This window comes from Tyto alba, unplaced genomic scaffold, assembly GCF_018691265.1.
Source record: "Tyto alba isolate M040663 unplaced genomic scaffold, T.alba_DEE_v4.0 Super-Scaffold_40, whole genome shotgun sequence".
NCBI classification, from domain to species: domain Eukaryota; kingdom Metazoa; phylum Chordata; class Aves; order Strigiformes; family Tytonidae; genus Tyto; species Tyto alba.
In genome coordinates, this window is record NW_024881316.1 from 40,049,304 (window position 1) to 40,105,907 (window position 56,604).

The window sequence follows — 56,604 nt, forward strand, 5'->3', positions numbered from 1 at the left end:
GTATAGCTGAACTTGTTTTTCAAAAGAAATATCACGTTCAAGCCCCTTAGAAACTTTCACGCTCTGAGGATGCACAGCATGGGACATCTGAGAGATGCCCCATTCAGGTCAAAGCCAGCCATCTCCGGGAATGACCAAGCACCTCAGCTCTGTTGTGGACAGGAGTCAGGGCAGGAAGATGACTCCACCAAAACCCAGCCGTTGGTTCCACAGTGACCACAGATGTGGGACTGGTAACTAAATACATAATCCTTGTAGGAACAATCATTCATCCCCTTCTTTGCTCCAGCAGTGATGCCAACTGCTGAGACTATATTTAAGATTGATTCTTTCAAACAGACCTGTTAAGAAAAAGAATACTCCAGTGTGACCATTTAAACTTTTTACAGGGGAAGAGACAGGACTGTAAACAACCTCTGATTTGTGAATTCCTCTTTCTAAGCCTGAAAACCAATTTATAATGTGACTAAAGTTCCTCCAAGTCACAACTGGATGTTGCACTTTTAGGCACTTAAAGCACGGTATTCAGTGTACAAAGGGCAATCTCACTACTTTATGATACATCTTACAGAATCATACAGCTCTTCTGCTTCCTCTTTTTATTTGGGAACTTGCCAGAGGCAGATGTTGAGAAGGAATTAATCTTTGACTGTACTGTGGTGATTGGACAGCAAGGATCAAAGTCTCTCAGTCCTCACTAGAGCACAGCCAGCCTCTACCCTGAGGATTTTAAGACTAAAGCTTCAAGTATCAGTGGGGTAGAGTGAATGGTTAATCGCCAATCCAACTATCCTTTGTGAATAAAGAGGCAGAGTAGTTGGTGAATATTATGCCATCTTTTGGACTTACTGTTCAAAACAGCTGCCAAGAAAAAAATGTAAAAGCAGCTTTGTTTTAGGAGAGTAAGATGGCCCAAGGCAAAAGGACAGGGTGGAGATCTTCCTCCAAACTCAATTACATTGTGCAGTAAGTTGAGAGGATGATATGTGAAGAGGGTGTCCTTGAGGTGTTAACATAATTTATGCAATTTGTGGTGGCTTGTCTGTGGGCACAATGCAAACTCTCCAAGTTTCAGAGAGATAATTTACCTGGTGGTTGAAACAGGAGAGCTTTTGTATGACAGCTGTCATTATATCAGGCTGAATTTGCAGATCTTCTGTTGTTTACAATAAATTAGGAGCTAGGAGTCCCTTCTATACCACCTGGTATATCCTGCAGATAACGGAGAATTGTTAAATATCTTTGATTGTGTTGCTTTGCCTAACTGAAGTCACTCTGGTGACAAGATGTCTAATTGTTTCCTATAGGAACAAGGTCATACTTATTATCCAACACTTGCTGTTGACTAGAACTACTCGCCAATGCTACAGGATTATTTTGCTTAGCCAAATTCTGTGTATTGATTGAAAACCTTTCAACCAGTGAAGTCAGAAAGACTGAAATTATCTCATTTGGTTCTTTTAACCTGGTAAGTCTACCAAGCCATTTTTGTTATGGTTATAAATGGAGTTTTCTACTGTGAATGAGAAATACATTTAGATACACATTCACTGCAAGGAACTTCATAGTCAGTCTGTATTTACTAATGAAATACAACTCTGGTACACTGTCACTGAACTTCGAAAGGTATTAAAACAGTTGTCAGGTTTTCCCAAGTTAAAAGGAAAGATCTTTCAAAATTCAAAATACCATTCAATTTCCTCCAAATCTATTTTTTTTCCCACAAATCTTCAAGAACATGTCCTCCAAGCAATCCACTGTCAAGGACTTGACGAACTAGTTGGGTATTCAGAATAACACCTTGTTGCCAAGATTCCCAGATGTTTGCACAATATGCTGGGTCTTTTAACAGCCTAAGTGTTTTGTGCTAAAAGCTGAATATTAATCCTCAAATAAAATGTAGTAAGATGATCTGTTAAGAAGAAGACAAGAGATGGAAGTAGTAAGAGGATGATATGAACAAATGGATGTCCAAAATGAGAATAGTAGATTTGAGGACCGAAAGATTTTTTCACATAACTTAAATAGCTTTTAATCTATACTTCTATACGTGTGCATTAACTTTCTGTCACATGAAGACTTATGAGTTTCTTCATGGAATTGTATCAAATATAGTACAACTCTGAAGAATGATTATACAGAAACAGCACTCCCTTGGTTAACAGACATACGTCCAACACACATTCAGAGCTAGGGACATTTTTTTGTTTATTTAAAACCATTAACTCTTATCAAACCAATACAGAAAATGCAGAATAGAGTCAATTCTATTCCTTTTTCTGTAATACTGTCAGACCCATTTGGAGCCCATGGAAAACCTGAGTACAGCTGCACAAATGTATTAATAAAGCATCTATGGGCTGCTCAATAATTGCACCACCTCTGAGTACCCAGCTAACCAAAGAGCCTGCACAACTGGGGAAGACAGGCAATGCCAGAGCAGAATTCAGATCAGGTGACTATGGGATCAGTCCCTCAATTCAGGGAGTCCCAAGTTCCTAAATTACTGAGTAGATTGATAGGATTAACAATAAAGACACTATTAGAAGAGGCAAACAACAAAGCAGTCAGGCTTGAGGAGCCAATGAAAGTCTTATAAATTATGCTCAATCCTATATGGAAATTGTATCACAGAATCAGAGAATGATTGAGATTGAAAGGGACCTCTGAAGGTCATCAGGTCCAAAGCCCTCAATCAGTGACACCTAGAGCCAGTTGCCCAGGTGTATGACCAGACAGTTTTTGAATATCTCCAAGGATGGAGAGTCCACAACCTCTCTGGGGAATCTGAGCCAGTGCTCAGTCATTCTCACAGTGAAAAAATGTTTCCTGATGTTCAGATGGAAAGTCTCATGTTTCAGTCTTTCAATTTGTACCCCCCTGTTGATGGTCCTGTCACTGGGCACCACCAAAAAGAGCCTGCCTCTGTCCTCTTTGCACCCTCCCTTCAGATATTTATATACTTTGATAAGATCACTGCCCTGAACCTTCTCCAGGCCAAACAGTCCCAGCTCTATCAGTCTTTCCTCATATGAGGGATGCTTCAGTCCCTTCATCATCTTACTGGCCCTCTGTTAAGCTCTTTCCAGTCTGTCCATGTCTCTGTTGCACTGAGGAGACCATGACAGAACACAGGAGCCAGGCGTGACCTCACCAATCCTGAGTAGAGGGGAAGGATCACATCCCTCGATCCACTGGCAATACTTTGTCTACTGCAGCCCAAGATACCTTTAGCCACCTTTGTTGCCAGGGCACATTGTTGGCTCATCCTCAGCTTGGTGTCTACCAGGACTCTTCAGTCCTTTTCTGCCAAGCTGCTTTCCAACTGGGTGGCACCCAGCATATACTGGAGTATTGGGTTGTTCCTCCCCAGGTGCAGGAGTTTCCGCCTAGGGATGGGGAAAGGATGAGGCCGGGGGGGGCTCGAGGGGGCCAGCAGGCAGCTCAGGGGCTGTCGGGGGGGCAGCGCAGGCCAGGACCGGGGATTTGGCTCTTCCTAGTGAGAGGCCAGAGGCTCCGTACGGCCCCGCATGGGGCCAGGTCTGGGGATGGGGTGAGCTGGCCATGGCCCAGCTGTGCTGAGCTTGGTCCAGCTGGGCTGAGCTTGGTCCAGTTGTGCTGCCATTGTCAGCTCAGCTGGGGGAAGGTCACCTGCCACCATTGTCCCTGCATCACAAATGACACCACAGCTGGTGAAACAGTGACAGCTCCGTGTCACGCCTGCATCACAACCACGGGCGTAACACATATACATATACGGGGCTGAGGGAGGCCGGGCAGCACTTTGCCTGTGAGCAGCCGGGGGAGGAGAGCGGCTCCTGAGCTGGGAAGGAGGAGCAAGTGGACTGGGCTAGCTGCGTTCAGCTGCTCCTGCTCAAGCTCTGCTTGGCTCGCTCTCTCTGCCACGTTACAGCCATGTCTGTCATGTGCTGGGAAGTGAGCTGGTTCCCCAGCCCAGAGGCCTTCATCGCCTTCTCCGCTTTCCTGGGCTTGCTGCTCGTGACGATTGCCTACTGCCTCATGGGGACCGCGGCCAAGGCCCAGGCAGGAGTCAGTGCTGGTGCAGAGGTGAGCCCCGGCCGGCGGGGTAGGGGGTCAGCAGGGGCTCAGGAGCAGCCCCAGGGTTGGGCTGGAGGGGCCCTGCCTGGCAGGGGAGGCCATTTCCCAGCTGGGCCCTGGCCAGCCTGGGCCAGGGGGCTCGGGACAGGTACAAGCATGGCCCTGGCCAGGATCTGTTGCTTTGCTGGTGCGGCTGAGGCTGTTGGGGACGTTCCCCTCTCACTCGCTGCTTTCCGTGCCTGTGTAGGAAGGGACACCGAGGAAGCACCAACGCAGAGGCAGCAAGGGGGAGGATGCCAGAGGTGAGCATGCTGTGGGTAAGGGCAGGTGCCCTGCAAAGACATCCCCGGACCCCACGGGCCCACATCCCCGTCCGGAGATGCCCCATCCACACACTGCGTCTCCTCTGCCAGCAGCCTTTGTCCCCCTGGAGTTTTCACAACCCTTGAAGACCCAGTAAGTAGAGCCATCCTGCCTGGAGCAAGATATCCCCCTCTGGCACCCTCCCATGAGGAAACATCCTGCTAACTCTGCCCTCTGCCCCTCTGCAGCTGCCCTGTACACCCAGAGTTGGAGAACAGCGTGCGTGAAGCAGCCCATCAATTTGAGAGGACCATCGAGGACCTGAAAAGATATCTGGACACGTGAGGCCACTGAGGAGGGCATGGGGACAGGGTTGGAAGCAATTGCTTGGAGAGGGCGTAGGGACATCCATGGCCCTAAAATCTGAGGGGTGATGCCCTTGCAGAGGGATTGACTGCCGTGGTACAGAGCTGGCAGTGTGCCCCTGCTTTTTCTGAGGCAGAGGGGGGGATGCTGTGGCTGGCAGGCAGGGAGGGGATTTGGACACACGCTGGGTGGGTCCCCACAGCAGTGACCCAGCCTGGCATCTCCTCCAGAGGAGGAGGGAGAGCCCCAGGCTGCTCGGGAGTGCTGGGCTCAGGCTCTCCCTCCTCCTCCTCCTCCTCACACAGGCTCAGCTGGGAGATGCCTGAGGGCAGCGACAATTCCTCAACCTGCATGATGGCCGGTGAAGCCAGCTCCTTTTCAAGGGTCTCTCTGTCCTGTTCAAATGAAGACCCCAACAATTCCATCATGACCAGTGGATCCAGATCCTCTGCAGAAGGGTCTCCATCCCCTTCAGGTGACAACTCACTGACTTCCGTGAGCGATGTTGGCTCCTCCTCACAGCCACCTCTCCCCGCTCTTGTGGATGGATCAGACGTGGCTCATGCCTCCAGAGTCCAGTCTGACCTGGGGCAACCCAGTGATGGCCCGCAGCAGCACCCTGGCCCGGCCACTCACCCACCCTGTGAGGAAGAGACAGCCAGTTGCCTTGAGGCCGGCAGTTTGCAGCAGCCCCAGGAAGATCTCAAGATCCATCTGGCTGCTCCCACTCCACCTCCAGAGGTGCCCGAGGTCCACTCCGGGGACATGGAGATCCCTCTCCACCACAGTAAAGGCCAGGATACCTTGGAGGACCTCATCCCAGAATCCAAACTGGAGCAGGAACTGTGCCTGCCAGCCAGTGCGGATGAGACTCTGCATAAGGTACCAGCCTCAGCTCCTCCAGCACATCAGCGACCAGAAAAGCGTGATGTGGTGGTGGTTCCCATCGTGCAAGACCTGCCCTTCCTGGACGAGGCTGTGAAGAGGGAACTAGAGCACCACATCAATAAAATGAAGATACAGAGGCGCTATGGGCTGCAAAGGAGGATGCTGGAATGCGAGGAGAGCTTTGAAAAAGTCCTTTCGAGATAAAAAGCTGCTCAGCCTCCCCCTCAGCAGAGGCACCCTGGGCTGCCCTACCGCTCCCCCTTCCAGCACTGGCACGGGCACGCTCGGAGCAGGAAGTCGGCAGGACAGCGCTCTGCTCTGCTGGAAGAGTCCCCACGGAGCTTGTGGACGCACGCCTGCTAGGGATGCAGGCTCCGGTCCACTCTGGGCCAGCAGCGTGGGGGAGAGAAGGGAACATGGGGGAACAGCCGGCAGCAGCACGGCCAGCAAGGAGACCCTGCCAGGCACCGATGGGGAAAAGAAGCAGGACCCTGGGACACAAGGGATGTGCATCTGCATTCCTGAGGCTGTTGTGCTTCCTGCTGTGAGAGAGGGGATGCCCTCACTGTGATCGAAGAGAAAGGATGGACTCCATCATGGCAGGTTATTTTACTATTTTCTCCTTAAGCCGAGGCGTTGTGAATTACAGTTACAAGTCACAAACCACCAGCTTGGAGTTGGGGAGTCCGGAGCTGGGTGTTGAGAGTTGCAAGTTGGGAGCTGCAAGTTGGGATTTGGCAGTCGGGAGCCAGGAAATGTGAGCCGGCAGTAGGGAGCTGGGAGTTGGGAGTCAAGATCTTGTTTGGAGTTGCTAGTTAAAATTTGGGATTTGGGAGTCGGGAGATGCAAGTTGGGAGAAGGGAGTTAGGAGCTGCAAAATGCAAGTTGAAAGTTGGGAGTCAGGCGTTGGAATTTCTAAGTTACGAAGTGCGAGTAGCGAGTTAAATGATAGGGGCCATGAGCTGAGAGTTGGGAGTTGCAGTTGGGTTTTGCGAGTTGTGAGCTGGAATTGGGTTTTGCGAGTTGTGAGTTAGTTACACGTTGGAAGTCTGGAGTTGGGAGTTGGAAGATGAGTGTCTGGAGGTGGGAGTCAAGTCGCAAATTACAAGTTATGAATTACAGATTCATGAGTCAGAAACCTCATGAAATAAGTGACAAATCTGTGAATTCACTTTAGATTAGCCCGTGTAAAGGGGATTGAGCCCTTCTTTGCCATCTTTTCTTCTTTCCTAATGAAGTTTGATTGACAGAGTAGATTGTCCTGCAAACAGCCCATGACAGGACATCGGGACACCAGAGGTGACGTTAGACAGTGGGTGCCGCAGGGATGACCTGTGCCAATGAAAATGCAGCTTTTGCTTTTACTGCCTTTCAATTAACACCTTGCAGTCCTCTCAAAAATGGCTCTGTTCCCGTGCTGTGAGCCGAGGAGCAGGTCCCAGCGCACCTTTCTCTGCCACGCGAGCTGGAGCACAGCCCCTCGGGACTGCTCGCAGCCTCTGCCCCAGGGAGATGCCCTCGCAGCTCCTGTGGTGCTTCTGGGAACCCAGAGCTTCTGGGGTGCAAGCGATGGCTGGAGAGAACCGTGCTGAGGGAGCCTGGGGGCTTCTGCCACGTGTCAGTGCCGCCTCGTGGGAGGGAGCGAGGCTTTGGCACCGGCTAACCAGAGGGATACGCGCTGCCATGCGCCGACCCTGCGGTTTCTGCCAAGAAGCTGCCCCCCGGGAGGGACGAAGCACGGACCCTGTGGTATTGGGCCACTCAGACGGCTGGGGGTGTTCTTGGACGTGCGTTTGGTAATGAGAAGAGCTGGAGTTTGTGCTGAAGAGTTGCTCCAGCCACCGCAACACTCTGCCGTTCGGTGCCTTGCAGGGGCCGGGGGTGAGGCTTGCTGGCAGCAGGGATGCCTTGTCCCTCAGGCCACCCCTGTTCCCACAAGAGCCGGGTCACGCTTGCAGCACGAGTCTGTGGGGGTGGTGATGGTGCTCAGGGCAGAGCCTGTCAGAGCGGCCGCTCTGGCGGCAGGTCTTAGGTCTCCGCTCGGCGGGGGCGAGGGGCGGCCTGCGCTGGGCACTGACAACACGGTTTTGGCAGTGGGGGGCTGAGGGGCGGCCTCTGTGGGGGGGGGGCAGGGCTGCCCCATGCCGGCCCCAGCCGGTTCCATCCGGTTCCGGAAGGTTCTGCAACAGCCATGAGGCTGCCAGAGCTCAGCCAATCAGGGGAGAGTGGGGCAGCTCTGAGCCAATGAGAGGAGTCCACGTCACCCTGAGGGAACAGCCTGAGTAGGCAAAATGGCTGAGGAGGAGAGGAGGAGATGAAGAGGGTGCCCAGGCAGGGAGCAGGGAGGGCTGGCACAGGCAGCAGGAATGGAAGGGCAGGGGCTGGCAGCCCAAGGCTGTCCCAAAGCCACAGCAAGGGCTGGGGGCAAGCAGGGGGGTGGCGGGGGCAGCCCCAGCCACTGGGCACCAGGCTGGGGAGGGGGACGGGCTGAGGCCGGGGGGGGCTCGAGGGGGCCAGCAGGCAGCTCAGGGGCTGTCGGGGGGGCAGCGCAGGCCAGGACCGGGGATTTGGCTCTTCCTAGTGAGAGGCCAGAGGCTCCGTACGGCCCCGCATGGGGCCAGGTCTGGGGATGGGGTGAGCTGGCCATGGCCCAGCTGTGCTGAGCTTGGTCCAGCTGGGCTGAGCTTGGTCCAGCTGGGCTGCCATTGTCAGCTCAGCTGGGGGAAGGTCACCTGCCACCATTGTCCCTGCATCACAAATGACACCACAGCTGGTGAAACAGTGACAGCTCCGTGTCACGCCTGCATCACAATCACGGGCGTAACACATATACATATACGGGGCTGAGGGAGGCCGGGCAGCACTTTGCCTGTGAGCAGCCGGGGGAGGAGAGCGGCTCCTGAGCTGGGAAGGAGGAGCAAGTGGACTGGGCTAGCTGCGTTCAGCTGCTCCTGCTCAAGCTCTGCTTGGCTCGCTCTCTCTGCCACGTTACAGCCATGTCTGTCATGTGCTGGGAAGTGAGCTGGTTCCCCAGCCCAGAGGCCTTCATCGCCTTCTCCGCTTTCCTGGGCTTGCTGCTCGTGACGATTGCCTACTGCCTCATGGTGACCGCGGCCAAGGCCCAGGCAGGAGTCAGTGCTGGTGCAGAGGTGAGCCCTGGCCGGCGGGGTAGGGGGTCAGCAGGGGCTCAGGAGCAGCCCCAGGGTTGGGCTGGAGGGGCCCTGCCTGGCAGGGGAGGCCATTTCCCAGCTGGGCCCTGGCCAGCCTGGGCCAGGGGGCTCGGGACAGGTACAAGCATGGCCCTGGCCAGGATCTGTTGCTTTGCTGGTGCGGCTGAGGCTGTTGGGGACGTTCCCCTCTCACTCGCTGCTTTCCGTGCCTGTGTAGGAAGGGAGACCGAGGAAGAGCTGGTGCAGAGTCAACAAGGGCGATGCCAGAAGTGAGCTTGGGGAGGGCCTAAAAATGTGAGGCATGATGCCCGTTCAGAGGGGTTGACCTCTATAGTGCTGAGCTGGCAGTGTCCCCCCACCTTTTCCTGGGGCAGAGGGAACTGCTGTGCCCAGGAGTATGGGTGGGGTCCTCGGGCATATGGTGGCAGGGACCCCATGGCATTGACACAGCCTGCTGTCTCCTTTTGGGCAGGAAGCAGAGTCAGGCTGCTTGGGAGTGCTAGACTCCGGCTTCCCATCCTCCTCCTCCTTTCAGGCTCAGGTGGGAGACACCTGAGGGGAGCAACAACTTCTGGACTTCTATCACGGACTCTGAAGTCTGGTCCTCTCCGTCCACTTCGAGGGAAGACCCCCAAACGTCCATCATGGCGAGAAAAGCGATGCCCTCTGCAGAAGGGTGTCTATCCCGTTCGAGTGAGGACTACTGAATGTCAATCATGGCAGAGGCACCCTGGGCTGCCCTACCGCTCCCCCTTCCAGCACTGGGACAGGCACGCTCAGAGCAGGAAGTCGGCAGGACAGCGCTCTTGTCTGCAGGAAGAGTCTTCAGACCCTGTGGACACATGCCTGCTAGGAATGCAGGCTCCAGAGAAGCTCCATGTGTGTGGGGCCACCATACAGATCCCTCTGTTTCAGCATGAGTAACTTCTGCCGCAGTCTGGTCCTGCCAGGCTCATGCCCCCATGAGAGCCTCCAGACGCAGGAGTCCTGGGGCAGAGACACCACCTCTGCCAGGCAGCAGCTGCTCTGTGCTTGCCCTCATCCTCGTCTGAGGTGAGAGTGCCTGCACCAAGCTCCTAGGCACAGGCAAGGCCCACTTTGGCAGAGGAAGGAAAGGAGAAGTGAGGAGAGGAGACCCAAGAGAGGAGGAGAAAGGGGATGCGCAGTGCTCGTCACAGATTGTGGGGCTAGGGGATGCTCTGAGCCCCTGGGGTAAATAGAAAGCCTGTGACCACCCCAGGAGGCGCTGAGGAAGGACTTGGTGGGATCTCAGGCTGAGGCTTGCTCAGTGGGAGGAAGAAGTGCCATCAGGGCAAGTGAGGCCAGGGAACAGCAAGGTGGCAGCAATCCTGGGGACAATGGCTCCTCTTGCCCATGGGGAACCTGTTCACATCCTGCTACCTGGGAGTGCAAAGAGCAGCCTGACCCTCGGAACATGCTGTGCCCCATGCCACTGCTTGGAACACTATTCTGGGCCTTGAAAAAGTCCTGTGGCGGGATGGCACGCCAGATAGAATTGAATCAGAGGTACCCATTTTCGAAATAATCTTATAAACACCTGGGCAAAAGAACATGGCATTGAGTGGATATATCATATCCCCTCTCATGCCCTGGCCTCCAGGAAAATTGAGCGGTATAATGGGCTACTAAAGACCATGCTGAGAGCAATGGGAGGCGGAACTTTTAAGCATTGGGACACACATTTATTAAAGGCCACCTGGTTAGTCAATACTAGAGGATCTGCCAACCAGGCTGGCCCTGCTCGGTCAAACATTCTGTATACTGTCGATGGAGATAGAGTCCCGGTAGTGCACCCTAAAATCATGCTGGGTCTGAGTTATTCCTACTTCAGGTAAAGGTAAGCCCATACGTGGAATTACCTTTGCCCAAGGACCTGGGTGCACTTGGTGAGTAATGGAGGACGGAGAAGTCCGATGTGTAGCTCAAGGGGACTTAATGTTAGGTGAAAATAGCCAGTAAACTGTATTACATTAATCACCACACCACCCTGTGCTTTGTTATGGCAAACATGAACTTGGATGAAAATAGGACTGGTTTCAGCAACTGATGCCCAGCGACTGCCACAGACTGTGAATATAGACAGCGTCAGATGCATCAGCCACCAGCTCCGACTGCAACAGAGACTGCATGCCATCCTCCTGCCAGGTCCAAGGACACCTCTGCCCTACTGACTGAGCATTGCTCCTCCTGCCTGGAGGGGCTGTTATGACAGATGGAACCTGAAGCTATGGACCAAGTCAACTCATGATACATCCTGCAATGATGGACCATGGACTGAGGGAATGATATCTGTGTGCTAGTAATTAATTAGAATGTATTAAAAATATGGAATATGAACATAACATAAATGATATGGAATAAGGGGTGGATACTGTCCTGGTTTGGGCTGGAATAAAGTTCCCGTTGGTCTGGCAGCGGGAGGAGCTGCAGCCCCCTGAGACCCCAGAGGCTCCCCAGGTCCCAGTGCCCTCACCTGTGTGCGGGGGCGGGGGGAGCACAGCTGGAGGGCTGGGCCTGGGTTGGTCAATATTCCATGTTATGTGACATTGTGCTCATTATATAAAGGCAGGAGTGGAGCTGGAGGGGCTCTCACTTCTGGGGGTGTTGCTGTGGTGCCTTTGTGTTTGGGATCGCCAGCCGGGAGCAGGCGGTTGGCGGGTGGTGAGCAGCTGTATTGTACATTACCCATTGATACTGCTGTTGTATTATTCTGTTACTGTTATTAAACTGTTTTTATCTTAACCCAGGATTCTCCCTTTGCCCCTCTGATTCCCTCCCCATTCTCAAGTGGCGGGAGGGTGGGTGAGTGACTGCGGGGCATTTAGCTGATGAGTAGGCTCAAACGATGACACACATGAAGTGCCCAAGGGCAGCAGGGCCCAGCGAGGTACAGACCCAGTGAGCAGTAGATCTTCTCCAGGCCATATCAGGAGCAGGAGCTCTCCGAATGTGTTTCTTCTGAAGTGAGCCCAAGGGAGTACTTTTTTTCCTGGTGAAGAGCAGTCCCTGGGCCACAGGAAGAGTCTGCAGACCTTGTGGACACATGACCACAAGGGACGCAGGCTCCAGCCCCCTCTAGGTCAGCAGCGACCCTGAGAGCGGCACAGGAGATGCCTCGGGAGGACGAGAAGGCACCCCTGCTGGAAATGGAAGTGTGGAGGAACAGCCGGCAGCAGCACAGCCAGCGAGGAGAACCTGCCAGGCACTGATGGGAAGGAGCAGGGCCCTGGGACACAAGGGGACGTGTATGGTCCTTCCCCTTCAGACCAGGCAGGGTGGGCACAGCCACAGAGCCAGGGAGCTGCCCAGGGGCAAGCAGGGCAGGTGTCTGACAGCCCCAGCATCTCCTACATGGGGCTGCCAGAGCTGCTCTTGGAGAGGAGCATCCCCCTGGGAGAAGCAGGCCACTCGCTGGAAGGCCGGAGCAGCCCCCACGAGGCTGTGGGAACACAAGAAGCTCCTCCCCACAGTCCCAATGCCCCTCCTGTGAAGAGAGACCCTCAGCTCTCCCACCGTCTACAGTAGAGTCTGCGGGGACCGGCCTTCAGATTCCCCCATCTGGAAGACCTCCCTCACAGCCTGCGCTGGTTGCTCCAGGGACAGCCAAGCTGCTGAAGACCTGCAGCAGCCGCTTCGTGGCTGCGGCAGCCCCCAGACAACGCAGGGTGCCAAATGGCTGGCGGCGGAGCTCGCCGGTGCCTTGCAGAGCCGTGGCCACAGAGGAGCGGAGAGGGGTGACGGAAGCGCCCAGCACAGAGACTCTTCCCCAAATTAAGCAAAGGCCCTGCCTGCCAGCGAAGGCTCCCAGACCGGGGCGCCGTCTGACGCCGCAGCCGCATGCGCAGAAGGGGCCCCACGGCCCAGCCGCTTCCAGGAGGTTCTGCAATGGCCACGAGGCTGCCAGAGCTCAGCCAATCAGGGGAGCGCGGGGCGGCTCCGAGCCAATGAGAGGAGTCCGTCCGCGCGCCCGGAGGAATGGCGGGGGCGGGGAGGTCAGCGGCTGCGGGCGCAGCAGTGGGGCGGCCCGGGGGGGGGGGGGGGGGGGCTGCTGAGAAGTGTCCTGCTGGGCCTGCGGGGCACAGTGTCCCTCAGCGTTTATTTGTCATCTTTGTTTCCCAAAACCTAAAGCAGATTTTTGCAAGAATAATTCTGCAGTCCCGCCTTCATCCCCTGCTCACTTCTCAGCCCTCCCTGCATGGGAAAGTTGGGAACTTGTGTTGGCAGTCTCAATGGAGAAGACTATGGTAGCCTTCCACATTCCTAAGGGACTGTGGCAGTGGGTGACCTGTGCTGGGTGGGGACACCGAGAAGAGCAGCAGAAAACCATTTTCACTGTGACCTTGGGCTTCTCCCATGCCTGGAAATGGGCTGGGTAGCAATGCCAATCCCAGGAGGGTGGCCCGGGCTGTCATGAGCCCTGGCAGTTGGGCACTTACCACCCCAACCAGCAGCTGTGTGGATACCTCCCCCTTCAACTTGGGCCCAAACTGGGATTGGCCCAGTGCCTGCCCCTGCCCCAAGCCAAATCTGTCCTGGGGCAGTGTCTCCTGGTCAGGCCTGCCCTGGGGCCAGTGACCCCCACGTACATAGAGTACAAGGACTGCTGAAAACATATGTTTGCTTTCTGGAATAAACAAGGGAATATTTGGCTCCAAGAATGTCATTAATGTTAATAGGGGAGGAAAAAAGGTTTAAACGCTCATTCCTGAAACTTCATTATACTTTGTGGCTCCCTAGCTGTGCTACAGTCCTTGAGTGCTTGAAGAAGCAGCAGCAAGGGCTGGGAATTAACCACAGCACAGAACGCTGTGTAACTTGACTGTGGGGGGGGGAAGAGGTAGCAGTACCCTATGAAGGTTGTACCATGGTGTTTCTCATTGTTCTTACTTCATTTCACAGGGATGAACACAATGGAAAGGTGCTGGAGGAGTGATGGGAACACCAGGAAACTTCTCAAGAGGCAGTTGTAAAATAACATGCAGTGTCCTAACTGGACAGTGGAATTGTGTTGTGCAGGATTTAATTTCCCATTTACCAAAATGAGAATCAGTGTAGGAGTCCATTGCATGGGATAATTTCCGATCTTTTCCTCCAAGGGGTTTTCTAGATAAATAGTAATGGCTCCTTGCTCAAGGCAAAGTTGGAGTTTATGTTGGCACATGCAGAGAAAACGTGAGGAGCCTGAGGCAACCTTCTGTTACTCACTGCAGGTAGGAAAGGAGGAGGATGGTCTGAAACATGTTCCACTGGGGTAACAGAAAAATAAGCTGGAGAAGGCATTAGAGGCAGTAGTGCTTGATAAGGGAAATGAGCTCAATGTACAGAAAACATGCCCTTTCTCAGAGTAATTCAGCTTTTCACATTATAGTAAGATGTAACTGCCTACCTCAGCCTAAATTGCCTTTTCCAGGCAGGACCCAGGGCAGGGATATGACTTCAGAAAGCAGAATGGAACCACAGAAGCTGGCTGAGGATTCACACCTTCAGTCCCCAGATACGGGGACATTACTTCCAGCAATACCAGAAAGCTGCACTGCCGTGTTCCCAATGCCCAGTTCTCCTTGAGGTACTCAAGAAGCATCTTGAGTCTAAAGGAGCCTTATTTATTTATATGAAAGAGACTTTGTTGGTTGCTGACATGCAATGGGCCATATGACACAAGCCCGGAGCAAATCGGTAAATTCAGAAGCCAGACTAATGTATAAAGAGAGAATTTTCTCTTGAGAAGGCAAGGGTGGGGCAAAGGACATGGTAATTACATGTTCTTCATGAGTACTGCTTTTCTTCCTTTGCCCAAAGCAGCTTTGGAGAAAGCATTCCTATTTGTGTATCTCTTATTTACACTGCACAAGAAATATTCACATTAAGAAAGTATGTCATTCTTTCAAGGGAATTCAACAGCAGTGGGGAGATAACAAAATTCATGGTTGATTGTGGATGATCCAGGACCCTCTCCTGGAAGCCCTGAAGCGTGTACTGCAGCACCAACAGTTGTCAGAGGCCAAAGCTCGATGCAGAGTGGCCCTACCGAGTCACACGTTCCTAGGGGGGATGCTGTCCTCTTTCTCTTCTAAGCGATTCAGCTTTACTACCTCTGCAAAGATCTGGAGAGGAGGACTTGGAAACTGCGTGCAGGATCCACACTTTGCTGAAGGCCTGTGCAGAATGAGGTGTAGGGACATGTAGAGAGGATGACAGTAACAGATGGTGGGTTTCTACTGAGTAAAAGGCAAGAGAACTTGCTACAGCCTTCAGTTGTCATCTTGGAAATAAGCAAGGGTGTCCTTGCTCCTCACAGGCCTAAAGTAGTTATAATCACAGGGCCCTAGGTTATCATTTGTCACCACCTGCTCTGCCTTAGGTAGCAATGAGATAGTGTGGCTGAACACTGTAACAGTGTGAGTGCCCCCCTGCTCCCTGCCAAGACCTGCTGGTTTAGAAGCATTGGCTGACTCAACTCGACCAGTAACACCTTAGTAGACCACGGTCCATGAAAGTGGGGGAGGTAGAAGACTGCCAGAAGAAAAGCTATGATGCATCACGATAGCAAAGTGAACAGGCCAGATGTATGTTGCACAATGCTGAAGAAAAATGAAACAGAAACCCACCTCCTCAGTAATAAGCAGCAGACTCAAAGGCCCTCAGTGTTTGGATGTGATTTTCCCATAGACATGTTTTTACAGCTGTGGTTAATGTGTGACTAATCCTTACTGTAGAGTAACCACACAACCACTCCTTAGAGCTGTGCAAGCACACATAGCTGCGCTTCAGTAGTAGGGGGTTTGTTTGAAAGTAGAAATGGTAACATCCGAAAACAATACTTAAAACCAACAACACTTCTGAACAGGGCTCTAATCATTTATGCCATGCCCAAGAAACTTGCAGCTAGGCTCCAGTTTACATATATAACAAAAAAGACAAACCACCTCCCAAGAACAATAAACGGTTCAAAGGCTTCTGTTTTCAGGCGGCTGCTATCAAACATTAACAGCAGTATTTGATCAGGAAGAGCAGACTCAACCAACATTTTCAAGAGCATATGCAGACTGTCTTTTCCTCCAGTAGTACATTAATAGCAATGATAATAAAGCCACATTTTCAGTCTGCATAAAAGGCAGGTAATGTAGTGCCAAAACAACCCTATGCCACCCTGAGAACAATAAAACTCCAAGAAGACCTTCTTAACCCATTGCTCTGGGTCATGAAGATTTAATACTCAACTGCTATTTTAAGTTATTCATAAAGGCAACTTCAGGCTCAGATGTACTGAATGAAAAAGGACTGATTCCTCCATCAGCCGGGCTGTGTGCTGCAGGTAGCTGCATGTACAGTCCTACTCACTTTAGGTGACAGTCCCTGAAAGGCTGGCCAAACCCTGGTGTCTGTTCAGAGCTGGGCTGTGAAAGCCTCTGACCATAGAGGGTGGAGGATTAAGATGATTTCAGATTGCCAGCGAAGGTAGTTTTTCATATATCCTCCAGATATGGACAGATAAGTAACTAGATGGGCCATCCACTCACTCAATTGTGATACATGCAAACTTTCTCTTTTTTATTCAATCTCTGCTTTATTTTGAAGGCTCCTAATCTGTGAGTTATTTTTGAAAAGTTTTTATGTGGCCTTTTAAAATTATTTCAACCTTAATTTCAGTTGGTTTGACTTTGTTCTGCATAGAGAATATCTGAAGGTTTAACAATTAAGCTTTCCTCAGCTAAGGCTTTGCATTGAGGAAGTCTGGGTGTATCTGTTAGAATAACAAAAAAAAACTAAGTGATTCCTTTAGGTCACACATGGTCTGGTTCAGGCAGCAGGGAACAGCATCCAGCACACCACCTAAGCAGGGCAGCGGCGGGTTTATGAGCAGCATGTGCTCATGCTTAGGGAGCCGCAGCAGCCCCTTGCTCTCAGCACCTACTGATGGGAGTCAGGAGCTACTGCCTTGCAGAAAAGCAAGAGATCTTGTTCAGAAGCTGCATTTCTCAGCTACTGCTGAGTTTCTGCTGGCACTCAAACCCTCTCCTCTCAAGAAGAAATGCAACCTGTTTTACCATCCTAGGAAAACAACTAGCCAGTCATCAAAGACACAAGTTCCCAGGCTTTGTTTAGAGAGAGAAAAATGCACTAGTGGCATCAGGAGAAGTTTCTTCCATGTTGCCCCAGTTCCTTCCCCAATGTCCACCCCACACCTTAACCATCTGCAGCTGCTCCAAGCTCTGCATACAGAGGAGGGATCTAGCTGGCTCCTGCCTGTCACTGGAGCAGAGATAATGCAGATGTGACGGGTTTTGATGGTGGATTTTTAGAGGCCATTTTTTTTTTTTTTCTCCTGCATACTATTTGGAAATACGTTGCATACCACAGTGGTACACATACCACAGTTTGGGGACCCCTGAACTGGTGGTGCATCTTAAGTGTACAGCTTTGCCCCACACAGGTTCTCGGGGGTCAGGAATGCTTTGGTGGTTGGCTCAGCCAAATAGGGGTTCATGCTGAGGACTTTTCTATACAACAAATTCACACTGCTTTAGTTAAACAGGAACAGCTGTGTTCTGAGACCCACTGTCTATCCAAATGCTCATTTTTATTTTTAAATCATGCCTATTTATTCTTTGCTTTATGCCATTTGGAAGTAGGATTTTCTACTTCTAAAAGCACTTATTATTTTCTGACTTTTTAAATTTAGTAGTTGCCCTTACCTAGTTCCTGTTTTGATTTCTAGTTAGCCCATACTTGTGTGTATATGCACATGCATACACATAAGTACATACACATATATATGCATGTGTGTTTGCACACACAAAGCAGAGTACATTGCTCCTAATTATGTTTTGTTATAATTTCAAAGAATGGTCCAGAAGGCTGCCCATCTGCTTTTCCCATGCTAAAGCACACTAGGGGAAGGAGAGTCGTAAACTAGTGTATTAGGTCTGGCTGAGATGGAGGTAATTTTCCCCATAGCAGCCCTCATAGCGCTGTGCTTTGTATTGGTACCTAGAAGGGTGTTAGTAACTCACCAGTGTTTTGGCTGCTGCCGAGCAGTGCTCGCATGGCATGAAGGCCGTGTCTCCAGCATTCCCCCCTCACCAGCAGGCTGGGAGTGGGCAAGATCTTGAGAGGGGATGTAGCCCGGACAGCTGACCCAAACTGACCAAAGGGATATTCCATCCATATGACATCTGCTCAGCAATAAAAGCTATGACAAAGGAGGAGGAAGCCAGGGCTATATGTTATTTATGACATTTGTCTTCCAGACCAACTGCTGCATACTGAAGCTCTGCTTCCTAGGAAGTAGCTGGACATTGCCTGCTGATGGGAAGGAGAGAATAAAATCTTTTGTTTTCCTTTGCTTTCACATGCGGCCTTTGCTTTTTATTTATTACACTGTCCTTATCTCAACCCATGAGCCTTTCATTATATTTTCTCTCCCCTGTCCAGTGGAGGAGAGGGAGTGATAGAGAGGCTTTGGTGGGCAACTGGCATCCAACCAGGGTCAACCCACAACTAGAGCAAATATGTGATAAGAGCACAGCATTTGCACTAGGATAAGATGAGACTGTGCATGCATGGAACAACAGGGTAGGCTAAAGGGCAATTCATAAACTCAACAGTGTTGATACCCAAAGAAGCACATTGCTCCAGATGGCTACACGTTGCATTATCCTCTCACTGTCCCCACACTTTCCTCTTGCATTTGCTGCTTTTATGCTAGTGGGGCTAAATCCTGTTAGAATCCCAGCCTGGCTTATCTTCACTATGCTATAAGCTATGCTAAGTGTAGAAATGTGATGGTATAAAGTTTGAATTAGGATTTTTTTCAGGCCGTGTTTGCAGAGAGGTGTAATTTGGAATGTTTAATGATAGGCAGATTTCACATTTTCTCCTAACACCAGTGACACTGACTTGCCTAGTTATTCTAGTCTCTTAAAAGAGGTGGCTTTCCAGAAACCTCCACCTGGAAATGCAGTTCAGCTGATCTTGTCTGTATTAGACAAAGAACTTTATTCTCAGCTCATAGGGAAGTGGCCTGAAAAACTCCAATCTTGATCTAGAGATTGTTAGGAAGAAAAAAAGGATAAGAGAGGAAGGGTTTTTAATTGGTCTCTGTATTTTTTGCATAGACTGTTGGCTGAAAGACATTCTACTGGCTCAGGAACATTTCATACCATAATCTTCCTGAACATCAAACTTTGCATTCAATCCATTTTGACATTTGGTCCCCACCATTAATGGAAGGGTTCTCAAGGTTTTCAATTATTTCAGTGTTTATACTTGCCAGTTTCTTCTTTTTTTTTTTTTTTTTTTCCTTGCTCCCATATTATTCCTTATTCCTTAGCCTAAATTGCTCATCTCCACCTTTTGCATTGTCCCATACCACAACAAGCATGCAGACAGCAACTGCAGGACCTGTCACTCTGTGTCTTCCCAAGCTGAACAAACCAAACACCATTAGTTTACTGTGGGAAGAGACTCTGTACTCACATCATTTTAATGTTTTTCCTCTGTTCCTTCCCAGCATGAATTTATCCTAGAGCATGTATTTGATGGTAAGCAAAGGGCTCACTGGTTCTTTGTATAACAGTACCCATGATGCTGAAAATTCCCTCTACTTGCTGGAAATGCCTTGGCTACTAAATCCTGTATTTATTTTTTCCTTTCTTATACTGCACCACACAGATAATTATGCTAAAATGGACTAATCCAGCTAGCACTTTCTTCCCCACTCTTATTCCCAGGTCAGAGCAGAAATTTGTGGTGTTACCCTCCCCAATGCCTGACCTTGTCCTGTGGAGGTAGATCCTAACTGTTACATGTCAGAACATTAAAATATTCTACTCTTGATATTCCATCCTGTTGAGGCTGCCTAAATTCCCACCAGCAAATGGAATTTCATGTATTCCCTTCCATTCCAGACAATATTTAGAAAGATGTCCCACAAAATGAGATCTCTTCCTACTACCTTCCTGTCTCGCAGAGCCTGCTGCAGGCTCCTCCTTAGCCCGTTCCTTACCACATTACAATTCTTCTACTATTCCCCAGCTTCCTCCTTTTGATTATTCATTTTCTGTGTGGCACCGATAATTTGCTTTACTGAAGTTCAATTAGAATAGATTGCCTTTGACTAAAAAAACTGCTATCAAAAAGCAAGAGATCTGATCAGGCTGGCACAATCTACTTTTGGTGAAGCTATCTTATATTTTATCTCATGTATCAGCACCCCATCTTTAAATTTTTCTATCCATCAGATCCTTTTGTAAGATCCTGCATACTACCAAGGCCATACCTTTTCTCTCCTTTTCTTAGGGCAGACACTGCATTTCATTTTCTGAAGCAAAATTACTGTCCTCTAATTTGACAAGCTTATTAAAAATACTGTCCATCGGGCTTCTAGTTTCATGAGCTAAACACCATCCCAGAATGCCAAGTAACTCTAGTTTTGAGCCTCTATCTCACCTGCTGCATATTTAAAGTTTTTTTCAAGTTTTGCTGCTACCTCAAAAGGAGCAAATTTCACCCTTTACCTTTATTCCACTACTCATTTTCATCAATATACATACTAGTCCTGATGAAGACTCAGATAAGGCATTTATGAAATATCTGAAATAGCTTTTCTTCTCAGTACCCTTGTAGAGTGGCCCTCTTTTTTTTCTGTTCTCTTTTTCAATTACAAGATTATACAGGCTTTTAGATTTGCTTTAGCTTCCTTTATAGGGTCTAATGCAACCTGACAAAGTGAGAATTGTGAAAAGTCCTCCTCCTCTCATAGTTTGCCTTCCTTGACATTTGGTGCATTTACACCCTCGAGCTCATTTTTCTGGAACAAAGAAGGGGTCAGATGTTCTGCCAGCCACATTCTTTGCATCTCACTTGTGAACAAGAGCAAATGTGATAATTGCCTCAGCGTGGATGAGGAAGAAAGTCAGGAAGCACAGTGAACAGAAACGTGACATGGGAAAACCCAAACTAACCTATGCCAGACTGCAGAGGCAGACTATCCCTTCTGTAGATTATTCTCTCTTTGTACAACAAAGTTTGCCTCAAGTGCACACTGAAAATCAGACACTGTGTTTCACTTGTAAGGGTTTTCACATAGAAATTTCCCATTTCCCTCAACAGTTCGCTTTTTCCCCTCCCTGCCACCTTAACTTCCCACATTATCACTGACTAGGAAAGCAGAAGTCTTGGCAACCCCCAAGGAAGTGAATTCATAGCAGGTAAGCCACTGCTATGCCTAACAGTCAACTCTGATTTCACATAACTCTTTTACCCAGTTTAAGGGACTGGCCAAGTTGGCATGCAGTTAGAAAGCATTTTCCATCTTTGTTAGCTATGGAAGCAAAGTCTTCTAAACTGAATCCGTTGATCCTTTTGCCTGATCTCAAAACCTTCCAATTGCCAAGATTCCTCCAAACATTTTCTGATGGGAAACACACAGCCCACACCTTTCCAGTGTAAGCAAGAGGACATTATAAAGTAAAAATATGGTGGCTAGCTTACAGAACCAAAAAGAGTAAGCTTCTTGCAGCTCAGAGCCTTGTAAAAGAACATACTTGTGTAAGCTGCAGCAAGACCCACCCAGAAAGGCAGCAGGTTCTGACCTCCCTATTTTGTGAAGGACATTATCCTCTACTTTTTTGTTCCATCTCCTTCCACACAAGCTGTAGCACCCCAGAGTAATTGATGCCGTACAGCAGGATACTCGGGACAGGACTGTTCTATTCCCCCTCCTTGGAGGTACAATCTCCAGATTTGTCTTGGGAAGCATGTTTTTCTAGAAGGACTTGGAGCTGCCCCTCCTGCAGTCCTCCCTGCTTTCAAAGTCCTGGAGGCAGAAGACAGGTAGCAAGAGGGAGCCCTATGGAAGAGTTACAACTTTTTTCACCTTTTGGGGGATGGTGACATACTGAACAAGCAAGGAGAGCTCCCAGAATCAGAACCAGCATGAAATACTGAAGGGCTCTAACAAAGAGATTTCACTCACATGTCCACTACAGCCCATCCATAGCCCACCCCACTGCCTCAGGGCAGAGCAGCTCACCACAGCCCGGGCTGCCGGGTGAGAGGGAACCGGGTCACACTTCCACCCTTCAAATTCTGAGCTGAACCTCCACATGCTTAGCACCAAAATTCTTATTTCATCCTTGGAATCCAACTTCCTTATAGAGCTGAGGAGTCTTAAAAACCACATCTACTTTGTTAAGTATTATATTGATCAGTGTTCACAGATCAGACATATTCTTGCCAAAATGCCATTTATTGCAGTATACCTTTACATGGCATACAAATAACCAAATGTTGCATCTTCTATTAGAACTCGTATCTCATTTGTACCACTTAAATAACACAGAATGTCATGTTTGTTTCACAAACTGTCAGTTCAGACTACCAAAATATACAGTTTTTTTTTCCTTTTCCCCCTAACAAGGTTGTGAGGTACAACTGAAGTTTACCCCTTTATCTTCCTGTGCTTTACAAGAACCTTTTCATGGATAAACCTATCAAACAACATTTCTACATCCCTATACAAAGCAAAGAATTACAGCTGAAATTAACACCATCTGGTCATTGCATTAACCTATGAAAAGTCGTTCAGTAAAAAAAAAAAAAAAAAAAAGATGTAATGGACTTTACAGTTTTACTTAAAAACAGCCAGCTACATGTATGCACAAGTTTTCCCGGTGCATAAAGAAGAGTTTGGAATCTAGAAGTGTTTTGGTTTTTTCTTGGGTTTGCAGAGAAGGCACCAATTTTAGCTGCATAGCAGCTCAGGAGTGTTTTATACTTCATTTAAATTACACAGGTTTTTAAGTTTTATTGTTAATGTGCAACATTCGTACTAACTGTTGCAATATTCTCCAATCATTCCCTCTGGCTCAACAGTACAAATATTTACATCAGTTGTAAACACTCCTCCACCCAACCCATACCTCCTGCACTGAGTGACAAGGACCTGAACTTGTAAGAAGCTAACAGAAGGCTGAGCAGAAGTAGGGCTTGTGCACAACACCACACTTTCTTCTCACTCTGAGATACTCTTGGAGAACTCCAGACCCTCCATGAGGCCTCAGTGCCTCACATCTGACAGTACATTGACCACCAATAGCTTCAGGCATCCAGACATGCCTCAGGAGGTGCTTTTTGGCCCTTACTAATCTGACATCCCTGGAGCTGCTTCTCTCCAAAGTGCAGGAACAACTTCTGAAGAGCTGTTTCAGAGTCACGAGAGTCAAGCACGCCAATTCTTTTATATACTTAAGGCCATCTATACTCAGCCTTCATCAGGCTTGTTTCAGATGCTATGCTTCTCTACTCCTTAGCTGCGAAGTCATGATATTCTGCTTTCTACCTCCCACCCCTGTGTGCCGAAAGTATTCTGTGGCATAGACAGCAGACCACGTTCCAAGACAACCACTGTAAACAGTGCACAGAGAGGTAGGTGCTACAACACGCCATCAGTCACCTGGCAACTACACAGTAGTGCAGGATAAGAGTATGTGCAGCACGACAGCTCAGCCTAGATTCGGCACCTAAGAAGAGGGAATGTCTGAGATGAGACTGCTTAGAAAATTCTGACCTAAGCCTAGAAAGAGCAAGAGGGTGGGTAGTGGAACAGTCCAATAATATTGGTAAAATGAACTCTCCACTTAGATGTGGGGTCTTTGGTGTTTGTTTTGTATTAGTGTATGCACCAACTGCTTAGGAGCTGGTTCCGAGTATAGGATAATGCTTCCAAAATACAAGTTATTTTGAACCACATGACAGTCATTTGCTTACCCTGCCCCTCACACCTCCTTTCACTGGAAATCATGTTCAGCTTGATGTTTCGTAGGCATTAAGTGCTCCAAATACGGCAGTCAGAAAGCACTAGAGGATTGCAGTGCACCAAACATCTGCCCAGCGCAGCCATTTGTTACACTTAAAACACATCTATGAGTTAAATAGGAAGGATCCCTGCTATACAGAATTCGAGGACTGATAATTGTTTATTCTTGCTAGCCCTTTCCCTAAATATCAATAGGTTTATACACACAGTGCTCCCTTATCTTCTCCCCACCGCTTGCCCCAGCAGTCTTTAGATAAACCAAAGTGAGTTTAGGAACTTGCAGTCCCACTTCTGTTTAAAAAAAAAATAAAAAATGATGTGCAAGAAAGCGGGGAATGTTCAATGAATCCAGATCTACTTTGTAGTTATGAAATTTCCAATGGCAAAGTGGTAAGGGTGAATAACCCCATGATCATATGGCTTAAGTTTAATGCAAAGCACACTAGGAGGTCCACGTGCAGGGAGAGAAGAGTCCAAGAAAGATGGAATAAGAAGTGTCCTGAAGATCAGTGTTTATGCATAGAATTCTTCTTGTTTGTGTGGTTTTTGGTATCCTCCATTAGACTGTTTCGGTTCATCCAGTGAATAGCTGCCTTCATCTTTTTTCTTCATTCTGTACAGCATAAATGCAACTAGAAACACTGCGAACACCAAGCCTACTAGTCCTCCAGCAATCACACCTAGAAGGGGGGAAAAAGCCACAAATTACTCTAGATGCCACACTAGATAATGCTAGTATGACTAAGTTCCAGATTGTTCCTTACTGTGTGGTCCCTGACTTCATGACTTCCAGAAATCAGTTTGTGCTTTTGCTCCCTCCCAAACCAGTCACCCTGCCATTGCCAAGAGCCTGCTCATATACGTGAGGTAAACCCAGAGAAACAGATCTCCCACCGAGCCATGCTGCAAAGCATGCAAGGCTACGTTGTTCATCTCTATAGTCATTTGACCCAGGCAGCATTAGAGCAGCTTTACTGTAATTTTTGAGAGGAGATGGAATAGGTTTCAACATAAAATTCCAGATAACTAGCTGGCTGCTTTGCTATTAGCAGATTAATATTTGCCCTTGTTAGGGTTTTTACAACACAGAATCATGAATCATCACCCTCATTTCACAAGTCTAACGTAAAAGGTTGGCTTTCACGTTCAGAGATGTACTTGCAGAACTGTGGCTTCTGCTGCCTGGAAGACTCCTATGAGAGTCTGCTTTTACCAGCTAGAAATCCAGAATATCAGGTACCTCCAAGAACTTCTTTTCTGTCCATAATTCCCGAGGCTCCTGCTGCTTTGGCATTCCTCCCGGAGTCAGCCGGCACTTCTGAGTTCTGGGTGGGGACCAAATCCTCGTCTTTAGTCAAGATGAAGTCTCCCTGTTGGGACATACAAGGCAGGTTATTCATGTTTCTCATCACGCCTGTTACTGGAGCCTTTACACAGCTTTGGTTTTTCTCATCTAAAACCCTTCACCAATATAACCTATTAAATGAATTGGTTTTGACAATTTACCACCCTTTCCTGCAAAACCAACTTACTACATACTACTATTGCCATCTCCCTGGAAAGGGTGTCAAAGCTAGTCCTCACCGGGTCTCCAGAGCCATCTTCAGAAACCTCCTCATGTGTTGGAACAACATCCTTTGGAGCTGTCGTCGTGGGGGTGGCAGTCATGTGTCCCTCGTGATGGATGGTAGAGTGGGACTCAGTCATGTCTTTCGTGTCTGGCACATGAGAGCTAGGGATTTTAGGTTCAAGCTCATGGACTGTGCCTGAGGCTTCTGAAGGAGTTACATGAACCACTGAAGGGAAGTGAGTAGTGGGGCTTCTCACTGTTGTTGTAACCACATCATTTGTTGGTTTCTCATCAGGTGAGCCCAGGATGTGTACTTCGTCCTTCACAGCTACAACTGGCTCCTCTGTCACTACATTACTCGTCACAAAAGGAGATGTTACTTCCTTTTCAGTTCGGCTCTCAACCCCAGGAAATGGCTGATCGCTGAAATCCATTGGTGTTGCCAGTAATGAGGAATTAGTTGGTTCTCCTGGGATTCTCCAGGTGTGAGACTGGTCAGTCAGGGGACCTGCAAAACAAAAAAAATATTATCCTTGGCCAGTTTAGAGACCTATTAATAGTATCTTCAGGAAGCTGATCTAAGGATGCCTAACCTGCATAGCCAATTTTTGTAATAACAGCAGTTCAGTTTGTAATTCCTTATCCTTTTCAGTGGAATAAGGAAGGGACAGACCAATGAGCTATTCAGCAATACTTCATTAGTCAACTGCTTCTCCCCAAGGCACAAGTGCTAGTCTGTTTGCAGACAGGTCAAGGGAGATGTCTGCTTTCAGTATACTGGTTGCTCAGGATGGTTATCTGACTCTTTTCCCATAAATACTTTTTATTTGATTCAGAGCATTCACCCATATATACTCAACAAATTTAGTCACTGGCACATTTGGCACTGATTTCAGGGTCTTATTCCTGCAGAATTTAATCCAAAATACAAGCATATGGCTGGAAGGAAGCAGGATACCTTGCTTTAATTTCCAATGGCTTGTTCTTTCCTTAGTAGCATCTCATCAACTTCAGCACTGAACTCCAAAGGTCTCTCTCATGCAGGTTAGTAATCATTCTAATAGACTTTTTCCCCACCCTAAAACCCCTTTATTCTACTTCTTAAAAATTATGGCCCATGGGAATTTGCACATCTGATGACAGGTAAAATTTACACTTGATGTACATTGGCAGGTTGGGGTTTACACACCCTCAAACGGTATCTCTTACCAGCTTGTTAGAGAACACAAAGGCTTTTCTTACAGTCACTCTTCCCCATGAATAAAGAATCACTCTAGTTTCCTAACATTCTTCATGCAGTATCTCATATTAGCAGTCACATGGAGTACACCTGCTTCTGCTCCCTTTCAAGTCTCCTACAACTAATTTTCTGCTAATTGTTATTATCTGAAGCAATACAAGATGACTAGATTAGGCTCTTTCTCTGTTCCCAACTCTCATATTCTGGGGCAGGGGTGTGTGTGAGTGATTCCTCCCCCTACACATCTTTCAGCTTGGATGCTCATAAAGATCTCAATTGCCACATCCTGGAAAGATCAAGCACTAACAGTACAAGTGCTAATAACTCACCTGCACCTGAACCTGAGAACGCATCGTCATCATCACCAGATGAATCAAGATCTTCAGGAGGAAGGTTCAGATTTGTAGTTTGCTTTAAAGATAAGGTGGAAAGGTGTGTTAGCGATGAGATTACTTAACATTACCATGTTGCTTGTGCAGAGTCCTCTAAGGGCTCCTGAAGGTTACAGAACCTTTCTTTGTTCAGATTGCATTTTCTCATCTTTCTTCGTTCAATCCCCCCACCCCAAAAGACCAGTTCTGGTTAGTCTATTCAGAGTTGGAAAGGTCAGTCTTGCTGTCTCCCTCCTCTGCGCTGCTTCCAGGCTGCACGTGCTTTGGGACAGAAAAAAGCAAGGAATTTGTTCAGAGACAAATCCTGGTAGTGGCTGATGCTCAGTCATGACATAACATAAACATTCTGCTTCAGGTTCTGAAGCAGAAAGTTTATGTCTTTGCTATCTACCAACCACTTCGTCTATGAATTACTGCATTACTTCTAAGGAGAAGAAAAGGAGACAAAGTGGTTTGGCTTCTCTGCCTTTTTGAGCCCTTCCAGGACTGTTCACATATCTGAAACTACAGCATCTAACTAGAAGTAGAATGAGATTCCCTTTTGGTAAGAGTGGGCACTCAGACTAAGTCATGAGGTAGAAGCACAGAAGTTCAGTTGCTGAAACAAGAGGCCAAACCTCTGTTCTACTGCACCTGTTTGTCACAGCACACATGTTTTCAAAGCTGTTCAGGATATCCAAAGAAGACAACACTAAACAAAGCAGCGTGATTACTTCATGCATTTTGTTGGCCTCTGCTGTATACACTTACTGTTCCTATTGGTACATCAGACTTGACTCTCAGCTCATGACTAGCCCCAGGTTTAATTCTGCAGGGCTACCATTACCTAACCAGTCACTTCCCCCTTCTCAGATTTCAAACCAAAGCCCTGTAAGTCACTTTTAAATTTCATCTTTCCCAATCCACCTTCATTCCCCATTTACCACAATTTTGACTTCTATCCTCAAGATGCCCTCATCATCCCTTTCCAGCACTGCTCCATCTGCAAGTTTAGGAGATATTGCGCTGCATCATCCAAACTGATAGTGGTTTTATTGGGAGTGTGAAATCTCATTTTATTATGTAAAAAGAACATACATTCTTGACGGCTTTGCAACCAGACCCACTGTTTTTCTCTATCTTGCATTAACACAGTGTCACTTAAAAATGAATGTAACACTCATTTTCCTCCTAGGAGGAAGTTAGCTAGCACTAGTATGATCTGTAAAACAACACAATCGAGCTCTCTCAGTGCCACTTTATTACCTGTGTGGTGGTACCTACTGGTTCCATCTCCTTTTCACTCTTTTAAGATACCAAGTTTATCCAGTTTTCTCTTTCATTCTTAGTACCTTATCCATTCCCCATATTTCCACAGAACAATTAGCTTCCAAGATGGTTAACTAGCCCATTAGATTCATCCTCTCTGAAGACAAGTATACAAGCTGCCACCAACTTAATCAGGCCCAAGATCTTTTCTAGGCAATCACTGTAGTTAGATGATTTTTAAAAAAAAAATAACAAGAAAGTAAGTACAAAACCCCCTCATATAGCCATTAAACTTTTTTATCACTGCAAAACAAAACAAAGCAAACCACTTTTCCTCAGGTTTCTGCAAGCATATTTCTAGAGTAATTTCTAAGAAGAAATTGTCCTTCAATCTTCTGTTTAGCTGCAAGTCATGAGGTAATTTGGATTTTTAGATTTGTCCCTGCTTGTTTGCACTGTGTTTTTGCACTCATCCATGGAAAGTAGGTCAAGTAAGAACTTCCTGGATGTTTTCCTTCTAGTGTCGACGGCCAGTGACTCACACAAGCTGATCTCACTACACTTCAAATACTGAAGAGTACGAACTGTTGGTACATAAAGACTATGGGAAGAACTGCCAGGCTTCCCAAACTCTGCTCCCTTGACTGTCCCTTCCAGTATGTTCAGAAGTGAAGTTAGACTTCAGAAATTGCACCACTTTGGTTGATAGGAGGTTGGGGATTTTTTCTTCTCCCTCCTTCCTTGCACTAGCAGTGGCAAGCACAATGCTTTGTTCTTCCACTCAGCTTGGTTTTGAGAGCAAAAAGGGGGGGTGTGTGTGTACATTCTCCTCCCAGTAAGACTCTACCTTGAAGCAGTTAGAAAGAAATCTCAGCTTTTTATTGAATAAAGGAACTGCCAATATCATTTAAGATGTGTCACCATACACCTTTATCTAGAACCAGAACTAACTTCCCCCCAAATCTGAATTTTCAGGGATAGCTCATACAGGATTTCCAAGAACATCTGGAGAGATTTGATGGTCTGCAGACCTTAGCAACACTCCTGAAGGGATCACAGACTGTCAGGAAATGAAACAGCAACTCTTGATTTTGACTACGGAGCCAGCACCCTTTCCCCCTGTGGCGTTAACAGATGATGCTTGTTCAATCATACCATGCTTCCTTTCTTCTAATCCAGCGTGTTCAGCCAGCTTACCCCTACATTTCCCCTCACACCCGAGCTTTTAGCCTCTTCCCAGGCTGCTGCATGTTCTGCTTCTCCATAGCCTTTGTCATGTACTCTTTGAATCCTGTATCTTAGCAGGGATAGCTAAGTCCTCCTCGGAGATGGAAAGCTCAGTTCAGCCCAGTCTAAACCAATGGAGACCCATGATGTTCCAGTGTAGAGTCACCCAGGTGCTACTCAGCAGCCACCCTGCAAGCATTAAGGCAGACTCAGACCTGCTCCTGCCTCAGTTCATGAGGTTGGCTACTATACTTCAAGAGAATAATAGAAAACATTCAGGATTAATAAAGTTTGCTTTCCACAGCTTTACATGAGAACTTAGTGAAGTTACACTAAATGTGTCTTTCTACTTAGTTGTCCCAAAGGGTCTTGTCCCAGGCTGCTCTTTTGGGAGTTGCAGCATCTCCTTTTAAAGAGGTAGTTTGAGGCCTGGGATCCAAGAGGGACTTTTTTTGCCCAAATATTCAAGGGACAGTATAGGATTATACCAGCCAGAACATCCACCAAGTGATATAACTTCATGACATCATCCAATTTCATGATACATGAGCATTAAGGAACATTTATCTAACTGTTCAGTTATATAAATGCTACACTTCTTGCTCCATGGACTGCAGATTCAGTAGGCATGAAAGGCAGTAACCTTTCCTTATGGCACCAATACAAGTACTGCAGAAAGGTCATGCTACTATAATGGTCTGCTGCTGAAGGACTTCCGATACATTAAGGTCAACATAAAACACTGACTCAGGACAACATTGGAAGGGATTGAACTAATTTGGGTTTGCATCAGGAAGACAGACCATGCTGTTCAGACAACAAATACCTCATGGTCAAGGCTTTTCCATGACCTTTTATTACAGCTGAGTTACACCAATAAGAAAGGTTTTGATTAGCCAAAAGGATTAAGGGAGCAGATCACAGATTGAATCACCAGGTTGTGCTATCATATGAAAAGCTGAAAATAAATTCCATCTTAAAGCAAGATTATTCTACCAACAGCTTTGCATTACTTTATCTCAGAAGTTTGTTATCAGACTCAGATATAATCAGCTAATGTGGATGTGCTTTTAGAAATTACTTCCATTATCATCCAGTTGATTTTTCAGTCCACTGAGACTATCTGTGGACCGCTCACATTATAACTGATATCAGAGGCTGGATAAACACATTTAAGTTCAGGTAGTGGAACCTTTGAAGGATCTCTGACGGTATCTCGTGCATTCTAGTAAGAAAACCTTTCAATTGTTATACTTTATCTACAACATGTTGGTTTTTTACTATTTAACAAGCTCATATTTTTTTAGCAGCTCATGCAACTGATTAGGAATACCTGCCTAGCCCTTTTGATTTGGTGCCACTGAATTCGGTTGCATGTGAAGGGTAAGATTTTTAACATTTTTGATATGCATTAACCAGTGGAAGACCTCCTTCCCCAAGTATCAAAGCAGCCTGTTTAGGGGAAACCCTGGGGAGACTGTTAGCTTCTGCTCTTGCTGAGCACTGTATTGTTGCAGAACAATAGTTATTCAGTTCTGCAGGGACAACCAGAAAGCTGCTTAGTGGCATCTTCAGTTTAATCAAGAATGGGCCAGGCTTTCACAACTCAGCAATATTACTGACTCCAGAAGTCTGACCTCGTTTCTAAGTATTCCTCAGTCTTCATCTCGGTCACAGTCTCAATTCATGAATCTTTCTGTGCTTGTCCTGTCAGCTGCCGGAGTTCCCTCCTGCTAGAGCACAGACCTGAAGTAGTCTCTCATGATGAAGAGGAGATTTGTAGTTTATTAGCTGATCTCACCCCACCCAAACTGGGAAGTACATTTCTTTAATTTGGGGCCATGGTATATGTAAAAGGAATTAGATTTTTTTCAAATTACTCTGTGAGGTAATCAAACACACTAGCTTTGCCACAAGCCCTCAACTAGATTAAGAATGATTTGTATCCCACGCTTATTAATCCTAGTTTGTGATTACAGCAGTGTCAAAAACACTCAAAAACACTTGAAATCCTCCATTATCTAAATAATGTTGTTCAATTTTCACATTTGTTTCTCCTAACGAATCCTTCTTGATCATATGAAAAGGAATGAGCTGTAATGAGCTCAACACTTCTCTGAGCATCCTGCAAGATTCTTCCAACTCTATGGGAAGCAAAACCAATGGCTTGCTCTTGTTTAGAGAGACATATGAAAGCAAGAGAAGTATTTGCTCTCTGGTCTGCCTACTAAATATGACACTGGACCATCTAGAAAAATACTTTCACAGGGATTTGAACATCTCTAAAACAAACTCAAACAGAAAGGTTGTCTTTCACCTTTTTCTATATATTGAAGAGCAGGGCTAGTCTCTCTAACATAAATGCTATCTGAAGCAGAGCAGCCCTAAGAGCTTCTAACCTCAAAATATTGGTATTAGTGTGTGGGAAGACAAAACCACCTGCTGAAGGAAATTTTAGCTGTGTTAAACCTTGATATTCTGCAGTTAATAGCCCACGCATGATTAAGTCCAGTCCCATATGTCCATGGTTTTCAGACAGCTTAAATGGTTAAAGGGGAAAAAAACAACCAACCAAAAAAACCCAACAAACCATCCACCAGCATCCTCACCTATCCCCTTCCTTCTGCAGACATGCAGACTGCTAGCATTAAGTTGACCATGTACACCTTCAATTTTAACAGTCAACCATAAATTCTGAAGTAGATGAAACAGAACAGATACTTTTATGTGGCAAGTCAGAAGTGAAGCTTGCATCCAAGTCTGCTACATCAGAAGTCAGTAGCAGTGTGGCACCATCTCAGCTAATGACTCTTCCAGTTGTTTCTCCTGTTACTGTGCTGTTGGTGACCCTGCAGGTTAATGAAGTAGTTATCTTCTTAGAACAGCCAAAGATATAGACTAACAGCACAAGCCAAAGAGCAAAAAGACAGCTACAAACCATCCCACAAACAGCTCATGGACTGGATAGCCTAGATTTAAGCAGTACTTTTACCCCTGGCTAGTGTTCTTATCACGGCTGCTCAAAGCATCACAACTATCTGCCCTCCCTATTACAGACTCTGTCATTTCCCCCCTCCCTCAATGAGCTTTTGCTGCATACCAACAGGCTTCAGCATCCCCAACCTTCCACCCATCATCTTATGTCAACTGCAGTAAGGCTGGTAGTGGCTCACAGGGTGCTCCTTCCAAAGGGAAGTGGTCAGGCAGCTCCCAGCTGGAAAGTAAAGGATGAAGGATGCCTTGCTCAGCAAGGCAAGCACCATTTTGGCAGCAAGAGGCAAGTTAATCTGTCTGGTTCTCTATCAGTTCATTATTAGCATAAAGAAATCTGGAAAATCTTTGTTAATTGAGTTCTTACTGGCCGCCTCCTCTATTTTTGGCTGGTGACTCGAGAAGTGGACTATCTTTGAGGGAGAGGTCCTAGCTGCAACAGCAGTTGCTTTTGTTTGAAGCATGAAACCACCCGATCATCACACTGTAGCTCTTGGCACTCAGACTCTTGAGGCAGCAAAACACCTTCCAATACCTACTCAAAATTGGATGAGAGCTTTTAGGACTTATTCCGCTATGGGCAGAACAGACCAGACTGTAAACTCTGCCCACTGTCCACTATGCTTTGATCTACCTTTTCTGTCAAGTTTTGTAGCCACAGCTGTAGAAGCATACTCTGATCCTTTGCAGAAGATGCAGTGGCCGAGGAAGAAGAGCATCCGGCTACTCCGTACGCGCAGCAGCTACAGGTCCAATAGTTCTAGAGGCTCACCTGATAGGTACAACACTATTGCCCAATCAGCATTACGTTGTCTCCTTAGTGTGACAGGGCAACTGTTTTAATTAAGTAGGGCTGAAACACAGCAATCAACATGCCAAGAGCGAAAACGAACCAGCCTGTCGCCATCAGGTTGGGTTTCACATTCTGCAGCGGGGCCCTTTAAACTACCACCTCCCACGAGAACGTGTCACTTCATGCTTCCTAGACCCACCCCCTGCATAGCTATTCGTGCAGTCTCATGGTGAAACAGATCAGGGAACTTGTCTGGTTAAAAAAAAAAAAAAAAAAAAAAGAAGGGAGGAGGAGAAAACATCATGCAAAGGATTTTCCAGCAGGACCAGTTCTCCAATGCTGGGTGCATGAATGCACAAGTGTTTGTATTGGCACAGGGCAGAGCGCGGCAGACAGGGCTGCTTAAGCAATTCACAGAGAATCACAGCCTGGGTTCCTGGGATGCTGACATACATTCACCTACCCTGCGGCAGAGGGGCAGTGAAATACCCTGCCACCGCCAGGCATTATGGAAATGGGCATCACCACCCTCAGACTGCAGGCAACATGCAAATCAGAGGCTGACTCAAAGGGCCGCGCAGGTTTATACAAAAAGGAGCAGAGAGAGGGGTTGTAGGGAGAGTTCTCTTCTGCACAGAGTTTGTTTGTTCACAATGGATAAGGTTTGTTCTGAAGTCTGACAACGGTGCTTTTAAGTCCTCCCTGCCCTCCTAAACACAGTAGCCACGGCTAGATCGAAGTCTTATTCGGAAAGGTGGTAATTCTACTTTTGCTCTGTTCCATCTGAACTTTATGGGAGGCCCAGAGCAACTGCCATCTAGTACTGGAGAACAAGTATATTGCTATGGACTCCGCAGACAGGGAAGCTTGTGGCCATGCAACGCACACGGCATCAGTGAGAACACATCACCTGTGCGCACAGAGCACCACGGCAGTTCTGATGCAGAAGAGCCGAGCTGCCTCCCAGTTCTCTCCCAGCCAGCTCCACTAGAAGCCCAGTCGGTCCTTCAGCAACAGAGAAGTGAATTAGAATCCGTGCTCCTGTTTTTTCACCTAGAGTATGTATCAAACAAGTAAAGTTATTACACACTGCCTTCGCTCATGACAACCTGCTTCCAGCCAAGCAATACAGCCCAGGCCAGTGACTGAATCTCTCCGAGAGGTCAAGACACCTGCAGACGTGGCACACAACAAGCACTCAACTCTGTATCAGTGGTAGGTGCGGGTTGTCACAGTATGGCTGAAAGCAGGGCACCTTTTGTCTCCCACGTTCCAGGCACCCTGTGTTTTCAAGATGCAGCCTAATGAGAAAGCTCTTTTCCCTGCAGCTAATCTCATGAGAAGCAGCCAGTTCAGTTTTATGCTATAACTGCTTTTCTTTAAGGAGCCTTCCCTGCAGCTCTAACATAGTTAAAGCTCTTTAACATAGTTCAGGCATTCATTTCTTCAGATAGCATGAGAAAGCCACAGTCAGTGTATATCCTCAAAGGGTTGTGCAGAGTAGGTACAGCTCAGTGAGGCCATACAGCCAACAGCTCCAGTTCATCCTGGGGAATTAATTTCAATCTATTTCAGCCAGCTTGAGAGATGAGCAGTGAGCTGCATAAGCCAAGACCAGACAAACCTCACTTTTTTTAAAACCCTATGACTTAAAGTCACCAGCACTTCTTACTTTCTAGTGCAGCAAAACCATCAGAGAAGATTCAGTCTTACAGCAACAGCCAGTTCATCTGCTTGCTTACAAAAGCACGGGCAGGGAATTGTGTAGTTTCAGCCAAAGCCAGTGGTGGGCTGCCCATCCCAGGAACCCTGATAAAGTAAGATTAAAAGAGAGGAGTAGGTGCTGCAGGTCAGAAAATCTTTACGAAATGCGAATCCATTCAGCAAAGGACTCTAGTAACCCAAAACCCACTACCCATACATACTAGTAACTGCAACACAGATAAACGTGACCCTCCTGGCAGAAGAAATTAAAAGTGACTGGATCTAAGGTCCCTTCTGCCTCCTCCTCCTCCCCCTGCAGTAGCACAGCCACATGCCCCCTGGCTACCACGTATTCTGATGCGGCTAGTTCACAATGTGTAGGATGACCACAGCTTACATGCAGCACCTGCTGCAGAGTTCAGGCAGGTGAGGTTGAGCAACTCACCTCAGACAAGTCATCAGCAGTTATAGCCACTTAAATGGAGACTGGACTTTGTAGTGTTGCCCTCCAACACATATAAACACACTGACCTTATGTCTTTAACAGCAGTCCCAGCAAAACCAGTCCCTATCCTTGGCCAATTGTTCCCATCCATGCATTGACCTCTGTTGCCATAACAGTCTTTTTTGCATCAGGGTGCAAATTCCTTCCCTTGCCCCAACTCTTGCCACCCACTCAGCCCATCTTACAGGATCAGCACTGAGGACTGTCACTGGAATGAAACTCACCACAGAACCACCGAGACTTCCCAGCAAGTGCAATAGTGGGCTTCAGACTGCTTGACTGCTCCTTGACAGCACGCATGGCTTAGAGAAGCCACGCTCCTCTCCCCATAAAGCTAAGGAACAACCTAGCACCCAGTAAAGCAGACCAGTTAGCATTACAGCCCTGAGACTGATGAATGTAGTTCAAGACTGGGTTTGAGGGAAGAACTGCAAAGCAGCTAGTGTCTCCATTTGTCCCATTTGAGACTGTCTTCTTCCAGTAGGCCTGTTAGCTCAAACTGGTCAGCATGCAGCTGCAGGACATGTGCTAGGATGCCAAGAGGCTCAGCCCTGCACACTCTTCCTGCTGAGGCCATCCCTGCAGAACAGCGCGCGAGCCTGCAGCACACCAACGTCAGGACACACAAGAGAGGCAGTTCAAGGACTTTGGTTCCACAGGAGCACAACTTATTCTTTTCATCCTCAGCCATTCAGCGCAGGAAGTCCCAGCTCAGAAATCAGAGACCTGTCTATAGGAAAGCAGCATGTGGTCTGGCATCTCAAGTCTTCAGTTTAGGCTGGTGGCACACTATGAATCACCAGTGCCTCTCAGCAACACCAGGAAAACACGTGCGTGCCTCTGGCCCTAGGGAAGCCTGCTTCCTGGAGACAAATGCCATACAGCTTGGCTGGTGGAACTACTACCCATTTCAAGTGAGCTCCATGCCAGCTTTTGTGCCATCAGCAAACTACCACAAGCAACACTACTGCTGCACAAGTGCTGGGAAGACATCTGCTCAGGTCAGAGAAGTCAGAAGCGACATCATCATTATGCTATACAGTATTCTAAGGGGGGAAAAAGCTGTTCTGCTTCACCTGAGGAAGGGAAGCCGACATCCAGCCAGGAATACTTCCTACCTCCAGGAATTATCACCATGCAAGAGTAAGTGCAACAGCTCTTGATATCCAAGCACGTGGCTAGGAGAAGACCCAGGTTCTTATCTCAACCCTCGGAGTTTCCCTCTTCTCCTTGAACTCTAGCAATCACCTAGTGCAAGATATGCCAAGGAGCCAGGAGACAAAGCTGTAAAATCTTCTTGAAAGATCACAGAAGCATTTTCACTCTATTAGTGATACGTATATATGGTTCTAATTTGGGCAAATTGCCTGTAGTGCTACACTAGGTCAGTGAAATCCAAGTTTCAGATAAAAATCCCTAGTGCAAAGTAAGGGTTTACTGCCTGTACTTCTGGTTCCTAGCAGCTGGAAAGTTATTTAAACTTCAGCAGAAAGATGAACTCACAACTCTGGAGTACTAAGGGTCTCAGCTAAAGCAGGTTAGTTGGTAAGCTTAATGAGACTACTTAAAACTACAAATAGTTAGCCTTACAACAACAAAAAAGCTGACAAAGTATTCTCATTAATTATATAAATAATTATTTATATAACAGTGAAACCACCCAGACTTAAAGTTTTACAGGAGGATATATCCTATAGCAACTGCCTATACACAAGACAACAAAAAATACTATTTGCTGACACTACAGTGGCAGAAACGCCTGCCAGCTGTAAAGCCTGCTGCTGTCAAACCCTGCTTTAGCCTTCCAGCTGACCTCCTTGTAGTTTACCCTACAGGACATATATCATGTCCTTCATATTATGACAACCCTCCTGAGACTTGATGATCTAAGACAAGGCCTTCTTGAATGCTTTTGTAAACTCCACCTTTTCTCCAGAAGGAGGCACAATGAAGTCTCAAATGACTGTGAAGTGGTTTTTTTGCTAACGATCTGTACTTTCCATACACACATCCCAGACATCTGTTACCTCTGAATGCTGTATTTCTTTATAAATCTCATACCCAGCTTCTTAGTTACAGCACCAACAACAACTCTGTTCAGGCACACCCCTGCACTGAAGAGCTGACTGATCAGGGAACTGGAAGCATCCAGAAAGAGCTGCCGGGCTTGAGCAGACCCGGCCCCAGCCTCCGTCTCGCATGTGCACACCAGATGGCAGGACCAGTCACACCCCACAACCTGATCCCTTGGTGCTGTTATTTGTCAGTCTGCTACAAAAGATGCTGACTATTTGCAAGGGAGCTGCAGAAGCAAGTTCGACTTGGGCAGCAGAATGAGCCAGCAGTTGGCATTCAGCAACTGCCTTCTGATTTGGTCACGCTCCCTACAGCTTAAGCTCTAACTACGTCTAAGAAACTCCGGTTTTGCACAGCAGGACTCACACCAGTCAGCTGCTGGTCTGTTAAGGAACTTGTGAGTCGCAATCAGCAGCCAGTTGCTGGAATCATGCAGATCACGCAAGCAGCTTTAGATTTTGGTTTTGATCCAATGCAGGGCAGTTAATGCGCCTTGACAGGTCTTACGCTAACACCCACGGTTGAGTGTACTTTTTGCATCTGCTTCTGTGCCTCACCATTTCCAGTTTCAAGTAAACCAGCATGGATATGAAGAAATCAAGTCTCTCCCTACATTATGAAGCATGCTATCAGGTCTGGTTTATCCACATGATCTTGCAGTGTTGACTAAGACTAGATTGTTTGTAATGCAGAAGTCATCCCTTCCAAACAGATGCAGTTACACCAGCATGACTAAGCCATGCACGAAAGGGCTGAAACATCCCTACCAGATGCAGGAGCCACATCTCAGATCAGGAATGCCCCGTTCCCCCATCCCAAGAGTCTTCTCAAAGAAACACTTTCAGCATCACCCCTTCCTTCCACCTCAGCAGCTCCTGAGTACAGGTGCCAAAGGAAAACAGCATGTAAGTGCTTCAGGTACTGCTAGTCTCATTGGAATAAACAGCAGTAGGTCCGATGGTCTTTGGGCACAGGCTGGGCCACATTTCACTGAATTACTCTAACGTAGAACAGAATTCAGACTGCATGAACTCCCTTTGAGAAATATGCATGCTCATAACCACTGGAGCATACAGCAAGCTACTCTTATAAAATGGTGCAGAGATCAAGCTCTCCATGCCTCCTCCTAGGACACTTACGGTCTCTCTGTTCAGGCTTACAAAAGCGTTGTTAATCCTCCATGTAAAACAAAGTTCTGACAGCAGTTGCTTACTACTGCCCCGTTTACAGTTAAATTATGCAACACCTCAATAACATTATGGAAGCTGGCTGGTGTACTTCCAAGCTGAGTCATGAGGGTGTTGAAGTATCATTTCAAAGCTGAAGCATCAAATGAAATCCTCCCATCAGAAACAGTCTTAAAAAAACTGCTGCTGCAATTGCACTCTAGTCACCTATAGTTCTATTCATTTCAGAAATGAACATTAGGCTTTTCTTGACCAAACACTTAGTGAATTAAACCAATCGACTCTGACCTAGAGTCAGTCAGTTGCTCTGTTTAGTACCACATCTGTACAGCATAGCCCTGAACAAGGGAACTCTTACAAAAGCAGGATAAAATGGAGGGCTTCACTTTGATCCCAGCTGTTATCCAAGTCTCACTGTAACAGATACTAGCTTCAGTTGCCTCATGCCTTCATTTTTGGGTATACAGCTTGTTCACCTATTTCCTCATGGCTTTGTTTCAGAGCAGGCACCAAATCAATTGGGGAGGTTAGAGTTTAGGGGGAGATGATACCACACGTGTGAAGTCTAGATGCTCTCCTGCCTCATATGGGCAACTGGAAGACTTAAGTTGTGATTTGGACATCCCTGCATTTTACACATCTGTACTATGAAGAGACATTAGACATCACTATTGCCACCTCTGATGGACTGCTAGGCATTAAGACAAGTCGATAAAACAGTACTAAAAATGGCAAGGCAAAGTGACCTGCTTTAGTACCAAGTTATTCCTAGCACAATATGTCCCTTAGTTGAGACAATTTTCTGGCAAGGAGTACCATCAGGATAGCTGGATACTACATAACAATAGATCAAACTTGTAAGATACTGTTCAGACATCACTAAGTTAAAGATACTTCATATACAAATAAACTTCTGGGTCTATTCACTGACTACCAACTCCAGTCAGCACAGCGTATTTCTAAAGAAATCAGAGCATAAAATGCTGAAGGACCGACCACCTTATGGGCCAACTCCAAAAGCACAGGCTGAATCACTGGCATGTACCAGCACCATCACTGCTACACCGCAAGCTCTGCTGTTCCAAGTTTGTAGTATTCACCTCACAAACCTCAGCTGATTACACAGGATTTCTCATGCAACTGTAGTTGCTTATCCTCCTGAAGCACCCAAAAAGGTTCAGTTTTCAGTGAGAGAGTCGTGATCTCCCATTATGAACTTTCACTTTCTTTTACTGGATACTGAAGTTTTCATAATATTCTGGGCCTGCTGCCAGAGACCCACTGGCTACATCCATACTAGTAAATTAAACAACATCAGGGAACGTCCCCAGGCACTGGAACACAATCTACACCATCAAATTATTAGAATGATCTCTGGCACAGTTTTGAGCCTTGCCAACTGGTATGCCCCCAAATCATGCATGAGAAGGTTCCCCAGCAGGCAGTCAGGGGGGAGGGGGAGCGTTAAAGGATAGGTCAGAAAATAAGATTTGTTATATGACTGTAGGACTGGAAGTCTAGCCTTTAAACTGGCCACCGGACAACTAGTGTCCAGCCTGTTTTACTTACTAGAATCACTGTAAGGAGATTTGGTGGCTCTTTTTAATCCCTTTTGGCTGCATGCTGGGGAGGTGGGAGCATACTGAGCATCTAGCACTTCTCAGCTACTACAGCAGTAACTCCTAATTATTCATAGTTGCCTCTTCCAGCTTCTGTGGCAAGCGGCTCACCACCATTTCACAGCTCAGTGCGACTCCAGATGCAGACCGAGGAACTTTTTGCAAGTTAGACACGCTTCGGAGCAGAGCCGATGCTGCTGGAGGATTAAGCTAGCAGCTTTCCTCTCCGAGGCCATGAGTCAGTTGATGTAAGCGCACGATAGCAGAGCACTCCTTTGCCACTGCCCAGACATGCCAGAGTCAGCCTCTTTTGTTAACTGCTTTGTTCACCGATGGGAAAGTAGTCACGATCTAGATGATTCCTCCGTTAGGACAGAAAGAGATTTAGAAGTCAAAGCTGCCTAGCTGCAGGCTGTTAGGCAAGTTTCGATGGAAGCCTCACTACCACTTTTCCACTGCACGTAGGTGCCACTTACACCCTGTTAGAACCAGCGAGGTGGACAAATCTCATTTGGCCATCAAATCTGCCAGTGAGAGAGTCTCTATCACAGTTTTATAAGCACAGAGCACAGCAGGGGAGTGAAAAATATCACATATATTAGTGTTTGGGTTAGATATGAATTCCAACAAGCTTTGTGGTTCCTCCTGTTTGGGCTTTTACTCCTCTTACCACTTAGCTTCTTGAACAAAGAAAGCCTGGGCTCTGTGCCTAAAGATACTTATTAGCTGGTCAATGGGATAACAGGTTCCATCTTCTGCAGAGATGCTCTTCCCCAAGACTGATTTGGTAGATAGACAGGCTGCTCTGAGCTCCTGTGGCTGTGCAGAGCACAGGCATCAAATCTGCCAGATCATCATCCTGGGGTCACAGCATAGAGCCTCCAAATCCCACTGTGAGCTGGGATAGGTATCACTATATCTGAATATATACACACCTATACTTACATTTCTCCACTCTAGCATACAGTAAAGCAGCAATAGGGTCCTGGTTTGAGACAGGAAAGAGCCCAGGTAGTCTCTTCCTACAGCATTGCAGCTGCCAGCTCTGATCCCCAGGGAACGCACAGAGGCTCCCCACCAACACAGCCACAGCAGTACTGCTGCTATGACATGGAGCTTCACACGAGCTCTCATCTGGAAATCGTTATGTAAATCACTGCTTGCTCTCCAGATGGTAGACTGGCTCCATTCTCCCCTGCCCACCTCTGGCTTCAATATACAGTCTGCACGTCTAGTAATCCCTAGATGCAAGGGGCTGGACTGGAGCTGCTGACTGGCTCTGACCAGGATGTGTACTGCCACCAGCATTAGAAACTAATTAGAAGAGCTTTCCTGTGTACAGCACAGGACAGTCATGGTCTGCTACATTGCCCAGAAAGGATTCAGCAGGCTTCCCCTACAACTGGAATGGAGTTCAAGTTTCCTTCCATTTAAGAGGCAATAAACCCCTCATCATGTGGCACAGGCAGGCAAAGAGCAACTCCCCATTCTCTAGCTATGGCTCAAGTATGCTCAGGTGATGGAACCTGGGCACTCTGAGAAGTTGTTGCATAAATCAGCTGTACGTCGCAGTAGGCTGGTTGACAGGAGTGTGTGCCTCAGACTGCCTACAGCCAAAAAAATCATGACTGTCAGCCTTTGTTTCCACAACTGGCATACAATACTATTGTCAATACTGCACAGGCAGTGCAGAAAAGTTACAGGATGGAGTATGACAAGAACACAGAGCCTCCACGAAAGGCAAGGTACCCCTGAGTATCTTAAGCTGGTTGACAGGCAGTTCCCCATCTTTTATTAGTGTCTTTGATTTAGTCAGGAGTCATTCTGCAACAGCAATTCTGAAGACCCTTCCGTTATTAGGAAAGCCCTGAACACCAAGGTGAAAAACAAGCGGACATTAAAGAGAACCATATTGCAAAAACAAGGGCTATGGAGAAGATAGTTCTGGCAGAGAGCACAGCAGCAAGATGTATAAGCGAAGCGGCAAGAGCTCTCCAACTGATCAATACCCAGAAGAGTTTCAAACCAGAAGCCTAGCAGGGAAAGCCATAACTTCCAACACCTCCATGACTCAGTTGTAACTGCAGCTCCAGTGACTCAACGGGAAGTTCTATTACCAACTCCATCCAAATACCACTAACACACTGGTTCCCATCCAGCAAAGCAAGCCTCACTGGTGAGACTGGTCTCAGCAGCGAGATACAAACATTACAGTCAAACATGGCAAAGAGCCCAAGCTAACAGACTCTGTTGGACCCATGCCGGTTCCACAAGACCCAGAACGTTGACTGCAGCCAAGCGCTCCTTGAGAAACTGAGAGGTTGGGAAACCACCACATTAGCAGATGTTGCTCCACAAGAGCTGCTTGTAGGAGGTCCAAATGTTATCTTACCTTGAGGTAAGGCTTCACAGTGCAGTAACTTCTCCACTAGCATCTCCACAGTAGAAAGTGCACTATCCCGGGTTTCTAGCTCATCTCTGCGGTACACCAGTAGCCTAGCAGAGCAGTAGTTCAAATGAAGTACACTAGTCAACTCTAACATAGAGACCTGTTAACAGAATTGACACTCAGCAGTCCTAAGGAGACACCACATGCTCTCTGCATTTTAGAGTATCTTCTCAGCTCAGAAGAGAAGAAGTAAACCTATAAGAAACACAAGAAGTGCTTGCGCTGTTGGTCAAAACAACCTCCACTTCGCAAGTTCACTGCCTGTATCAAAAGTTTAGGGAGTAACAAAGGTTCCTCACTTCTAATCCACAAATAAACAGTGCCTTTAAATACCAAAATGCTCTGATGCCTCCTCAACAGCTCACAATCCCCTCCCCACCCCAGAATACATCCACTTACGTTTCTGCTCATATTCCTCACTTCAGAACGCTGATACAAGACCCAACTGTACTCCCCAGTGTATTCCACAGCCTTTAGCAGAGACTACAGTGTTGTTTGGAGGCACTATTACAGGAAAGAGGTGCTGTTGTAGCTGAAAGCTGATGTTTCCCACTACTTCGCTAGTTCTCTTGGCACAGAAACAGCACCTGACCAGTCTGTTTACGGAGTTACCATAAAAGTTTCACAAATAAAAAGACTGTCACTTTGAGCCAAATTGCTCTCAGATAAAGACACTGAAATAAAGGTGCCTATGCTCCCCTTATAGGCAAAATGAGATCTAGTCAACAAAGCCCCGACAAAGCAACTCACCTTGAAGCAGACATGCAGGGGCTGGTCAGATAATCGCTCTCCTTGGCTCCACTGATTATATCGCCATGACTATAATGAGAGCTTAGGCACCGAGCGCAGACACCTACATTTAGGTGCCTTGACATCAACTGAACATTGTCCCGAGGGACTAGTGCCATTTGAAGTACCCTGTGTCTGTGTCTCAGCAAGTACATCAATTTCCAGCTGTCCTGGAGTGCTGTATTGACAGTTCTGAGTTACAAACAGTAGAAGACCTCGAAGACTAACGCTGCAATCCTGAAGCACTGCAATTTTATCACTGATGGCACCTCCTCAGGAAAGGGGTCCTATCTTCTTTCTCCAAAGCAGCAACCTCCTCCCTCTAGCAGGCCCTACTAAAATCACAGCTCCTTAAGTGCCAGTTGATACAAACAAGTATGGAATGTCCCTCTCAGAGGCACTAGTACGGTTCTCAGACACAAGAACCACTTCAAACAAGGTTAGGACGAAATGCTACTATATAGGCCACCTGGAGACACCTAACCACTAGCAATGCAAAACAGATACTTAAAATGGACCAATTTTGCTGCTAAAACAGCAGCCTACATTTCAGGTTAGTGCACTAGCTTAATTTTAGAAGGCTTACAGGTTTCTTGCACTTGCTGTAACTTGTCTCGGGTTGTTAGGAGAGGATTGTTTGGTTTCCAGAAGTTTCAGAGTACTGCCATTAAAAATGTTAGCTCCTCTAGCCACGTGAAACCAATAGAAACCTGGAATAAAAGACTACAACGCTGCACGAGACCCAGCCCCCACTTACAGAATATAAACCACCTCTTATTGGTCTCTGCTCTAATCAGAGTTGACCAGGTACAGTAGTCACCATTTTACTGGGAGGCAGCCACCAGCAACTGAGTGTTCAGGTGGAGAAGTGCTGTTTATAGTGCTTGATAAATAATGTGACACTGCTCTGCATGTTCTATAGAAGTGTTTCCTCCTTATCCACTGCCTACATGTTTAATAAGCGAGCTGGACTACCTAATTTCTTCTAATTAGTTTACATTCAGATAGGAATGACATCACTCTTGGAAAAAGGTTCTGCCTGCTCTGCTAAACTCCTGTTAACTGCCAGCATGCACCTATACCAGATGAAACAATCAAACCCCTGTTTTCCCTCATGATACAGGCTGGATTGACCACCACCCTCCTGCAGCAGGCTACACACCTTGGCTCAGTTGGCTTCATGGCAGGGTTATACCATGTAACAGTTTACAATTGAGGGAATAACTAGGAAAATCCATTAACATGCATCAGCCTTCTTATTTCAAGGGAATCAATACCCCCATCATAACAACAGAGGGCAATTACTCTCATACAGGTGTTTTAAGCAACGAAGTGTCACCTTGAAGAACAGGAACCTCCCCAACCAGTCCTCCAGGTAAGAGCACTCAGAACACAGCTATCGTTTGGCCACTTTTTTTGTGCCTGCTTATTACTTCTGCGACAATATGCACGGACAAGGCAAGCCATGCAGCAATGAGCCAGGGCTGAAGCGATGTACCAGCAGCAGTGGCACGCTTTCCAACCACCAGGCCACCGAGAACCCAAGACAACCATGCCAGTGCCCGCAGCACTGCGCCCCGGTGCATGCACACAATAGGAGGAGTTATCCCCCGTGTACCTCAGCGCTGAATAAACATACCTACTTTACAATCTATCAGATTGTGGAGTCTATTTCCGCACGTCAAGGCCCCTCCGCTTTCTGTGCCCAACACGAGAGGGTCTCTGCCACTTGACGCAAAAGCGTAATTACTGCAGGCGGGAGGGAAAGGCAGCTCAGTCCCTGTCACTGCCATTTCAAACGTGGGAAAAAGGCCACGTGAGCACCAGAAGGGAAACGGCCTCAGCGCTGAATCGCCACGGAGAGCCCCGAGATCTGCTGCTCCCCCGTGTGTTCACCCAGGAAACCCCTCGCTCTGAAGCCTCACCCAGGCCTGCGTGTCTCTTACGCACAGGAAAACTCCAGATGAGCATTGACTTCGCGTCCTTATTTCTAGTAAGGAATATTTACCACAGGGGAATTTTATCCAAATGCACTACAGAGGCTGCAAATTAACTGTTTTTTTTCCACTTTATCCAGTAGAAAGCTTATTGAGAAGCTATGAGCAGAGCCCTCTTCCCCACGAAACAGGGGGGGTTACGCTCACGCGCTTGTCATTTTTAGCCATCTCGAAACTACTCGCTACCATGTGGGCTAGAAGGGCACGTGTCCAGATCTACAGGTAGAGTTCACAGACGGAACGGTACAGCAAAACGAGAGGTATTTTGAGCAGCTTAGACCCTGCCCTGCACTTTGTTCTGCCGCTCCTTACCCAACTGCTGCTGTCGTTCACCTCTAGACAACTTTCAAATCAATTAATCCCTTTCAGAAAGAAAAAAAAAAAAAAACCCACGCCAGTTTTGACTCTGACGGTCCTGCCTGCTCACACAGACCCTCCCGTTCCACTTTTTTTCCCCTCTAACTCATCCAAAGAGAGGAGACTCCACCAGCGAGGCGCACGCACGCGGGGAGTGAGCGATGGCAACCCACGCGTTGTGCCCCCCGAGAGGTGGCCGCGAAGCCTCCTCGCCCACCCCACGCAGAGATCAGGGGAAGACGGAGAGACCCCCACCCCCCCCACCCCCCCCCCCCCACAGACCCGGAGCGCCGCGCAAAGCGCTTTTCCAAGGCGGCGGGGCCAGGTTTCTGTGGAAGGGCCCCTGCAGAGGCAGGGAGCAGGGGCAGAGCCATCCTCTGCCCACGGATGACATCTGGCGGCTGCTGCCGCCGGGAAGCGGAGCTGCCCGGGGCCGAAATGCTGCCCGCAGCCCTGCGGAGCCTCTCCCCCCCCCCCCCCCCCCCCACGGGAGAGCTTCTCCCCAGCCACCCGGGTTTTGAGCAGCGAGCCCCACCGCCGGGGCGTCCCCGCGTTCAGGCGGGCACGGCAGCAGCGAGCGCGGAGCCGGGGGGCACCGGGGGGCACCGGGGGGGGACGGAGCCCCGGGGGTGTTGGGGGGGGGGGCAGCAGGGCGGGTTTCCCAGGGCTGCTGCCGAGCCCGGGCATCGGGGGCGCAGGAGTGGAGCGCCGGGGTTTTTTGGTTTGCTGGGCTGAAATAAAAGGCGCCCGGGCGTACCCGCTGCCGGCCAAGCTCTCCGTGCACAAAGGCGGCCGGGGAGCAGACGACGCCGAGGTCCCTCCGGGGCCGGGTCGTGCCAGGTTGAGCGCCCCCCGTGTCAGCAGTCACCCGTGACCGCGGAGCGGAGCTCCCCGGCCACAGCCACAAAGGGCCACATGCGCCCACTCGCCCAAACTTACCGGCTCACGCCGGAGGGAAGCCGTGAGCATCACACACCCCCCCCCCCCTTCCCTCCCCAGCCCCCGGCCCCTTTCCGGGGGGCGCTGAGGGGCTCCCGCGCCCCGGCGGGGGGTCAGCGGGCAGCGCCGCCCGCCCCGGGGCGGAGCCGCCGGCAGGTCGGGAGCAGCAGCAGCGGGTCTGGTTTGAATTAAAGCTGCCGGGGCCGGAGCCCCCCGCCAGCACAAAAGGCCACCGAACCCCTCCTGCCAGGGCAACGCACCGTTCCCCTGCGAGACCCTGGCGGGTGGGGGGAGCCGGGTGTCTCACGGGCCCCCCCCACCCCCCCCCCCCGTCCTACCCCACCCCGGCCCCACCGCCCCACGTGCGCCGCCCCCCCCCCCCCCCCCCCCCACTCGCGGCGGGCTCACCGGGACGGCAGCGTGGAAGCAAAGGGCCACCAGCCACACGGCCACCACACGGTCCATCATCCTTCCTCCTCGCCGGGCCTCGGGAGCGAACAGCCTGCCCCTTCTCCCCGCGGTCCCCTCCGCCGCGCTCCGCTTCGTAGTCTTTTAAGTTGCTGCGGGTTTTCTCCCCTTTTTCTATATTATTTTTTTTTTTCTTTCTTTCTTTTATTTTTCCTCTTCCCCCACTTCTCAAGCCGCCCAACCAGCCTCCCAGCAGCGCTCTGCGGCGACGAGGAGTTGAACTCTGTCTTTTAATGAACCCACTGCAACAACCTTCACCTTACGGCCACCCCCCCCCCCGGCCGGCTCCGCCCCCGCTCCCCTCCCCTCCGCTCCGCTCCCCCCCCGCCTGCCCCGGCCCGGCCCGGCCCGGCCCGCCCTGCCCCACCGCCCGCCCCACCGCCCGCCCCACCGCCCGGCCCCACCGCCCGCCCCCGCGCTACCTGCGCCGCCGCGCCGGGACCCCCCCGCTCCCCCGGCGCCGCCAGCCCCTCATCGCAGTCCCAGATTTCCTCTGCGGCAGCGGCGTTGCTCCCGCCGAGCTTCCTTCCTTCTCGCTAAAAATAATAATAATTATTAATAATAACAACAACGTCAAAAGCCCTCCCTTCCCGATCCAGTGTGGGAAAATCACGGGGGTGCGCTGCCTTCTCCCCTTCCCCCGGGGCGGGGAGGCCCCGCTCCCGGGACGGCCCGTCTGCGCCGAGGCTCCTGATCTCCAGCGGGGTTTTCTCCCCGAAAAAATTGTTTTTTTTTTTTTTTGGGGGGGGGGGAGGCCCTTCCTCCTGTCTGCGGATGCCCAGGTCTGGCCCTGCCCTTCATCGCATCCGATTTTTGTGCTGCTCGGGTCAGGTTTTCTGGCAGCGGAAAACGCTGCGAGAGGTTTGTGGCAAAAAAACTCTGCTGCTATAAAAGAAGTGCCCTCCCGCAAGTTACCCCACCTTCTTGGGTCAAAAGCAACTTTAGCACTCTTCGGGGTTGCTACGAGTTGGTCTCTGCACATCTCACCGTAGATAGCAAAATCGAGGCAGGCAACCATCCCACAAAAAATACACCACAGGCTGAATTTTATTACCCTGCTTACAGGGTCAGGGCTGGAGTTCCTGTTTGCTTCCAATCAATTCAGTTGTTTGTTGTTTTTTTTTTTTTTTTTTTTTTTAATTCTTCTGCTGTGTGTGTGCCAGCACATGTTGAAGTGTTTGCTATAAACAATGCAACTGAATGTATGTGCAAATATCATTTCTTTTATTTTTTTTTTTTTTTTTTAAGAATCAAAACTGCTGCTTGGAGCGGCGGGAGCGCTCACGGGCCGCGTGGCCGACAGGCACCGCGTGTTGGCGGAGGGGCTGGGTGGGTGAGGGTTGTGGCCAAGCCTGCGGGCACGGGGCTGTGCTGCCCTGGGACTGCTCGTGGCGGGGGGTACCCAAAAAAAGGGCCATAACCGGTGCTTCTTGGTCACTCAGGAGGAGGCTCTTGGTGGGTGTTGACCCACCTCTGACAGACCCAGGATTCCCTCCCACAGCTGCGCCCCAAAGGCTTAATAGACCTAATTGGATATTCAGTGTGGCTAAAACTGTTGTGATTTTATCACGTCTTTAATTAGCTTGCTTTCTTTCCCTCTCTTAAATTACTCATGCAGCCTTCCTAGGAAGGATTCCTACCACGACACCTTTCCCTCAGACGAGCCATGGCCACCACGGTCTCCCCACAATGGGGCTGGGGGGGGAGAAGATGGCACCCATGGGGCTCCCCACAGCCAAGGTGGCCGGTGGCACGTGAGGCAGCTGGGTGGAACGGTGGGGAGGGGTGGGGAAAGGGGACAGACAAAAAGTCATAGAGGCACGGGGGTGCTTGGTGGGTGGCTGTGCCGGAGCAGCAGCTCCCGGGTGGGAGAGCAGCCTGCTGCTGCTGAGGGATGGGGGGAGAGCAGCCTTTCCCAGCCATGTCTTGAACACGATGCAGCCAGAAGATTGGAGATGAGACCTTTGGGATGGGGCTTCGGATAGAGGTGCTTGGTGCTGGGGCCTGCAGAGCGTGAGGCTGAAAATATCACCTGGGCTTGGTGGGCAGGTTGTGACGTCCAGCAGCAGTGGCATCACTGGGAACTGGGAAATGCACACCGGGCACGGTCGGTCAGCCAACCTTCTCGGCTGATTTTGGTGTGGGCAGAGGCTGGTTTGGCCAAGGCTGCATCCGATGGACGCCGGCAGCCACAGAGGAGAGAGGAAACACTTCCACAGGGAACTCGTCCGCTCCTGGGAGCAGTGGCAGGGCACCGGTGCGGTTGTGCAATATATGGTTTTCATGCCAGTGTGGGCGCATGTGTGTTGGGGGAGATGGCGGATCAAATGGCGCTGTGGTACTTCTCACTGGATTTGCTAGAAAACATTTAGAGCTTGATGGGGATGTTCTGGTCAGGATCTGTGAATGGGGTAAGGGAAGAACAATGCTGCGTTTGGAAGCCAAGTGTTTTCAGTGACATTCCCGTGCCCTCTGCTTGATCATTGAAGCATGCTAAGTATTGTGGTTTGAGTCAAAAGAGCTCCATGCTGAAAAGCCAGATGAGACTTGTATGGAAAGGAGTTTCTTGGCAGCCCGGAGCTCAGGGGATGATAGGAGTTGGTTGCCTCTGCCCAGTACAGTGGAGCTGCGGGGATTTCCCAGAACTGGATCAAGGGCTTCCAGCAGCGTAGCCCAATTGAACTCAGCCCCCCTGGGGATAAGGGGCTGGTTTGAGCTGTGTCCTGCCATGGGAAGAGGGGAAACACAGCCTGGGGAGGAATCCAGCCCGCTGCTTCCGCCACCAGCAGAGGCGAGGGGGGGAGCAGGGATGGCAGCTCTTGCTTTTGGGTAACCGCCACCATTCTTCACTGCGTTCTGCAGCAGAAGCCATCATTCTTTATCCCCTGATGGATGTGAGCATCATGCAGCAGCAGGAGCTGCCTGCCTGGCTTTCCAGTTGTGGGACCTACCCACAGTCGTGTGTGAGGATGTGGCCACCGTCACCGTGTGTCCTCACCTCGTATTTTCCCACCAGCAGCAGTAGAGCCTGCAGAGCAGATGACTGCCTCTTCTCCTGAAATCGGGTGCCGTGTGTCCTTAGATGGTTTATTAATGGACTGTGACCAGATGGGGTGGGGTTAGAAAAAGCTGATTCTGTTCTGAGGTCCTTAACACAAGCTGGATCGTACCTGTGGCATCAAGCTGGGCCGGTTCACGCATCACATCTCAGTGACTTTGTCTGTTGACAAACTTGTTTGAGGATGTTACAGCCTGACACGTCAGGGTGGAGAAGGGGAGAATATTCCCTGATACACAGCGGGAGGTTAGAGTATATGCAAATATTGAGATTGCTTTGAGTGTACAGGCAGTTGCCTGCCTGCTGGGGTTGTGGAGTTGACGGCTCACTGCTAATGGGTACGATCTCTGGCTGGCTTTAGATAGCTGGCTTTTCTCCTGATGACTGCTGTTTTCTCAGTTGTTGCTTTTGTGCCAGAGAGAGAACTTTTTTGTTTTGTTTAGTTGTGGGTTTTGTTTTTTTTTTTTTTTTTTCCTCCTATTAAGTAGCTCACTTAACTAAACGGGGCTTATAAGAACGGGAAACCCCACAGCTTCTCACGCCTTTCACTTCTCGGCTCTAACGTGTAGACGAGGCTTTGAATGAACACCCTGAATCTGTGTGGTGATTGCTGAACAGGACAGATGAAAGAGGATGCCTTCCGATGCATGGGGGCAGTTACAGGATGGTAAATGCGTTTAGTTAAATGCATTCACATTGAGTCTGCCTCAGAAACTGGTTGGAGTGAGGTGGGAGATGCACCCAAAATAAGTGATGGTGTCTGGTAAGGGCCTGAAGTGCTGTCACTGACATTCCCTTCGGCATCTGGGTTTTTCCCGTGGATGGTGCCTCAGAATGGTGAGCTGGCAATGAGAATTCTTGATCAGTGACCTAAAACCTGGGGATGGAAGAGGAAGGATTGTTTGTCCTGAGGGGGCCAGGAGGAGACTGGGACAATGTGGCTGGCGCAGAGGCCGGGAAGGCTTGCAGAGTTTCATTCCCTGCCTGTCTGGACCTTCTCTACACCTTCCTTTCCCTTTAAAGTCCCTCTGGCCAGTGCCTCTGTTACCCATGGCTCACATGACATCCTCCTCCTAACTCCATGCAGTAACAAAAGAGCAATCTGCCCATTCCTTAAATCAATACTGAGTGTAAGGACAAGTCTGCAGAGGAAATGGGCTGGACCTTCAACCCTGGGTTACCAAAGCTTGTCTGCCAGCGTCCAACATTTGGCATCCAGTCATTGTTCTGGCTTATCCTCTGGGAGCCCAGACACGGCAGTCCCCCATTCCCAAGACCATCAGTCTTTGCTCAGGGTGGTGGCACTGAATACATTTAACTCTCTTCCCTCCTCCTCTCATGCCTTGGCAAATCCTGTGCAGTTTGGTTTGGCTGTCCTTTTGCACTGGTGTAGAAATAATTGATTCTGACCCTTGCAAATGCCAACGGTGATTTATAGCAGGATCACCTGAACCCACCCAGTACGCTTGCACAGTGATATCTGATTTTGCTTGTTCTGTCCGGCCGCCTTTGCAGTGAGTCAGACATCTCTGAGCAACTCCATCTGCCTCCTGGCTCTCACTCCCAGGAAGTGAGAGACGGAAGGAGGCTCCCCCCTGGCCCACACCAAGGCGTGGAGTGTGAAGTTAGCCTGCGGGGATGTCTGCTCTGATCTCCTTTCTTCTCCCCCATGTAATGCTCTGATGGAAGGGATGACCTTGCTTATTCAGACAAGAACAAGCCTTTTTGCAAAAAAGCCAAGGTTTTGGTGTTTTGTTTTTTTTTTTTTTTTCCAACTTAAACAATGCAGTGTTTAATGGTCCAAGTGTCAGCGTAGCTGCAGTGTTGGCTTTATAGATACCAAGTGAATCAACTTGGCTGCCCCTCCCAAGAATTCGGTGGCTTTTTTGCTTCCCCTCCATTCCCTTTCCCTGTGTCCTGCTAATGAGAACCTCTGGGTGGACACTGAAAACTATATATAAATGTGTCTCTGCCACTAATCAAATATTTCTCAACCTAATTTAGCAGAGCTTCCTTTGGCAAAAGCCCAGCTGGCAGTGGCATGCCACTTTTGTGATAGTTTTCATAAACAGCTGTAATAAAAACAGCTGCATTTCTTTGATGCTTCATGTGAGGGCCTTGTAGGATGCTGCATGCTCATTACAGAGAGCCTCAGAACTGGATTTCGGGGGCTGGCGCATCCAAATCTACGGAGGGGTTTCCCATTAGCCTCCGTGGGGGTTGGCTGAGTTACATGGATGTTGCCCACAAGAAAGTCTGACTCGCTCTCTCTTAATGAGATCTTTTGTTGTAATACTGGCTGGTGCTTTCACTGTTCAACAATTTTGGCCCATCAGTCTCAGGGCTTGTGGACTAGGCAGGTATTTCTCAAAGCACTCACCTGAATAACCACTTTTTGTGTGTTTTATTTTCCTTGCCCAGGGAGAGACTCTCCTGCATTTCTGTGATTCACTTACCCATGTGGTTAACTCGGGGACAACTCACTTGCAGTGATTAACACTGGTTTGCAGTGCATGATCCCTCAGACCTCTGTGACCCTAAATAATTTGAGCACAGAATGGGGTTTGCCCTGGCGTAAATGTGAGTGCAGAGAGAAGGGTATCAAGATTCCCAGGAACATACGGACAGGCGGCTGCTGCTGCTGGGAGCTTTGGATAAAAGGGGAAAAAGCACAGGGAGGACAGAGCCCCCCCTATTTCCACGGCACCCCTCTGCTTGCTACCTGCTGACCTTCTCTTTGGCAACTAGCCTGGCTCTTCTTGGGGGGGTTTCCATCGATCCTGTGGTCCCACGAGGGACAGGAGCTATCTTCAGTGCATTCACTGGGGAAATGCTGAGACCAAGTCTCGCAGGTTGGGTGCCTGAGATACAAACTGTGGATGAGAAGTTGGACCTTTCGTAGCTGCTTGCCGTCCTGCAAAACAGGGGCTGTGATACTTGGCACCTTTTTAGTGCCTCGATGACTGCCATGAGAATAAAAATATGTATAGTTTTAATCCTACAGCTTGCTCTGGCAGTGCCACAGAGGCCCATTATTTGCCTGGGAGAGGTGGGGACTCCAGGTCAAACGAGGTATAATCTCTTATCAAAGGACTCCTGTATTCTCTCTGTGTATTCCTCTACTGTCCTGGATAGAGGTTCCTGGATGCTCGAATAACTCACATAACACTTCAATAAAAGTTCTTCTTGTGGGATGTGGTGCCTATTTCTCTCTGACTGTACCAAATACACAGTGTACTCTTGAAGTTAGCTATCAGTTTTTGCGCAAACCAGTACTGTACTGCTGTTTAAAAAGTTCCAAATGAAGGAGAAAACTAAGGCATTTTAACTGAAATATAGAAGCATTCAGTCCACATGAAACATGTTAACTGTATGCTTCAACACTGTCACTTTTAAACAGCCAGGTGACTTGGGTTAGGTGTTTCTGCTACATGGAGAATTTGAGTAAGCACGTATAGCTCCAGGAATTCTGCCAAAGCAGGTTTAATACTCCTACATATGCAAAAAAGCTATAGTCTTGGAAGAAACAGATGCTGTAGCAGAGCAGTCATGAGAGCAGGGTTAGGCTGCATCAGATGGGTTTTAGTTCAGTTTCAGTAACTGCAGGTTAGAGCAAATATTTGCAACATCATGAAAAATAGTGTTGGGTTTTTTTCTTTCAATCAAGCTGATGTGATCTGGACCCCAGACTCGCTGAAGGTCTCTGAGGAGTGCTGCTCTTGGGACAACTTCAGGTTTTATCGTTTACTCTTGCTACTGATTGTGACTGTGCTGTGAATTTGATACGATATAACATACAGGTTTTCTTCCTCATTAACCAAAAGGATGCATCTTGATGTAACTATCATCCTTCATTTATCATTTCAAGGCCACTTACCCATTTCCACAGATTCTGGCTGTCTCAGGGCTGTGTGCAGTCACTCCACCACTGTATCCCTCCAGGCAGTACAAGTGTCATAGCGTTGATTCACCCATTGATTCCCCACCCATCCTGTCTCATCCTTCATCCTGGACCTTCTCACGCTTTCGTTAGGAGAAGGCCTTTGCCCAGCTCCTGTTGTCACCCCACCTGGGAGTGGGGTTGGTGTAACCCCTATCCTGGGCAGGTTTGTGCTCCTGTGCCGCAGGGATTGGAGCTGGTGCAAGGCTGGAGTCGAGACCGAGCTGTGCTTGAGCTGTCTGCCCCGCAGCACGTCTTACTGGTGATTGACCACCACCATGGGAACATCTGCCCGGGCGGGAGGCAGGGTGCACGGTCTGGGGAAGGAGAGCAGGGGCACAGGAGGGGACACACATGGGTGGGGAACTGGAAGAAAGGAGGGGAGCAAGGGCTGTAAGCCCAGTTGGGCTGTGGGGTGGGTTTCTGTAGTGCTGACCTACGTGTCTATGAGGGAGAGAGAGCTGGGGTTTTACCTTGGGTTTAAGCTTTGTGTGACATATGTGCACGCTGCCTGCCCCACTGAGCAGCACTAACTCTGCCACGGTGAACACAGGCGGTTTAATTCCTTGATTTTTTCTGCTTTTTTGTTTCCTTTTTGAGGTTTGATTTCTGTTTAGGTGATTGTCAAGTTAGCTCTACTTTACAGGGAGCCCTGGGATGAAGGTTTTGCTGTGCATAATGGTGTATTTTTTTTTATTATTATTATTATTATTATGTTCTGAAGATACCACTGGCTTCCCAAGGTGTTCCTTCTCCTTTCCACCTCCCCTTCTCCCAGTCTTTATAATCCAAAGAGTCATTATGGTTGTTTATTACGTGGTGGTTACAGTAGCATTGAGCATGTGTGTGGTGACATGCATGCTTTGTTTCTCCATCTCTCATCCCGTTCTATTCTGCAATACAAAGCTGTTCTCGCTCCCACCCTCAACAAACCCTTTGGGCTTATTCCTGCCTTCTCTTCCCTCCATCCCCCTTTTAACCGCTCACTTATAAAAAGTTGCTTATTGGTTTCTGGTACCTTCTGGGTGAAGAGACCCATTATCCATATGAATGTGTCCAGTGCCATTGCAGATGTCCTTCTGGAGTAGAAGGTAGAGGCTAGGCTGAGGCAAGCTCCTAGGGGGTGCTCACCTGCCCTGTTCAGGTGCCTCGGATGCTCAAGGGTCTCTCAGATGGCACAAGATAGCTAAGGAGGCAACAGGATCTGTTCCCAGTGTACATGTCTGCATTGAAGTGTCTTCACCTAAACAGAAATTCTTTTAAACTGGGATGGTGTTTCCCTGGTAGCCTTGCTGATGGAGTGCAGCTGCGTGACCCCTGTGGGAGTATCCCTTCTCAAAGTGGATAGCGGGAGCCGTGCAGAGCTTCACAGAAGTGTAGAGTGGGTGACCTTTAATGCCCTGATCAGAGCTCTGGGCTTTTGGTTCCCCACGCGTGGAGGGGGTGGCACATGGGGTAGGGCTGGATGAGAGACCCTTTCCCAGCAGGATGCGAGCTCGTATGACTCCCAAACTGGGATGAATAATTAAACCCTTGGTTCTTATGAGACACATGACATTTCAAGGAAATAGGAGACATCATGTGAATTTTGGAGTACATAAGATAGTCAGTTTTCAAACAAAAAGGCTTTTTAAGAGCCAAATGGCCCAACTGAATGAGTGTATAGCCTGGAGCAATGAGAGAGTGAACTCTGCTTTATTCATCTCATCCCTCCACGCAGGGGGTTGGAATTGACTTGGTGGTTTGCACTGAGGTTGTCCATCCTCAGCTCTTCAGCCCAGCTTCAACCCTCTAATCCTTGCTTAACAAGCGATTTCCCCAACTGTTGTACCAGCTTCTAGAATCCAGTTTATATACAAAAGTGTGGAGCAGGGAACAGCACCGAGGCAGAGCCGGCAGAGCCACTAGACCTGAGCCCAACGGAGAAGCAACTGGGCTGAATCTTTCCCCAAGATCCTAGCTTGTATGAGCAGATGGTCTCCTGAAACCTCTCCTCCTGGACTGATCCTGGTAGGGGGAGAGATTTGCAAATACTTTCTGATGATGTATTTCAGCTCCCTCAGAGAGAGAGGGATTATATAGGGGAGGAAAGAGGTCTTCATTCCCACTGGGGACCCTCCGACTTCTGGCTCTTCTGAGGTTGACAAGGAATAGGGTGCCTACATTTACACGCATGGGAGAAGAGCTGTGAACGTGCTTTCTGTCATCATCTCCCTCGCCGGTCAGGCTGGCTGGTGCTTCCTGCCACCACCTCCCTGTGTGTTGCCCATGCCATAACACTCCCCCTTCTTGCAGTTTCCGTTGGCCCTCAGTCAGCAGTTGTGTATCTTTGGGGATCTTACTTTATTTTGGGACCTACTTTAAGTGACACCTGAAACACCTCTGCCCCCGTAATACTGTGAAAAGCCCTTTGACAGGAGCAGACTG

At 48.5% G+C, this 56,604-nt stretch overlaps 1 protein-coding gene across 1 annotated transcript; it reads right to left on the bottom strand.

Moving 5' to 3' along the window:
- Window positions 1–22,040: 22,040 nt before the first annotated feature.
- On the bottom strand, window positions 22,041–47,422 carry SDC1 (syndecan 1). The gene is made up of 5 exons (XM_042803605.1): window positions 47,120–47,422; window positions 26,768–26,849; window positions 25,213–25,706; window positions 24,869–24,998; window positions 22,041–24,308 (listed from the first exon to the last, which is right to left on the bottom strand). Exons 1-5 carry the CDS (start codon window positions 47,177–47,179, stop codon window positions 24,142–24,144), a joined length of 933 nt encoding a protein of 310 aa, XP_042659539.1. The 5' UTR covers window positions 47,180–47,422; the 3' UTR covers window positions 22,041–24,141.
- Window positions 47,423–56,604: the final 9,182 nt, after the last annotated feature.

Bases quoted from the DNA above. Each gene is read 5' to 3' on its own strand.
- SDC1 (XM_042803605.1), bottom strand. From the start codon at position 47,179: ATGATGGACCGTGTGGTGGCCGTGTGGCTGGTGGCCCTTTGCTTCCAC. The intron at 24,999-25,212 runs GTGAGGACTAGC...ATGTCCCAACAG, and splicing joins AAGATGGCTCTGGAGACCCG to GGAGACTTCATCTTGACTAA. The intron at 24,309-24,868 runs GTACCTGATATT...CCCCCCTTCTAG, and splicing joins CAGAAAAGAAGTTCTTGGAG to GTGTGATTGCTGGAGGACTA.